Raw genomic sequence first — 62,188 nt, 5'->3', positions numbered from 1 at the left:
GATGCGGATACCCTAAGGGAACTAATAAATTAAGTGATTAAGATTAATAATTAGATCTACTAAAGGGAATAGACTAAGAAAGGTTAGGATAAAGTTCTATAGTTATATAGGGCGCTAAGTACGCAATAACTAAAGCTAAGTTAAAAACTATAGTATGGCGCAGAGCTAATAGACCTAAGTAGTACTAAAGAAGCCTATAAGAAATAGAGTAAGAAACTATAAAAACTTAGAGGTTAAGAATCTAGTAATTATAGGACTAAGGAGTAGAAGCTAAATTAAGGATCTTAGTAGTAGAAGATGTTTAGGCAAACTCTATAATAAAAGTAATAGTTTAGAGAAGGAGCTTATATAAATTGCGGAAAATAAGGTTACTTCGCGAGGGATTATAAAGATAGTTAGAGATACTATATAATAAAGGGAACTAAACTAATAGTAGACGATATATACGTATAGAGGGATAATAATATGCTGTAAGGAATAAAAGAGTGTTTAATTAAAAGTTTTGCGTTTTATTATAATAACGCATACTAAATTTATAAAAACGCTAAGTATAGCGTAAGCTATTAGCTATAGGAGCTAGTACCTATAGGATATAAAGGAACTAATAAACTAGTTTATAGATCGGATATTAAAGACGATAAATTTAATATAGGCGAAATATTTTATAATAATAAGGTAATAAGGGCGGTTTACTAGAAACACGTAGCTATTAGAGATATTATACTAGAGGTAGAGGATAATTCCACTATATAATAGGGAATATTAGTAGGGATTAAGACCCTACTAGATATAATATCTATCGCTTTGCGAGATGTAAGAGAAGTAGGATAGTAAACTACTTTGGCACTTAATAAAGGCAAAAGGCTATAGGCTTAAGATTCTTAAGATAAGATAAGAGATAACTAAGATTCTTAAGACGAGATAAGGTAAGCTTAAGGACCTATAACGGATAATAACTAATAGAGTAGAGTAATGGCTTAGTTTAGTAATATACGAATAAGCTTAGAACGAAGTTTCCTACAGGCATAAGATTCTTAAGACGAGATAAGTGAGATTTAAGATTCTTAAGACGAGATAAGAATATTAATAAAGCCTAGTTAAACTAAGGCTGGAGTTAAGCTTAAGTTAGAAGTAAGTTTAGGATTAAAGAATCTAAGGGGTTAAGAATTTGGGGTATAAATTAGGACACTTATAAATAAGAGGTAAGGAGCTTCTTTATAGACCAAAGAATCTGTAATATAGATAGTAACTAGACTAAGAGATAGATATATAGACCTAGAGGACTTACTAGTAGAATATAGTGTTTAGACTAAAGATTAAAAAGTTAATACTAAGATTAAGAAGTATAAAGACTTTAAGGATCTATTAGTAAGACGTAAACTAAAAGAAACTATAGAAGAGTTTAGATAAAGAATTATTGTATAGCAAGAATAGAAACTAGATAGGAGATTTAGTGCATTGGGATATATAAGGGATAGAGCGCTAGTATAAAGAATTACTAATAGGCCGAGAGTAGGTATACTAAGAGCTAAGTGGCTTACTAAACTAGAAAATAAAGAGGATTTAGGAATTCTTACTAGGTTTGAAGAATAATATATAAAGGGCTATTATAATATAGTAACGAAAAGATACTTCCTTATAGATAAGCCGTATATACTCTAATAACTATACTAAAAGTAATATAGATAGAGACATAATGATAAGTAAAAAGATTTCTATATATAGTTAGATAAAAAAGTTGTCTAAAACTACCTAATTATAGAGAAGGCTATAACTTATATTAAAGGAGCCTTAATTATAATATTAAAGGATTTAGAGGAACAATTAGGGGGCTAAAGAAGTAAAAAACGTATCTTAGTACCTGCGAATAAAGTTATAATGTTTAGATTGGCATAATAAAGGTTTAAACTTAAGGGCGAAGATAAGCTAAGAGTTAACCTAAAGCACCTAGTATATTACACGTTATTATAGATTGCGTATATAGACGATATATGCGAGATATATAAGAATCCGAAGGAAAAAAATCGGAAATACCCTATAAGGATGTATTAGATAATAGATAAGTAATAATATAAGAATGCTAAGTATATATATAGCTGGCATCCAGTAGAAACCTAAGGAGAAGGGGATTTAATACTTTAATTAGGAAGATTCCTTACGGAAGAATGCTTAGATAGATAATAGTAGTAGGAATATCTAGAGAATACGTATCTATAGTATATTAAAGATAAAAAGCGAACTAGGTATTAGCTAAAGAATAAGCTAAGTATATAAGGATTAAGTAGCTAACAGTTAGGAAAAGTAGAGGCCTATAAAACTAAAAGGAGCTAGTAGTAGAGCCTTAGACCCTTAAAGGAATTTAAGGATAATACCTAAATTTAAGAGTTAGATAGTAAGATTAATAGTTTAAAGCGCTAGTAGATAGTAGAGCAACGCAAAAATATATCTTACTAGTAGTAGTTAAGAGAATAGGATTACCTTATAGATAGAAAGAGCAACCTTACCTATTAATTACGATTTTAGGAGATCTAATAGCCTATAGAGGAGGAATTATTAATCTTAAAACAGGACCTATTTAGTTAACTATTAAAGGAAGACGAATTAAGATATCTTTTTGTCGGGAATGAGGCAAGTTGCCGTCACGTGTCGACATGGCCCTAGCGCAGTGAGGAACCTTAAGTTCCTTACCCCTTTCCTCATTCCTATTAAGAATTAAGAACAATAACCATTATACTATCTACGAACCGTAGTTACGTGATATCCCCTTGTGAGTCCAACACTGATTAGTGGTTAACTTTATAGTTATGCTATAGAACAGCTAGGTATTCACCAAGAAGAGACGAGCTACTATACTAGTGCTACTCGTGCTAAGGGAAGCTGTCTTTTAAGGTCAGAACTGGTCCTAAACCTTAAATAGAACTTTTCCACAAATCTAAGGATCTAAAGGCCAGAACTGGTCCTAAGCCTTTCTAAGATTATAGATTCTTGCGTCCATTACGCAGAACAATACGCTTTATAAGTCTTCGCGATTTAAGGCCAGAACTGGTCTTAAGCCCTATAACCGCAAATATACGTTATAAACGCGTACTAAACGACAAACGCGTACCAAACGATAAACCCTACACCAATAACACTTCCCTCCCTCCGAAAACATGGCTACGCCTACCTTAAATAACTAGAAAGACTCCTTACCACCAGGGGTAGCTAAGCACGCGAAACTTATTAATAAAGATTAGGACGAATTCGCCTTTAATATAACAACTTATACCGTAAAATAAGTTAACGGCTTTCTCCTACACTATATTATATTTTACTAAAATAGATACTACGCCGACTTACAACTATGGGAGTATTTTAGGGAGGATTTTATAGGATGGACTGCTAATACCTAGGCACTTAGCAACGTTAATATTATTTAGGACTTTTAAGACTTTCTCTATAAGAATGGGGTATACATTGCTAAGAACAGTAACCTAATTGCTAGTAATATTTAGGCCGTTATTACTAGTATAAAAGAACTAATATGGATAAAAGCTAAGATTATACGTTAACTACGGAAACCTAAAAATAACCCATATTCTTTAAAAGGCAACTTTAATTTATATTAAAACCCCTAGAACACTAACCCCCTACCTAAAGCTGCTCTCCTACCTAAAGGTGCTCTCCTACTTAGAGTTGCTCCGCCTTTACCTCCTCCACTCTAGCTAACCGGTAAGCCTTTACTATAAGAAGTCACGAATCTAATAAAGGTATATTCAGATAAAGAGAAGAAGTTTAGAGGAGAACTGTATAATATACTTAGAGCAAAACTATAGGTTTTTTATAACTGTTACAATAAAGTTAGAATTTAATGCCATTAGTACTATTACGCTTTCTCTATTATATTAAAGGGACGGGCGGCAATATTCTATTATAACTATATTGTGGGTAAAAACTATAACTTTAATGTAATGCTTTAGCTCACTAGAGCCCACTTTAAGACCGATAAGAATCGCTAACTTTATATATCCGAATGGTGGGAGACTATATTTTAGAGAGTTATTGCTTCCAACCCAATAAAGACTCGTTTAGAGTGCCTTTAACTACTCTTTAATAAACTCTAGAAAATCTAATGTGGCCTTACTAAAACTTACTAAAATAAGAATAGCCTAAGGGACTAGGTTATTTTAGCATGCTATAGCGTTCCTAAGTGCAACTTGGCGCTATATAAACCTATAAATACGTTTAAAGGAGTATATACTAAGCTACGCTCCGCCGTAGGTACTATAATACGAATATAAGAATCTTAATAGTTCTATACCGAAAACCCTACCTAACTAAGTATTCCTAACTAATATGATTATAACTAGACTAATTAAATATATAGTGGCCGTAGTAGGGAATACGAAAGAGGGTATAATTAATATTAACTATAAGGTAATTATGGAGGTCCTTATAGAGGTTTATTTTAAAGTAATTACTAGAAGAAATGCTATGTTTATAAGAAGCCAAATTACTAGTTAACTAGATACTCCCTTAATAAGTAAAAAGAGGCATATAACAAGTTCCGTTAAAGTATAAAAAATATTGGAAATTATAAGGTTACTATGGCCTACTTTTAAAGCTTTTTAGTTTAATATAAAGGCGTAAAAGACCTTAAGGGTAAGGTTAATAAGACTAAACAGCTCCTTATAAATATAGAAATTAAGGACTACTTACCTAACTAATACTTTACTAAGTATAGTGAGGTAAATGGTATATAAACCGTTGCTATCCTTAATAACCAATCTACGCTCCATTCTATTATAAAGTTAGATATCTTTAACGAGCTAAAGAAGAGCTTCGCGTTTTCCTTTAACGACAGATACTTAGCAAATATCTTTTATAGTATTATGCCGGATACTAAAGCCGCAGGAGTATCTATAGTAGGAGAACCTTAAGTTTAAGCCCTTTAGCAGCTTAATAGCTCTATTTAAATTAACTATTTAACGGCAGGCCAGTATATAATTCGTTTTAGTAAAGGTACTATAATCTCTCTCAGCACAATTAGGGTTTAAACCCCCTTAGGGTATATTAGTTTTTACATTATTTCTATAAACACTCCATTTTTATTTTACATTAAAGATATAAATAAGTTAAGTGTTAGGCTTAATAACCTTAAAAATATACTTATTTAGGGAGATAATTAGGTGCCCGTTATACGTAAGTAGGGTTACCCCTAGTTACTCCTTCATTAACTAAAAAAGAGTATTGCTTAGAGCCATTTAACTAAGTTAGAATTACGCCAACTACACCGTTATTTTAGCCACCTATCTATTTATTAATTACTTAAGGTTCTTTAGTAAGTAGGCTATAAAGTTAAGGTTAAGGCAATTAAGTATCTTATAAAGTATTACTATTACTGCTAAATGAACTAGAAGTCCCCTGGCCGATTTAAGTTCACCCTTAAGGATAACTACAACTTCAACTTTTATATTATTATTAACGTTATATATCTTAGCGGTAAGCTAGTACTCTAAGTTGTTAACTTTTTAACCTTCTTCTAAGCCGCGTGTTTTTTAAAAGATATATTAGCTAGAAACGCATAGGAGACCCTTTAGTTATACTGGATTAATGTCTATTTAGGACCCCCTAATTAAATTGTCTATAATATAGGAAAGAACTTTTTATCTATAGAGTTTTGATAATAGATAAAGGTAATGGCAATTAAAGTTAAGGAAGTCCCTATTAAGGCACATAATAGTATTAAAAAAGTGGAATAATATTATGCGCCATTACGCCGTGTATATAAGATTATCTCTTTAGAACTAAAGGACGCTAGCGAAGAACTTACCTTATAAATGGCTATTAAAGCTATTAATAATTCCGCTAGCCTAGATGGACTTATACCTATATTACTAATCTTTAGCGCCTACCCTTAAATAACTAATAATTCTCTACTATCTCCCTCTATTATATAATAAGCTAAGGCTATTTATAAGGTAATAAAGGAGGTGCGATATCTCTACGCTACACGCTAGGTTAATAATGCACTAGAAATAAGAAATGGCCCAAACACCTTAACTACGCTTAATTTGCCACTTTAGTCTAAGGTACGCGTATAGCGTAAAAAGGGAGGATAGTTAGGCCTACACCAACTTATTATAATTAATGGTTAAACTTATACTATTTAGATGCCTTACAGACCTACTTAATTCCATTTAACTATTATTAAGCCTTACTATAAAGATAATAATTCTAAGCCTTTATAGGATGCCCTAGAAGATACCCTAAAAGAAAACCACGATTAATATACTTTAGAAGGCGACTATAATCCTAATATAATTGTAGTAGATGCGCTATAACTATAACGCGGCAGAGGTTGCCCAAAGGGATTACAAAATTACTAATATCTTATTAATTTTAAAGAATAATTTGTTGCCGCCATTAAGAATAGAGTTAAGTTATTAATGGCCTTTATAACAGCTAAGGAGAAGGCTAACTTTAAACTCGTAAAACAGCTCTAAAAGAAAAGTTGTATTATAACTTTAGGAGCTCCTTTCTAAGCATCTAATAAGTAGGAGATTAATAATCTCATTATAAGAGGAGTCTTTAAATTTAAGAAGTATAACCCTACTAAGTTTAATAGAGTTTGCATCTTTAAGTTAAGAATAGTTAATAAGATTAAGGGCAAAGCTACTAACGCCCCATTTAAAAAATTAAGGCTTATTATTTAAGGCTATAACGATAATAGTAAGGAGGTAATTCTTACACAGTCTTCTATAATTTAATAAGCTAGTTAGTAAGTTATTATTACGCTAGCTCCCTCCTTAATAAAGAATAGAATAGCGGTTTATTTGTGAGATATTACTTAAGCCTACACCCAATTAGAGACGCACCTTTAGCGCTTAATATTGGCATACCTTCTAGAGCAAATTCGCCACTAATATCCTAAAGATACGATTATGGTTATGCTTAAGCCATTATATAAAATTATAGAGGTAGGAACTTACTAATAGGCTACCTACAGTAAGCACTATAAAGAGAAGCTTTTAATAACTACTTCTATATTTAATCCCTGCTTCCTTATTATAACTATAGAAACTCCGTTTAGAATTGTTGGCATATAAACTAATAATATAATTATCTTAGAGGACGACCAATTCTTAGCTCTTAAAGAAGATAAGCTAGTAAAGGCAAATCTTATAGCAAAGCTAAAAGAAAAGCTTAATTTAACAATACTATTACTCTTTAATAGATGCATCCTCTCCCTAAATAAGGATTCTATTACTTTACGCTAGAAGGGTTAAGGTAAGAAGATTAACGTTATTAACGTTAATTCCCTAAAGCAAGGATACGTGGAGTAACGCGCTTGCGAAGCTTATATTACTTCTATTTATTAACCTAAGGCTTTATTTAATCTCTTCGTTACTACCTAATACTAGGAACTAACTAAGGACGACATTCTTGCCCTAAATAAACATCTTTCCTAGCAAATAAACTATCTTAATTAGGGACTACTCTACGTGCCTATTAATCTTCCTACCGCTAAGCTCTTCGTATTTATTAATAGATCGTTTATAAATAATAAAGATTTTAGCTTCCAGCTAGGATATAAGATTATTATTGCGAATAAATCTACTGGAGAGAATAACTTTACGATCTACGGTAATCTTATTTATTAGAGCTTAACCAAAAGTAAGTACGTTACTTAAAGCGTTCTAGCGTTAGAAATATATAGAATAGTTAGCGGAGTTAATATAGCAATTGCAATTGGAACTACCCTTAAGATAATTACAGACTAACTTAAACTTCCCGCTATCCCTATAATCGTGTGCACCAACTTATATTCCCTCTACGAGTATTTAGTTAAGCTTAGTACTATAAAGGAGAAACGCCTTATAATCGATATTATGGCACTTTAGTAGTTCTACAAGCGTTAAAAACTCTTTAAGATCTAATAGATTAATAGCCAAAATAACCTAGTAGATGCGATAATAAAGGCAAACCCAAACAAGGCACTAGAGACGTTTATTAACACAAATACTCTATATATACGAGTTAAAGGTTAGGTTAAGAGGGAAATTTAGAGAAGTTAAGATCTTATAGAACTTCGACCGCCGGTTAAAGTTATCTAAGTAGTCAGATTCGTGCCAAGAGCACCGCGCCTAATTAATTTGGGTGGCGGTATAGAGTTCTACCGACACTAGTCGTTAAGCTGGCCAATTAGGATTTTTTATCCCCGGGATAGAAAATCGCCATTAGCTCGCTTACTACTAGCGCCTTAGCGGCCCCTATGTCTTCGCGTTATCAGCCAAATCCTACCAACTACCGTATTATCGCATATTGTCGCATATTGTTTAGTATTATTATACACTATCTGGTATTGTTGTACACTATTGGGTATTATTGCATCCTATCTGTTTGTATATATATAGATGGCAACCACGAAAAGAAGAGTTGCCAGTGTTGGGAATGAGGCAAGTTGCCGTCACGTGTCGACATGGCCCTAGCGCGGTAAGGAACCTTAAGTTCCTTACCCCTTTCCTTATTCCTATTAAGAATTAAGAACAATAACTATTATACTATCTACGAACCGTAGCTACGTGATATCCCCTTATGAGTCCAACACTTTTAATATCCTACTATTAGGATAGGATAAGGCAGTACTAGGGATGCCTTAGTTATAAGAATATAATCCGAAAATTAATTAGATTATAGGTTAGGTTAATATTAGAGATACTTAACGCCGTAGGACGCAATAATAAGCCAAGTTAGTATAGTACTAAGTTAGAGTAATATATAAAGAAACTAAGCGAGGCTTAAGTTATATACTAAAGAGATACTATAAGTATGGCAAGAAACTATAGTTACTAAAAAGTGAAAAGCTATTAGAATATATAGCATAGGACTATAAGATAGAATTGGAACTAGGAATAAGTCTAAAGTTCTTTCCAATCTATAAGCTTACCGAAGAAGAAGGTAGAGCACTAAAAGAGTTTATCTAAGAAAACCTATAAAAGGGATATATTAGACCATCGCAGTTATTAGCAGGTTATCTAGTACTATTTATACTAAAGAAAAATGGCAAACTAAGGCTGTATATTAACTATAGATAGTTAAATAGCATTACTAGGAAGGATAGGTATCCTTTACCCATAATTAGCGAAATTTAAGACAGGATAGGTAATGCGCAAATCTTTATAAAAATAGATTTAAGATAGGTATACTACCAGATTAGAATTAAGGAAGGTAACGAATAGAAGGCAGCCTTTAGATTAAAGGAAGGACTATATAAGCTATTAGTTATACAATTCGGGCTTATAAACGCACTAGCAACGTTCTAAAAGCGAATTAATAACATATTAGGAGAATACTTAGATGAATTTATTATAGTATATCTTAACGATATTATTATCTACTTAATGATTAAGGAAGAACACGGGGAACACGTTAAATAGGTCTTAAAGAGACTATAAGAAGAATAGATGCTAGTAGTAATTAAGAAATGTAAGTTCTTTACTAGGAAGACTAATTTCATTAAATTTATTATTAAACTAGGCCAACTTAGTATAGATTTAAAGAAGATTAAGGCTATAGTAAATTGGTAAGAACTAGAGAACATTACGCAGTTAAGATTATTACTATAGAAGGTTTATATCGTAATAGTTAAAGGATATTAAACTATTTACGCGATTAATAAAGAAAGAAGAACTATAGGTATAGGAAAAAGAGTAATAAGAACTATTTAAGAAAATTAAAGAGTTGTTTACCTAGGAGCTAGTTCTTAAAATCTATTAACTAGGACTAGAGATAGTTATAGAAATAGATATATTAGATTATATACTAGGGGCATGCTTTATATAAAGGTATTAAAATAGATAGCACCTAATAGCATACTATAGTCGAAAGATAACACTACTAGAGTTAAACTATAACATCTATAATAAGGAGTTATTAGGTATAGTTATAGTATTAAAGGAATAGAGAGCATTTTTATAAGGTATAGAGAAACTATTTATAGTTAAGACAGATTATAAGAACCTAATAGGATTCCTAATAATAAAGGAACTTAACTAAAGATAGGTTAGATAGGCAGAGATGCTTATAGAATACTATTTTAAGATTTAGTATACTAAGGGTATAGATAATATATAAGCAGACGCTCTAAGTTAAAAGGCTGAACTATAGAATAATAAAAAGCTATTGGGGGCTTTATTGCGAAAAGATATAGACGGATTAATTAGGTATAATTATCTAAAAATCGCAGCAACTTAGGAAGATAGTGAACTAGAGGGGATTTACAAGTCACTAGAGAGCTTTTAGGAGTAAAGGATTCTAGAAATATAGCTAGAAGATCTATAAGCGGATATATATAAAAACTAAGAAGTAAAGTACATCCTAAGAAGCATAGTAGAGCAATTTATAGAGGAATTCTATAAGGGATTAACTTAAGGATATAATAGGGCTATAGGCTTAGTGTTACAACTCTAAGAGGAGTATATTATTAATAGGATCTAGAATATTATAAAAAAAGTAATAAAGGAATGTCTAGATTGCTAAAGAAATAAACTAATAAGGTATAAGCTATATGGAGGGCTGTAACCTATTAAAATACTAGAGAGACTATAGGAAGTTATATTATAGGACTTTATTATAAAGTTACTAAAGTTAAGAGATCCTATTACCGGATAAGATTATAACGTAATCTTAGTAATAGTAGATAAGCTTATAAAATAGGGATACTTTATAGTATATATAGAAGAAATATTAGCGGAAGATGTCGCTAGAATCTATATTAAGGAAGTATTTATAAGATATAGAGCACTAAGTAAAATTATATCGGATAGGGATTTAAGATTTATAGTAGTATTCTAGGAAGTGTTTTTAGTAGAGTAAGGAGTTTAAGCAGCAACTTTTACTGTATATTATTTATAGACAAACAGTTAAACGGAAAGATTAAATTAGACACTAGAGTAGTATCTAAGGCATTATATTAATTATATATAGAATAATTAGGTATTGTTATTACTAGTTATATAGTTTATATATAATGCAACANCTTAAGAAGAAATAGGCATATTACTATTTAAGGCAAATTATAGATATAAGCTAAGAATATTATTGTTACTATAATAAGTAAGGAAAACGAGTAGTATAGCTAAGGAGAGAATAAAGACATTAATAAATCTTTATATAGACATTATGGAATTAGTAAAAAAGATATAAGAAAGAATAAAAAAGTACTATAATGCTAAGAGATCTAAAGGACTAGATCTTAAGGAGGGAGATAGAGTGTAGCTACTATATAAAAATTTTAAGAGTTAACAACTAAGTAAGAAGTTAGACTACGTTAGACTAGGACCTTTTAAAATTACATAAAGGATTTTACCGGTTATATTTAAGTTAAACCTACTAGCTAAAATAAAGATCTACCCTATATAGTATATTATAATACTAGAGCTAGCATATAGAAATGTTAAGCTACTAGTTTATAAAGTAGACACGTATAGAGGATAAGAGGAAGATAAATAGTAAGTTTTAAAGATTGTTAGTTATAAGGATATTAATAATAAAATATAGTATAAGGTTAAGTAGATAGACTATACTAAGACTACTTAGAAGCTACTAGAGAATTTAAAGAATGCTATAAGAAAGGTATAGGAGTATTAGAAGAAATTAGGTTAGGCAGTATTAATAAAAAAAGATTGCTAAAGAATAAGTTACCTAAGGGGGACCTAAGAAGAGTAGTTACTAAACTACTTAGATCTATTTCCTTCTCTATTAAAAGAAAATCCGTTTTTTTATTACTAAGTTCCTATAAACCTTATTCTATAAGTTTCTATTTTTTAAAATAGACCTTTTTATAAACCTTTTTAAGACGGATTAACTAAGCGGACGCCGCCAAACGAGACTTAAGGGCTCATTGTTAAGTATTTGCCGCCTCCTATTTAGCGTCTTAAGATTAGTATAACTTAGTAAGAGTAATAGACAGTTTATTATCTAGCTATATAGCAGTAGATTAAATATAAAACCCTAAGACGAATTAATTAGGGAACTAGACGACTATTAAGAGTAATAGGTTATATATACTTGGTATTAAAGACGGAGTAAACGTTATAAGACGAACAAATATTTACTTTAGTATACTTTAAATAAGAGGACGGTTATTACGAAGATAGACTCGCCAACATAATATAAACTAACCCCTCTTTTAAATAGCGAGAATATAGAAATGGCATGATCTTATTAAGAGATAATATTATAGTAATAGTGTAAACATGACGAGTAGTTAAAGAAGAAGGAATTGCTTTAGGTATAATAAGTAACAATATTAACCAAATTAATTAGATAGATATTATACCTCTAGTAAATAACTTAGAGATATTTTAAATCTTTAAGGACAAAGATAAAGAGGAGGGAGATGGTGTTACGGACACTTTAAGTATAATGTTATAACTACTTAGGGAAGAGTTAGAAGAAGCTAGTTAGTTAATTTAGGCATAATCCAAAATGGAGCCAATAGAACTATGTGATAAGGAATAGTAGCTAAAGTTATGTAACGTAATTTATATAATCTATAGGATCTGTATAATCCGTAATAGAGTAGATAGAGTATATATATATTATATATAAGAAGGATTTTATAGGAGTATGGTTATATATTTAAGGACCCTTAGTTCCTACCTAGATAGTTCCTTTCTTATAGTAATTCTTAGAATATAATTGAAGTTAATCTATTGGGCAACCACTCTACTAGTTGTTATTTATTATCGACTATTATTATTTGCATTTTCTATACACTTAGCCCAATAACAGGACCTACCGTAGTTCTTGCTATAAGGTTCCGTTACAAGATTTCAATTTAAATATTTTATAGATTTTAACTAAAACCAACTAACTACTTATATCTAACTTCTCGTAAAATAGAGCTATAATATTACTATAATATAGAGACGATAGAGAAGATAAAGAGCTTTTACCTTATATTATTTTAGAGATAATTAGACCTAGAGAAGTATATAAGTTTTGGCAGTGAGGCAAAATTGTAACAAAACTAGACTAAAACTGATAGACTACCTATATCTAACTTCTTGTAAAATAGAGCTACGATATTACTATAATATAGAGGCAATAGAGAAGAAAAGGAGCTTTTAGCTCGTATTATTTTAGAGATAATTAGACATAGAGGAGTATGTAAGGCATAGCAGTAAGGCAAGATTACAATAACTAATAAGAAAATACAACTAACAAAATGCGACTAATGCAACCAACTATATAATATAGCTACGACGTTATTATTTAATGCAATAGATAGAGAAATTAAAGAGCTCCTACCTTATAGTATTTTTATAATAACTAGACGTTATAAAAGGGTTAAGATATGCGTTGTGGTGGAAGAGTTATCACCTAATAAGAAACATTGAGTTCTCATACAAAGGGCGCCCATAAGCTCTCAGACCCTCGGGGAGAAATTCCTCTTAGTGTGATCTGATTGGTCCAGGAGTCCACAGGACTAGGGTAAGGTCCACAAGCGTAGCGCTAGTCCTTCCACGTCGTAGCAATTTCTCCCAACCGCCCTCCCTGCAAGTTTTGGTGGCATTATAGTAGCGTCCCGCTAAAATGCTGCCGATATGGTTATAATGCCACCAAACTTGCAGGGAGGGCGGTTGGCCCGCTCATGTCACCCCCTTGTACCACCTCTGCCAACGCCTTCGCGCTGACAGATTAAATCTAGGCTACAACTTCCCTAGGACTCTTCATGTACACCTGTCTTCATACTACCACAATCTTCTACACTATTCATTAGCTAGAGCATACAAGTAGCAAGTGCTGTTCTAACTCTATCCGTGCTCTGCGGATTACTAAACAGGAATAATTAAGGCATTGGATGCTCTAGATCAAGAAAATGTGCGCATCTGTTGCTTGCCCCTTTATAGAATGTCGAAGCAGCTTCGTATCCCTTTGTGTGGCAACCGTTTCTTGCACTTTTCGTATATGCAAGCCTCTCAAGCCAATCTAAAGGCTCTATACCGTATATTGATTAATGTCAAGCCTCTGGTCAGTGCGGTCGCTCGGCGGTAGGGGTGCTGGCGCCTCATTGACGTCTTTGATTACGGTGAGCAGCAGCGACGTGGCTAGGAGGCCCACAGAATATTTGGTGTTGTAGTTGATCAAAAAGCTCCAATATTGTTGCCGTCTATTTGATCATTAAATCCTCTGCGAAATATCGTCCTTATACCGCCCAAAAAACGTCACGCGGCTCTAAAGCCTCTAAAGCCTCTAAAGACTCCAAAGCTTCCAAAAGTACCTAAAGCATAGGAGTCTTATTTACAATCCTTTTAAGCAACGCAGTATACACACGATAGTTTGGCGGCAGTAGTTGTACAGCCTCTAGAGGCTTTAGTGGCCCCAGCAGCTATACAGCAGGCGGTACTAAGTGAGGATATTAAGGCTTAGCTAAGTAGCCAGATGGAGGATATTAAGGACGAATTAGGAGCTGTTTTTAAGGCCTATGGCGAGACTGCTAAGGATAAGGCAGATAAGGTGGACGAGACTAAATTACCAGAGCTATTAGCTAAAGAAGTTGTAAGAATAGGCCTTTCTACCGTTCCTATTATATAGGAGCCTATAGCCGCCGTTCCTAAACTAAATCTTAAAGTTATCAACCTTCTAGATAAATTAATATTTGCCGCTTAGCGTACTAGTAAGCTTATTAATAGCGTTAGCATAAGGGTTAAATCTAATTAAAATAATTAAAATGAGGATACTAAGCGCCTTACTTACTGTACACTAGCAGATTAGATTAGTATAACGTTTAATAGATATAAATCTAAATAGGACCTACCTATTTAAGTATTTCTACTATTCTTTAGTATTAGTGTATTTAAAAGGCTTGTAACTAATATAAACCTCTATATAGCCTCTTAAAGCGCTAGTAGATATTACTAATTAGGACGGCACGCTAGTAAACAATTATAGGCGTAAAAGAAGACATCTACTGGCGAGTTAATAATTTAGGTAGAGCTTATTATCTATATAGGCGTCTTTAAAGCTCCTTAAGTGCGAGACTTTTAGGCAATAGATCTTAAATATCCTTAACACCTAATTAGCTTATTTATAGGCTAAAAAAGATAGGAGTAACTTAAGCGCTTCTTTTATATATTACCGCCTCTACTAGAAGGCGTTAAACGCCAAATCTTTAAGAAAATTAAGCCGTTAATAACTCCTCTAGGTAAGGCGTTTAGGAAGTACGTTATACCTAGATCTATAGTTAGTTTTAATAAGATAATAGTAAGGTTTACTAGACGATCTATAGCTATAATTAAATTGCCTAGTAAGCCAGTACTTAAAGGCTTTAAAATAATAAGTCTTTATTAATATAGATATTACTATAGCTTTATATTTACCTTACCTAGCTACTTTTTTAGGCTTCCTTCTTAAAGAGATTACTAAGATATTATCCTTTTAAAGACCTCTAAGTACGTTCTCTACCGTACCTAGCAGCTTCCTCTTTAGGCCCGTTAATTCTGCCTATTTTTAGATAACTACTTTATAAATATTCCGTTGCTCTAGGTGCTTTAGTAACTTAGAATTACTATAGCTAGCATAGCTTAATTAAACTTAAAGGACTATCTAGAGGTGTATAAAAGGGCTAATAAAAGGAAGGCAAGGTTGCCGTTTAACTTTATTATAGGAGTAGTTATTAACGCAGCTAATTTAGTGCTTTTAATTATATGGCAGGATAAGAATTTAGTATAGTTTTTAATAATAGCTTACTTATGCAGCGATAAGGATATTAATAAAGTTAATTAGCGCCGGCCGCGAGTATATAATTCCTTTCTTAAGAAGCTAGTAGCTAACGTTTAGGGCGATAATTTAATTAAGAAGTTAACGCTTCCTAGGCTCTCTATTAACTACAATAACTAGATAGGCGGTATTAATATCCATAATCAACTTTAAAGCTACTATACTACCTAGATTACCACTATACGTACCTAAATGCCCTTATTCTTCTAGGCGCTTAATACAGCTATAATTAACGCCTATATTATTAGCAAGAAGATCTTCTAAACGTTAAGAAAGCCCTTCCTTTAAACCTATCGCCGCTTCTATATATAATTAGTATAGAACCTTGTTATTATAGGTAGTTGGCAAATAGGCGTAAATAAGGAAGATACTAAGCGTCTTCTTTATTTAATATTACCAAATTACGGGCAATATAAACCTAGTATTAGGCCTAGTTATAAAAATATTAAAACAAATTAAAAAAGTACCTATATTACTACCAAAACCCCACTACCTACAATTTAACGGTATGTGCGAACTTACCGCTATATTAAGAGCTATATAAAGAAGCAAGGCTATAAGAGCTTACTAATGTGCTAGATATATAGATGGAAGTACGTAAAGAAGCTTATAGTAAAGATAAGGCGAATAGTATACGATTGCGAGGTTTATAGGCTTCCTCTATACCTATGGTGCTTTAACGACTTTCATTCAGTAGGCAATAACTAGGTAACTATTTTTAATCCTCTACTTCTTTACGCCTCTAATATTAAGACTCCAGAGCTAATTAAGCTTTTACTACAGCGTCTATCCTTAAGCCCTCCTCTACTGCCTTTAAACGCGCCTCTATACTAAACAATTACTAATTAAACCGTTTAATTACCTGTAGCATCTAATCCACCTTATTTAACGTATACAATACGTCCTCCCTTATAACCTTAAGCTGATCCTCTACTAGCTTATCCTTATTAACGTTAAGAACACATATAAATTATATAGGTGGTGAGGATTCGGGGGACTCTAATGTAGGCTTTTCCTATATAATTAGCAGCTAGTTAATAGAGGAAGGACAGGAACGTACGGTCATAACGTTATATATTACAACTTCTTGCCTAACTTCTTCAAAAAAATATATTCAGTGTTTTTATGGTGGCTGGCCTTAGATGGCATTTCGTCGGCATCGCAATATCGAGGTGTTTTAGTGGGGCTTGCTAATAAGATCACGCTAGCTAGGATGCCTGCAGCATGCTAACCCAAGCAGAAACGCCCAAAGCGCCCAATACGAAAAGTGTTAAATGCCACACGAAGGGATCGTTGCTGTTGATGGAGTTCTTGGCTTCCCCGTCTCTTCGAAGATGCCCTGCCTCCTGGTTCAGTAGACTGGTCTTTCGCTTGTTGCTCCTCAACTAGTCGCGATGCCGCGGGCTTCGTCCGACTGGTCACAAGGACTGAACCGCACTTGCTTGGGGGTAGATATGCTGATAGGTGATGCAGCGGAGCGTCCTTGCCACTGCTCGTTGGTGGAGAGAACAACAGCGTCGTCGGCATTGTCGAGGACTAGCAACCACCTGCCGTTCTTCTCATCGCGAAGCCAGTCGCGCGCAAGCTTAAACACGTTCGCTTGCGGATCTGTGCGGCCTGCAAGCTTGACTAGGTCCGCGATGTCTCGGAAGCCTTGCTCGAGCCGGGCCGCATTGCTGGCGTGCACCCAGAACACCCACGTCCCCGGCGATCGATCTGCGGTTCGGTAGCAGTGCTCGATGGCGAGCTGCGACTTTCTGTGCCAACGTTAGGCGCGAGCACTGGCCTAGGCGCCATCTCCACCCCACCCCACACCACCCAGGCCCACCAGCGCTATCCGCGATGCGGGCGCGGGTAGCTTTTCGCGTATCTGGCCGAGCAGCGTTCCGCGATCGACAAAGTCTGGGTCGCGGCGAAAGGGGCGGCACAGGAAGAGCTCGGCGGCGTCTCTGGCCTTGCTGTAGGGAGAGGGTACCGTCAGCCATGGTCCGCGAGCTGCAGCATGCCGGCAGTGACTTGCCTAGGTAGTAGTGATGGTTTGTCTGCGAGCCTGTCTAGCGTTAGTATGGAATGGGACATCGACGTCGCCGAGCACGACGCCGCGGCTGCCGGAAATCGTACCGAACTACTTTGTGAACGTGGCATTGGCCGGGCCGTTGATCTCGCCTGCTTGGAAGCCGGCGTTCGCATCGCCGAAGGATATGGCAGAGGCCATGATGGCAACTGAGGGTGCATCAGTGATGGTATCTGTGGCGAAGCGCCAGCAGGACCCTAGCCTGGCGGTCTTGGTGCGTGGCAGCCTGATCGTCGACCCGCTCGCCCCACCAGCCTCGCCATGGCTTTCATTTCACATGTATTTGCATCGCGTTGCCCGATTATTGTGCAGAGAAGTATCTTAGAAATCAACTTCTATCGTTGAGTTGCTAGTGTCTAGAACTAAGACCTCAATTCCCTCCAAAATGTAGGCCGCTAATGTTGCCGTGAATGCTCCCGGCCTGAAAGCCCCTATTGTTGTTTCCGAACGCAACGTTCGATACCTGTGCTGTGTGCTGAGGTGAAGACGATTTTGCAGACTGCACACTGCTTGCAGCGTCTGTTGCAGGGATCATGGACAACAGCCCTTTGGCGTATGCTGCCGCTGTAGCTGCCGCGTAGTTCTGCCAGCCCTTATTCTTATGAGAATCTGCATAGTCGCAGATGCCCCGAACGACCACACACGGATACTCTTCCAGAACTCCTGCTGCTTCCATCTCAAAGCAGATGGCTTCATGCTCTTGTTGAACTCTGTTTCGCTCAATGGCGGATATCTGCAGTTGATTGCTTGATGCAATGTTGCCGAAATGGACAGATGGCTCGTCAAGCAATCGGGTAGCTCCGTCTCCTCGGTCAGAACGCGAAGTGGTGTAGTCCGCGTCGCAGCATTCTTTGCAATCGTCCAGTTCAGTACCTTGATGTTCATAGGTGTCTTCGAAGAGCCTGTCACGACTGGGGCCTGGGTCGTCGTATTGGTGCCGTCGCTTTTCATCAAGCTTAAGACGCATCTGCTTCAAGACTTCTGCAATGTTGGTTTTCGACCAGCCTTCCGCACGAAAATTGTTGATAGCGGCCATAAGATCACCGGGAACGCCATTCGTGTACCCGCGAAAGTTCAGGCGCCCTTGACCCTGCCATGCGCCTTTGTCGTACTGCAAGACCCCGCCATGGTTACCTCGCGGAGAGCTAACGACCACATCCCCAAGCACGATCTCAGAGACTGCACCGGCCGGTCCGTAGCGAGGTACGCCGCCAGCAATGCCGACCAGGAGAAAATATTTGATGTTAGGAAATCCAGTGCGCATCTTCTCAGCAAGGATTGCAGCCTGACTGAGCCCCATTTTTCTCTGCACTCCAATGACAACCTCATGTTTTCCGATTCGACCACCCAGGTAGAAGGCATTCTGGTATTGGACTTCCTCTTGCGGATATTCTTCGTCCAGTACAAGTCTCGCAGCCTCTTTTTCCAGAGGGAGAGGGGAGATCCATCCTATGGTAAACTGATGGTTTTTAGCCATTGTTTTCAACGAGCGCCTTTTGCAATAACTTGCAGAAGGTGGGAAGTAGTGGGTTGCCCGCAATAGGTGTAGGCAGCAGCACTCGTCTTCAATTTAGCCTGATTACGATCGCCGATCGGCTTTCTCAAAACAGAGCTAGACCTATTTTTCTCTAGTCTTTTTCTATCAAATCTAACGTTACCACACGTAGTTCAATGCACATTCAAGCGCGAAGGGCACCAGATCTTGAACTTGACAGCCTTAAGCGTTTAGCCCCATAGTTCCACCCAAACCACATAGCAAACGTTACAAAAGTCATCGGAACAGTGAAGGCCCAATATATCCAGAAATGACGGGATACAATGAAGGATGATCTTTCAATGCCTTCGCTAGGCCCAAACGAAAAGAAGTTCATTCCAAAGAGCGTCTGTTCAACGGGTTCTGTTAGCCAGATATGCACGTATAAGGGGTTGGGCGACCCACGGAAGCAAAGGTAGCTGGCAGGAAAGTCATTGTAACCATAGCAATTCCCTTCATCGCTGAAGCCTCTCTCTTCGCTTCTTCTCCTATCCGCACTTGAATCTTGCTGTCTCTCTGGGCTGCCGCATTGAACGCCTGTTGCCGTAAGCTTGACAATCCACTGCATACCTTCCATCATAGACTTACAAGAGTGATCTCGTTCTGGATCCGGGCATTGTTTGCCTCAGACCGTTGAAGCAAGCCTTGTAGAAATCGGAGCTGAAACTCAAAGCGACTCCCGACTTTGTCCCACCGTCTGCGTCCATTGTTGCTAAGGGCGAGGTCGGTGTTTGTACGAAACCTCTCGTGATGTTGCCGTATGGCGTCGAGAGACTGTATAGTCACGTTCAGGGTCTCACTGACATGCACAGCGTGTCTCGCGATTTCGTGTAAAAGGAAGTAGTCGATCTCTTGTGACCTTCTCTGTCGCGAATGAGTCCCACTGCCGTTGGCCAGCAAGTATGGAGAATGAGACTTACAGCTTCCCACTGGCTGATGTGATTTCTAATGGACCAGACCGAATCATCGTACAGTCGAAGTAGCGCATCCGAGATAAGCGAAAACATGGCGTAGGGGCAAGAACGATCGATACTCTGCGAACCAAACATTGACTGGATATCTGATTGCGACCTCGCAGGCAAATCGAAGCACAGGAGCGTGGTCAGCCCCGACTGATTCCAGTAAGTGAAGAACCCCATCTCGTACCATTCCCATCCATGCCGCGTACTCTGTGGCCCATGTATTGCGATATCAGCGTGCCAGTTGTCGGGGCTGGAGTTATGGTTTGAGACATGTGGTGTGAACGTCCTTTTTGGCTTGAGCTTATCGTACGTCTGCTTGACGGTGAAGCGAGACCAATACGCTGAATCCTGATAAGCAACACCTCGGCGGTCCTCCAGACCTTGCCCACTTTCACTTACTGTAAGACTCCACTTCTTCATTCTGGTCAAGCCAGATGTCATATCCAGAAAAGCCGTTCGATTGGAGATACATCCTGTCAAAAAAGAACTGAGGAATGTTTAACTTGCTTCTAAGGCTCTCATGAAGTTCTGGCGCAGTGTTGAGGAACGACTTGGTAGACGTAAATCTATTTTGTATCAAATCACGAACGGAGCTGCTCCATAGGCGACCCACATGATTTGAACCCGGACGGAGTGGAGCTCCTGTAGCCCTGTGAGTCCTGTACTCGCACACCTGGGGCTTCCCTAACCTGTAACACTTCGTCCCATGTCTTTTCTCGGGGTTGGCATGAATGGGTTGCCGTGATATCTGATAGATGAGCACGGTCCTTCGCCTTTGCAACGTAGAGCACTTGCCTAGTCGGATGACTTTGTCGCTGTCCATTATGGCTTACGGTAGTTATAGATCGTACTATGGTAGGAGGTTTACCTGCTATTTTGAGAATCTGTGCAGGCGTTAAATACTAACGAGGCAGCGGCGGGGTGAGCAGGTTGACGATCAAGCTCATGCTTAGCGCCGGCCTCCAGCCTGCAGCCTTGCATCTCAGCCATGCAACTGCCTGCAGCATCTACCTCATCTCTGCGCTGTTCGCTCGGGATTGAAAGACATTGGTTGCAACGCCTCGAGACTGAGCTCCAGCGCACTAAGATCGCCAGGCTAAGATCTAGCTGGCGCTTCGCCGCAGACACCACCGCTGATGCATACTCTGCTGCGACAGTATCATGACCTCCGCGATATCCTTTGGCGACGCGAATGCCGGCTTCCAGGCTGGCATTATTCACGGCCCAGTCAATACCACGTTCCACGTTCCGCCTGGTAAGTTGCGGGAGGGTCCGAGGGTCCGCAGGGTCCGAGCAAGCGCTAACGGTAGCCCCGCCTAAGAACGACCAGAGACTCCACCACATCCATCGGCCGTGATACCCTTCAGTCGCGACGCCGACTTTGTTGAGCGAGGCGCAATACTCGACCAGATTCACCAAAAATGTATGGTACCGGGCTCCTGGACCGCGCTCGTCGGCCTGGGCGGCGTCGGGTAAGTGCGGACGCTTCAACCACAACAGATGGCTGACCGCTGTGAAGCAAGTCGCAACTCGCCATCGAATTTACGTACCGAACACGAGAGCGATCGGCCGAAACGTGGGTGTTCTGGGCCCACGCGAGCAACGCGGCGCGGCTTGAGCAGAGCTATCGCGACATTGCAAGCTCCGTCAAGATGCCCGGGCGGCAGAATCCAAAAGCAGATATATTCGAGCTTGTACACGACTGGCTGCGGGATGAAAGGAAAGGGAAATGGGTCCTCATCCTCGACAATGTCGACGATGCTGGCTTCCTGCTGGAGGCTCCAAGCGCCGGTCGCGATGGACAAACCAACGGCTTGGAGGGAAAAAGCTCGCGGCCGCTCGTAAGCTATGTTCCGCAGTGCCAGACCGGATCAGTTCTGGTTACGACGCGCAGCAGAAACGTGGCGTTACAGCTGGTTGAACAGCGCGATATCATTGCAATTGAGCCGATGGACAAGAGGGATGCACTGGCGCTTTTGCACAGAAAGTTAGGGCAGCAGGACAGCAGCGAGGAAGTCATTGAAGAAGTCATCAAGCTTGCGGCCGCGCTGGAGTTTATGCCACTTGCCATGGTCCAAGCGGCGGCATACATCTCGCAGCGACGGCCCCGTTGTTCCGTGCAACAGTACCTTCGGGATTTCCGAAGGAGCGATCTCAAGAGAAAAAGTCTCCTCGACTGCGAAGGAGGACAGCTCCGCCGAGATTGGGAGGCAAAGAACTCTATTATCATAACTTGGCAAATATCTTTCGACCACATCCACCAGATCCGACCCTCAGCAGCTGACTTGCTGGCGCTTATGAGCTTCTACGACCGCCAAGGAATTCCAGAGGCTCTACTTCGAAATCACACTGAAGAGGAAATTGCGCAGAAAGGCCAGGACGAGCGCGACAGGGACAATGACGATTGGGGCGAGGACGATAACAACGCATCGCAATCCAGCGCGAGCGATGGGTTCGAAGACGATGTCCTGGCACTACGCGACTACTCGTTCACCTCTGTCAATGCCGACGGCACAACCTTTGAAATGCACGGGCTAGTGCAGCTAGCGACGCGAAGATGGCTTACTGTTCACGGGCAGCTAGAAAAGTGGAAGCGGCAGTTTATTAGGAACCTCTGTGCAGAGTTTCCGACGGGAGAATACGAGAACTGGGTAAGATGCCAGACGCTTTTTCCACATGCCAAATCGGCAGCGGCGCAGCAGCCAGAGGGACACGAGGCATTGAAAGACTGGGCTACAATACTATACAAGGCAGCATGGTACGCGTGGAGAATGGGAAATGGGATGGAGGCGGGTAGGATGTTGGTCCAGGTAATAAATGTAAGGAAGAAGATGTTTGGACGAGAGCATAAAGATACGCTGAGCAGTATGGCGATGCTAGGTTTGGCGTATAACCTTAGGGGTTAATAGGAGGCTGCCGAAGAGCTAGAGGTGGAAGTGATGGAGATAAGTAAGAAGAAACTCGGAGCGGACTATCCCGACACGCTAATAAGCATGGCTAATCTGGCGTTAACGTATAGGAACTAAGGCCGATAGAAGGCTGCTAAAGAGCTAGAGGTGGAAGTAATAGAGATAAGTAAGAAGAAACTCGAAGCGGACTATCCCGATACGCTAACTAGTATAGGTAATCTGGCGTTAACGTACTGGAACTAAGGCCGATAGGAGGCTGCCGAAGAGCTAGAGGTGGAAGTAATAGAGACTTATAAAAAGAAACTTAGAGCAGACCATCCCTCTACGCTAACTAGTATAAATAATCTTGCCTTTATATAGAAAGGATAGGGTTATAATATAGAAGCTATAGATCTAATAAGGGAATGTATATAGCTGCGCTACCGTATTTTAGGCGTTAGTTATCCGAATTATATATCTTCCTTAAAAGCGCTAGCTAAATAGGAGGCGGAGCAAGCGGATGTTGTGCCTCAACTTAGGATAGCTAATAGTAGCTAGATTAGTTGGCTGGAATGAATTTAGTTCTAGAGAATAATGCTTATAAAGTAAAACGAAGCCTCTTAAGGTATATAGAATAGCTAGCTTGTAACAACTAATGGCTGGTTTAAGCTATAGTAGGGTCCATTATTGTTCTAGCGTTGTTGCTGGGGTATTAAGGAATATATAAGAAGGTAGAGGAGATAAATTGGGAGCGCTAGAGGGATATGAGGTGGCACTGGGGAAAGCTTTCTCTATCATCATAACGTGGCAGATATCGTTTGAACACGTTTAAAGTACACGACGATCGGCTACCAATCTGCTGTCGCTTATGAGCTTTTTTGACCGACAGGGGATCCCGAAAGCACTACTTCGCGAGCCGGGCGTCACGCGAATTGCGTACGAAGACGCAGGGGCAGAGGACGAAAAGGAAGGACTCATTCGTTTCTGCCACGACGGATGCGAACACGTTGGAGATGCACGGCCTGGTGCAGCTGGCGACGCAAAAGTGGCTTGAAAGCAAGGAACAAGCGGAAGAATGGAGACAGCAGTTCATCGCCAGCCTCTGCGCAGCGTTTCCGACAGGAGAATATGAGAATTGGGAGAAGTGCCGAGAGCTTTTTCCGTACGTAAGGGCAGCGTCAGCACAGCGACCTAAGAGCGAAGGTGCGCGTAAGGAATGGGCCCTGCTGCTTTATAACGGAGCGTGGTACGCGCGGGAAAGAGGAAACGCAGGGGAGGCGGAAAATATGGCTACGATTTCATTGAAGGTTAGGACAAAGCTGTTTGGTGCAGAGGGCATGGAGACACTGAGCAGTATGGCGATGCTGGGGTTGGCAAGGAACTTAGGAGGGCGGTAGAAGGAGGCCGAGGCGCTGGAGGTAGAAGTAAGGGAGACTCGCAAGAAGAAACTCGGAGCGGACCATCCCAACACGCTGACCAGCATGGCCAATCTGGCGTCGACGTACTGGGACCAGGGCCGGTGGGGGTCGGCCGGAGAGCTGTTTGTGCGGGTAATGGGGACTCGCAAGGCGAAACTTAGAGCGGACCATCCCGACACGATAACCAGCATGGGTAACCTGGCATCGACGTATACGAACTAAGGCCGATGGGAGGCTGCCGAAGCGCTGGAGGTGGAAGTAAGAGACTTATAAGAAGAAGCTTAGAGCGGACCATCCCAACACGCTGGCTAGTATAAATAATCTTGCCTTTACGTAGAAAGGATAGGGTTGTAATATAGAAGCTATAAGACTTAATATGCGGAACGTTAGGTACCCTACGTAAACTTTAACCTAAGTTTAAAAGCTTTAACTTAGAGCCTTATATATAGAGTTTAATTAATATATTAATATAGATATAGATATAAGGTTTTCTAGGGGGAGACCCCCTGGACCCCCCCTCTATAGAGCTTTTACTTAATTTAAAAGTAGTAGTAAGGCTAATGCGCCTTAGTTACTACTAAGTAATATTATCTTACTAGGGGGATCTATTACAGTAACTAAGGCGCCCTACTTAAGTTAGGTTTAATTTAGAAGTAATATAGTCTAATTAATATCTATATATATATATATAAGGCTTTCTAAGAGGAGACCCCCTAAATCCCCTTATAGAGCTTTTAGAAGTAGTAGTAAAGCTAAGGCACCTTAGTTACTACTAGGTAGTATTATCTTATTAAAAGGATCTACTATAGTAACTAAGGCGCCCTACTTAAGTTAGTCTTAAGTTAGAAGTAATATATATATACCTCTATCGCGTTACGCTATAGGGGCTGCTTTATAGTAAGGGGTAAGCTTTAGGTAGAGGCTTATATAGAGCTTTAATAGAGGTTTATATAGAGCTTTAATAGAGGCTTATACAGAGCTTTAATAGAGGTTTATATAGAGCTTTATATAGAGCTATATATAGAGGTTTATATAGAGCTTTATATAGAGCTACGTATAGAGCTACGTATAGAACTACGTGTAGAGCTATATACAGATATACAGACGTGCAGACGTGCAGACGTGTAGATGTGTAGACTGGCGATTAATTGCAAAGACGTTTGTAGAGACGATTATATAGACAATTGTATAGACATTTAATTAATTGTATAGGCGTTTATATGGGCAATTATATAGACGTTTATAGAGCCGTTTATAAAGCCGCTTATATAGACAATTATAGAGCCTTCCTAGTATATTAGTACTGCGTATTAGTAGAGCTTTAGAGCTCTGTATTAAGCCTTAAGTAAAGCTTTAAGTAGAGCTTTAAGTAGAGCTTTAAGCTTAAGGGGGAGACCCCCTTGGACCCCCCCCTATATACTGTGTGCTCTATTTACTACATAGGCAGAGGTTTTATAAAGGCTTTAGTAGAGCTTCTATAGAGCTTTATATAGAGCTTTGTGTAAAGCTTTAATAGAGCTATATATAGGCGTGCAGACGTTTATATGGGCGATTAATTATAGAGACGTTTATAGAGACGATTGTATAGGCAATTGTATAGACGTTTAATTAATTGTTTATATAGGCGTTTATACGGGCGTTTATACGGGCGATTATGTAGACGTTTATAGAGCCGTTTGTAGAGCCATTTATAAAGACAATTATATAGCGATTAATTATATGGGCCAATTATAGAACCTTCCTAGTATATTAGTACTGCGTGTTAGTAGAGCTTTAGAGGCCCGTATTAAGCTTTAAGTGGAGCTTTAAGTAGAACTTTAAGCTTAAGGGGGAGACCCTCTTAGACCCCCCCCCCTGCGCACTACGTGCTCTATTTACTGCGTACTCTATTTACTACGTGGGTAGAGCTTTTACAGAGGCTTCGGTAGAGGCTTTAGTAGAGCTTTTAGTAGAACTTTTATAGAGCTTTGTACGGAGGTTCGTGCGGAGCTTTTATAGAGCTTTAAGCAGAGCTTTATATAGGCGTTCGTGTAGGCGTTTGTGCAGGTATTTATGTAGGCGTTCGTGCAGACGTTTGTGTAGGTATTTGTATAGACGTTTGTAGAGACAACCGTAGACATTCGTAGGGACGTTTATAAGACTTCCTAGTATATTAGTACTGCGTGTTAGTAGAGCTTTAGAGCTCCGTATAGGGCTTTAAGCAAATCCGTCTATAAAGCCGTAAACATTTCGCTAAGCTACTACTCGGAATCTACGTTTTTTTATAGCCCTTGCGGAAAACTAACCATTTTATTTAGTAATTTATTTTCTTTTTCTAACCCTACCTTTTGTTCTTTTTAAAGTTCCGCGCCTCTATTGAAAACGCCATCTAGTTTTTTAACCTCGCCGCCTCTCTCTTTCTCGCTTGCTCGCTCCTCCCTCCCTTTTCTCCTTCCCCCTCTTAACCTCCGCGCAAGCGCTCCTAATCATACGCCCGTGCCGTGCCGCCTTCTTCCTTCTACCTCCTCTATATTCTTAGCCCGCTGCAAAAATATAGGCCTATCTTTCCCGTACTATACTGCCCTTAACGCCTAGTTTAACCGCTAGGGGTTCTATTTTAGGCCCCCCCTAAGATAAATAGAGATATATATATCCTTTACCTGCCGTTCCACCCATAGTCTCTAGCAGTCTTATCTCCTTCTCTATCCCTAACCTTAAATTCTAACTACTCCTTTTACTTGTTCGCTATCGCGATTTCTAACTAATTAGCCCGCCTACTATCCTTCTAATCCCTCCGTCCGCGTCTATCCCTCGCTACTTCCGTTCTTCTATGCCCTAAAGATAGCTTCCCTTTAGTAGCAATAAGCACCGCATAATACGGTAACGGCCGTTCTATAACAGTCTCCACATCCATCCCTATATCCGTCCCTATATCCGTCCCTATATCCGTCCCTATATCCGTCCCTATATCCATCCCTATATCCCTTATTAATTCGCGTCTACTAGAGAAGGTAAATATAGGGCCCTCTAAAGCTAAGCGCTGCTTTTTTAATAACCTAGAGTCGCGGAGGTAGAGGGCCTTATTAGCCTTAAAATTATACGCCTTCTAGCTACTAAATAACCGCCTAGTAATTGCGGACGTAACGGGCTACTGTTATAATCGTACTATAGTAGTCTAGAGATTATAAATAAGTACGCCCTTACCCATCTATCTAATATCTTTTATTACCCTTCCCTTCTCTGCCTCTCCTTTTATTTCTAGTTACCTTCTCCTTACTAACCCACGCGCCTCTCTATATAGATTTATTAGGGATATCCTATAAGTAAACCTAAATAGTATTTAGCTTAACCTATACCTCGCGTTTAAAACAGCTAAGGATTATTACTAAGTATTCCTCTAAACATACGTTAAAAACTTAAAGTAAAGATATCTGGTCCTTAGACCGTAAGAGTATAAATATAGGTAGATAGTAAATATAGCTTCTTCTATTACGCAGTTCTAGAGGGGGCTTATTACTTAAGCCGACTCTATAATCCTACTAAAGAAAAGGCGGTAAAATCCTAAGAATAAGGCTCTTTAGAGACTGAAGTTTATTAACTACACTAAGTAACGTGTATAAGGGCCGATCTTTAAGATATTTAAGGTCGGTTACACTAACGAACCCTACACCCCTCCTCCCTATCCCCCTTCCCCTTCCCTTTCCTCTTATTCCCCTCTACGGATCCTTTGCGTAGGTATATAAAAAGGTTAAAATGTCTATTTTACCCCCCCCCCCTTTTAGTAGATCTATAATGGCCTTATAAACGAGCTTAGTCTTACAGTTAATTAGACCTTTAAGAAGGTTAAGGCAATAGCTAAAGATATTATCGTTGTCCTTAACACGCTATAGGAGCGTGCTGGGGATATTAATTATAAGCCTAATACCTAGCTCGCGTTTTACACCGTCCTCCTAATAGCGGGCATTAGCGGCTTTAGACCAGCCTCTATAATACGCCTCCTATATTAGTAAGTTAGTTTAGCAGTTATATAGGACCTAAATGACCAAATGAGGATAAGGCTCGTTACTATAATTATAGTTAAGAAGAATAAGAAAAAGCGGGCCAGCTGTAGCTCTAGAGCCGACGTATAAGCCCAACCCTATCCTTACTCTGCGTCTTTAGAAACTCCTTACCTTACCCTAGTTACTTTCCCTTACTTACCTCCTCTGTTCTAACAAGATATCCTTTTTTATTACCCTCGTCTTATATCTGAATATATGCCTTACTAGCCTTATTACTATATATGCGATTATAGATAACGCCTTTAAGCCTAGCTTTAAGTCTATTAACGCGCTACTTTATTAACCCGCCCTTAAAGAAGTAGACTTCCTCCTACTAAAGTAAAAGAAAGAGATACTAGACTAGCCTATTTTTCTACTTACTTACTTAAGTTTTAACTATTTATAGCACTAAATATACCTCGTGGCCAATTTCTAGGAGGACTTATATATTTACGCGCTACGGGTTAGCGTAAGAGCTAGACTTAATAGTAAGAGAATTTAAGGCAAATATATGTATATACACATACATATATTAAGCAGCGCGTTTCCCTACTATTTTCCTTCTTAACTTTATAAATAGTAGGGATAGCTACTAACTTCTTTAAACCGCTAGGCGTTCTCTCTAATATACTATATAATTATATTTTATCTAACACAACCTAAGTATTCTAAAGTAGCTATTAGACTAAACGCGTCTATAAGGATCTTATAGGGTTAGCCTTTAGATCTATAGCCAGACGGAATAATGCCTTCTTTTAGCGCCTCTATAATATATCCCTGTAGAGGGACGTAAATACTTCTATTAGCTTAAGCGAGGAGGACTTACGGGAGTTTAAACAGCGTAAGGATGTATATAATCTCTGCGGAAGCCTAGAAGCGGTAAAGCAAGTAAAAGATTATAAGGCAGCAACGGCGCTTAACGGGCAGCTCCGCTATATTATTAAGATTTTATCATCTTTAAAGGTATAGGAGAAGAGGGCAGAATACTTTAGTCGCGTTAATGGATTAAAAGCCCTAGGTTTACTAACTATAGGTATACCTACCGCACGAACCGCCGGATCTGCTTCCGGCGAGGGTACTCTAGGCAAAGGCGCTCTAGGCAAAGTCACTCTAAGAAAGCGCTCTCGCGACGCGGCGGCTGCGATTGCTTGGTTTCTACAGAGTCGCACCTAGGACGTTAATAAATACTAGCCCTTTAAATAGTGTTTAGAACGGTTTATAAACCTACTTATTAGATACTTAACTCGCTAGCTAAAAGCGGACCCGTCTTTAAATGCAAAAACTTTAGAGCGTAAGGTAGATAATATAGATTAGGTAACACGCGAAGAAGATAAAAAGGATAAAAAGAATAAAAAGGATAAAGTAGGTAACGTAGAGGGCGAGTAGGGTGCGCTTCTATCCTTAACTAGAATAAAGGGAATAAGGGGTCGCAAGGAATAGCCCAAATGCCTTCTTAACTATAGCGTTTATTACCGCTATAGTAAACTTATAAAGTACTATAAAAAGATTTATATTAAAAACGGGATATTTAAGCAGCCCTTCTAGTGCCCTAAATGCCGCTGCCTAGGGATAGAGGATTCTTAGATTAGTGGGGGCGAGTCTATATAGAGCAACTATGTTAAAACGGTTTATAGCAAGATTTACGCGCCTAATTTCCCCTCCTATGTAAACCTGGCCGAGGACCTATTTAAATATCTTATCTATTCTAGCTCCTTTCTTCCTAAGCAAGGTCTTATAAGGTATTTTAGACTAATCTATATCTGGAAAGAAAGTATATTTAAGCAGCCCTTTCTATATCCTAAATACCGTTGCTAAGGAAAGAAGGACACTTAAATTAACGGACTCTCCGTATAGCCTAGTCACGTAGCATTAGTATATAGTAGGGTTTACACACCTAACTTTCCGTCTAGTCCGTCCGGTCCGTCCTATTCGCTTAGCTTACCCTTAAATAACGGAACTTAGAAGACGTTCGGTAGGAAGAAGTAAAAGAGGAATAAGGGCGACGCTAGCGCTAGCGCCGGCAGCAACTTAGCAGAAGTAATAATAGATGTAATAATAGATACGGCGATAGATATAACAATATCTAGTACCTAAACTCTAGCGTCTTCCATAGACTCTAATATTCTTTTAAGAATTAATCCTTGCCTGCTAATAGGTAAGGTAGAGGTAGAGAAATAAGAGAGAAAAATAAAGAGGTATACACCGGCGCCTGCCTTACTGTCTATATTAAGATAGTCCTACTATATAAGTCCTTTAGCGTGGAGACCAAGCTTGGTTAGGACAGTTTAGCCCTAAAATGCTAGGCAGTTAACATATTATATAGTACTAAAATTAATCTAAACTAATACTGCAAAATACTTCCGGCGGAAGCATTTCTTTAATGTTAAGTAGGGTAAACGGATTAAATATAAAGTCTATAAAAATTATGCTCTTAGTATACACGGGACTGTTTCCTAATCTATCCTTTAAAAGTTTGCTAGTAAGCTATTAAGGCTGGCAAAGGGCTTTTCCTTTAACTAGACACTAGTTATTATGTTAATTAGAGTTCGCGTAATAAGTAGCCTATATAAGCAAGATTTAAGAAGGAGAATAAACTTGCCTTAAATTATAGTAAGTGGTTAGACCCGCAACGTATAGCGGCTATATTTAGATATAGGAGCGGTAATAAAACTTAATAGAGACGTTTTGAGACCTCGCAGAGCCTCTTTAAATCCGCCCTATTCGCGGCCTATACCGATTAGCGCTAAAGCTTAAAGTATATAAGAATCGGCCGTACCTTGCTAACAATTAGCAGGAGTACCTCCGTGGAAAGTTTATTAAGTATCTTTGCTAATAACTACCCTAAGTTACTAATAGGGCAAAGGGTAATAGATAAAGTAGTAAATTATAGACTAGATAGATTTACTCCGAGAAAGACATAAAGCTTCCCCACCTAGTATACCTCATTTATATAGGCAATAGCGAGTTCTCGTATAAAAAACGGATGCGCTATATACCGTGAAAAGACGTTCTTAAGAAGCATGTAGATACCTACTTTCGACTCCCCAAATATTAGAGAGAGTTTCAATATCGCTACTACAAATATTCTACCAAACTAGGTGGCATAATGCATTTTAAAAAACATGCATTTAATGTATATAGAGTGTCTCACTAATATACGCGGACTTTCCCTCCGCTAGTATATATTGCAAGGGGAACGTATTATCATTGCTATATATTTAAGATAACGAGTAAAAAAAGAGAGGGAAGGGAAAAAGGAAGGGAGGAAGGTATTGGTAGGTAGCTCCTTCTCTCTTTAGTAATAGATTATGTCATATTAAGAAGTTTTCATTTAGAGAGAATTCTCAATTAGAAGGAGTAGTAAGTAAGTAGGGAAGTAAGAGAGATAGGGGGTAACTTAGCCGCGAGAGTTTATAATAAGGTCCTCTTTATAGCAAACGGCATTAGTATTACCACCTATTTACCGTCTATTTAGCACTTGCTTATCGCCTATAATAAGCAGACAGCTTATATATAACGTTTTATCACTTATCTAGTTCTTTATAGGAATTTTAATTGCTAGCGAGCCAGCAAACTTAAATATATATTAGAAAGGAGAGCGGATTTACAACGTAGCTAAAACCAGCCTTACGATTTAACGTAAATATATACCGCCCAAATAAGTGGATCACCTCTCTTACTCTTATCTACTTCGTATTCCAACGGCCTTAAACGCCTCGCAGTTCTCGTTCCAGGTTCTAGAATATCTTCCCCTTAGACTCTAAAGGTCCTATAGATCTCGCTTTACGCCTTTAGCTTATACTACCTTAGCCTTACAGCCCTATACACACTAGGTTAAGGAATAGTCGCTTATAAATCGGCTTCCGGTTTTTGCACTTTAGAAATTTTGCATATAGTTACCTGTCCTATATATCTATTATGCTAGAGATATATTAGACATATTAATTCGTTAATAGTAGCAATTACTCTCGCACTATTATAGGTATAATAAATATACAAGAGGATTTAAGTAGTAGAGAACAGTATAATAAGACACAATCTGTATATATACATAAAAGAAAAGGGATATAAATATAAAAATTTTTTTCAAGAGAAAACAAAAGAAAGTAATATTTTAGGCAACCTGGACGGCTTAACAGATATAAGAAAATTAACCTAGGGTTCGCTAGAAAGCCATACACATAGTTTATAAAAATCCTATTTAGCTCTAGGTAATAGAAACTGGTCAACACCTATAGAGGAGTAAGATATCAATTAGAGGCTTAAACTAAGCAGGACAGAAAGGATCTAAAACTTAATAAAACTAGCTAGTAACTGCAATAATAGTATAGATTGCCATAATAAGAACGCCTTCAAGCCAGTCTATTTTAGTATTAGTTGTAGTGGATTACCTATATAAAAAGGAAAACTTACTAAATTTGCTATCTTAGATAAGATAATTTACTAGGAGCACGGCAATAAACAAAATAGCAATTAGAAAGGTATTAAAATAAAGCGTTATATAATCCTAGCCTATAATCTAACTAAGTATAACAATAAATAGGAGAACTAAAAAAGCGATTTATATGCTAGATCTAATAGCAACATTAATTACTAGACTTATTTTATCCTTGCAAGCTACTATAACCGCTATTATATACTTAGTAGCGTTCCCAATAATTAGGAGTAGGATAAAACCGACAAAAGTGGTGGAGATAGTGCCGCTTACCGTAATATCACTAATGCTATTAACTATAAACTCGGAACAGAAGGCGACTAACGCGGTAGAGATTTTAAGGGTTATAATTGCACCCCAGATCGTCAATTAGGGCTCCTTAATCTCGTCGTCTTCCTTTTCTACGTTTAAATCCTGCACAGGCTGTTCTTGGTTTACTCCGCCTCTAAATATAGCCGGCGCTCTAGCACCAATCTATACAATACTATAAAGAGGCATACCCTGCTTATAGGAGGACCTATGCTTAGGAGCCCTTTAGCTTAGAGTATTACACATTTCGGTATATAACTTTAATTAAAATATAAGGTAGCAAATATACATAATTAGGAGGATAACGGCTATTCTACGGGAAAGCTCCAGATTAAGTATAGAGCTATTAGGGCTCGTAGCTACGTAGGTTAGTACCTATTATAGGTATAAAGCTATTATTAAACTTACTTAATAGCGTAGAGTGGAAGGCAGTTAGAATAATTAGACTGCCGACGTATAGAGCTAAAAGACCGGCCGCAGTACCTACTACTATTATATTAAAATATTATTCTACCCAGTTAATACCTCTAAAGAAAAAGCATATACTAAGGATAAGAAGTAAGTTCGAAAGCATACTACTAATTAAGGAAGTTTTAACAATAGTAATCTGGCCCTTAGTTAGGGCTAAAATAGAGACAATTAATTTAACAGCGTTTCTGCGCCAAATGTTAGATAATATTAGGACAAATAAGAAGCGGAAAAACGTACCTAAAAGTTATGTTTAAAAAACCACCTAATATATTACCGGCGCGGAGCGCAATCTCTTTAATAGCGTAATTAAGCATTACAGTAAGCGGAATAATGGCAATAAAGTTAATAATAAATATAGTAATACCGTTAACATAAAGATAATTAACTATAAAGCCAACGGGAACAGCAAGAAGAAGTATATTTATCTATAAGCTAAATAGGACGGCACGAATCTAATCCTAGGCAGGTATATTACGCTTTAAAGCTACTTTTAGCCTTTCCTCCTTAGTTATTAGCTTAAGATATAACGATCTTCGCAGGCCTATACCGGCCTCTTTATTAGGTCGTTTGCCGTTAGGCCTTATCCAGGCTGCTTAATAGGCTTTTAAGAGTGTTACTAGATCTAAATATGCTATTATAAGCACGGTTTTTAATTTTTCCTAAAAAGAGCACGATGGAGAAGGGCAATTTTATAGTCTAGAGGGTACCTACGCATAGTAAAGACTAAGAAGTCCGATAGTACTTAGGCCAACACCAACGCCTTAAATCCACAATAGTGCGTTTAGCTTTTTTTTTTTAGTTAATTTTACGAGCGAGGATCCAAAGCAAATTCCAGAATAGTTGCTATAGAGGAGAAGAGGATTAACGTTAATGACTAGATAGAACGGCTAGTGAAAAAAGGAGAAGGTAGAGTGTTCTAATAGACAAATAATAGGTAAAAAGTAAACCGACTACTTATAGAAATGAGGACGCAGTAGAACGTATAAATAAGAGTGTAAGTCTATGCGCCTAAGTACTGGCTACTTAGTGTCTTAAATATAAGTCCTCCTTTAACGCAAGGCAGATTAACAGAAGTTGTTATACCGCCCGTATAAGGCGGAGCGTTTGTAAAGGGCTTAGCTAAAATGCTAATTAAACTACCCTATAACGGACTAACAGCTCCTTTACCACAGATTAGGGTTAAATATATAAGATTAACTGGCTAAGATAAGTCACTACTTAAGCAGTATCCGGCTCTATAAAGGGTAGGCGTTAGGAGTGGATTATATAATACTATTCCTACTAGGTAAGGCGTTATTAGGGAGTTATTCTTGGCTTCTAGTTCTAGTTTACAACTTTATATAAACGCCTCTAAACCCTATACTATTGGGGCTATCTAAAAGCTAAGTTGCCTGTTTACCTTGTCTTGACCTTAGGCCAGGCTCGTCAGCTATTGATTTGTTAAGGCGACGGGAAGTTATATTGAGGCGCGTAATGGGGCTTAAGTAAAGCCACGCAACTAGATAGGCATTGCTGTGTAAAGCAACACTTAACTAGCTGCCTCTATATCGCCGTCTCAAAATAATTGGAAGAAAGGGGTTAACGTTAACCCTTGCCGTTTAATGTAACCCTCCTATAGAGGCACAGTAAAGTAGGGTGTAGACGGGGAAGGATTATACTCCTATTATAGCTGTATTATAGCGCATTCGTGATGCTATACTAATACCCCTAAGTTAGTAAATCGGCTTAACTTTTAAGGCATAGTTAAAGCGGAGCCCACCGTCAGCTCTCCCATTAATTAAGTAGTAGAGAGGAGCAGGATATAAAAGGCCTCTATATCCTTTAACCAGACCTATATTAAGTACAGTATCCTTTAAGAAAATCCCTCCTTACTTTATCGTAAAGACACTTAAACTATTAGCTGCCTTATCTCTTTAATAATAAACAACTTAGACGCTATAATAGAGGATACTACATTATATTGGATTAAGGTGCGCTCTAAACATTAAATCCTTTATAAGATACCGCTAACGGAGCTAGGATATACCGCTTACTTCTAATCCTAAGGGCTCCAATAAGGCCGTTAATATAGTAGGGTAGGTATACAATAGTTGCTTCCCTATAGTTTTATCCGTTCGCCGGCTTATATAAGTAGGATATCTAGTTAGTACTAGAACGTAAGAGTAATTTAGAGAATAATAAGGCTAATACGGAAGGAACTATAAGGAAATACTCGCCCCGCACTAATAAGATAAAGAGGTTATCTTAATATAGTCCGCCTAGTAACTCTTTCTAATAAAGCTTATTAACCCCCAGCTTACTCTATTAGGGGCAATAAAGAGACTAAGTAGCTTAGTTAATTAACTTAGCTATAGGCTTAGCCAAATTAACGGAAAAGTTAGCAGCCTTAAAGAAAGTAACTACTATATTATAAGTTATCTAGGGAAGGCTAACAATTGGATTAACAGCCTAAGAAGTAACTAGAGAGAAATAAGAGGTACTATTAGGCGGTTTTAAAACGAAATCCACACTCTTAAGGGAGGTAGTAATAAAACTTTAGATTATAGAGATAAATGGGGTGTAAAGGCTAGAAGCAAGATCACGGTAAAGAGGAAAAGGGCACGCTTAGCCTTAGGATAGAGAAGTCTGCAGAATTAAGGAGGAAATTTATTAGCTTAAATAGTACGCTCTTTAGTTATTTATATCATTTGCTTATTAAAGAAATTTTATTAAATTTAAGCTAGAACTAGCCCTGCCCTTTATAGCGAGTATTTACCGCATTTAAATACTTAATTAGTAATAAGTTAGCAGATCTAACTAAGCTTAGCGTCTAAAGCGAGCAGAACTACGTTCCCCTATTACGTGTTTAAGTCTAGTCACTCTCTACTAGCGTCTTCTTTACTAGTAAAGGATAGAATTTGTCCTTAAAATAGAAGTTAGTTTATAAAATAATAAAAGAAAACGAGGGTTTTTAGGTCTGGAGGCTATAAAGGCTAATCTATAAATATATAGATAACTAGATAACATTGACTATTACGCCGCGCTATAACATATATATCCGCTAGTAATACCGCCATAATCTATTAGCTTTATTTAAGGTCACTATTTACCCCTAAAAATTCTCGTTTATAGCTCACTTCGACCTTAACTATACTTTCTACTTTAAGGAATAAGAAATTTCTTATAAAGATTTTCGCAATTACATTTATCTCTTTTAGCATTTATTAAGGATTAAGGCGTTAACTAGGATTTCCTTAGCTTGGTATTTTATTTCTATATAGTTGCTTCTATGTTAAGAATCTCTTGTTTTTATCTATATGTAAATAAATAAGTTCTTATATATTAGATTGAAGTTAGAGACTTGCTTATAGTAAGTAAGCTTAGTAAGTCCTCTACCTTATATGCTTAGTAGTAATAAGTTAACTGCCCTATAACTCGCTTAGTCCTTAAGGTCGTCGCTTTACAGATATCTTAGAATTAACCTTTATTAACCCATTTTCTTCACCCTAGTCAAAATGTGCTAGAGTCTTTTTAACTAAAATAGGATAGAACCTTTCCTTTAAAACAGTTAGTATATTCCGTATAGTAATAGAAAGAAGAGGGCCTATTAGGTCTTATAGGTTTAGAGGCCATAAAGGTTAATCTATAGATATATAAATATAAAATCGACTATTACGCCGTATAAGGATATAGCAATCTGCGTTAAAGTATTGCTTTAATCTATCGGCCTTTTCTAAGAAGGTCTCCTTTTGCTTTTAAAAGTTTTTATTTATAGCTCGCTTTAACCTTAATAGTGATCTTTGCTTTAGATATATAACTATAATAAATAATTAATGGCTTAGCAGCTCTTTAGTGCAGTGTGTTTAACAGGCAATCAATCGCAGGCAGGGACCCCCGGTTGCGATTGATTGGCCAAAATCCTAGTTACGATTGATCGACTGATGAGAATTAGCTGATTAATTAAAATGATTGCGATTGATTGCCAAGAATTACCTAATCGGGTAGTCCGTGATAGAGAATCTGGGTACTAGATATTTTTTTAGCAGAGCTTTGCCTTATATAGTAAATGTACACTCTAAAAATAAGTCCTCCCTGTACTCCTTATTTATCCTTATCCTTTTCTAAATGCCCTTTATTTAACTAGCTCTTCTAAAGCTCCAGCGCCTTAATTATCTCATTAGCCAGGCGGTTCCGGTCGTTAGTAATTACGTCATTAGCAGAGCTAAACTTACGCTCGCACTCAGAGCTCATCGCCGGTATAGAAAAGAGGTCCATTGCTATACGATAGAGGATTGGATATAACGTGCTTAATACCTTACTAATAAGCCAGCGGGTTAACAATATATTGTTCAGCTTTAGTGGGGGTATCTTTAGTAAAGCGCTCGAGTTTAGATTTAAGTCTTTAACGCTTACGAGCTCTATATTCACTAGTAAGTATACTATAAAAGTTAAAGCCTTCTTCGCCCGACGACGACGAATCCGAATTACGACGCTTCTTATACATAAGCCGCTCAGGAGCAACCGGCTCATTATCCTCCTTATCCTCTAACTGCGTATACTTCTCCTTATACTGCTTGTATAACGCGGTAACGTCTTTCTTGCATTATAATTGCCATACAGCCTTACTAGCCCACTCCTGTTTAAAGTAGTTAAACTTATAGGCTAAGTGGAGGACAATTGCTGCTTGGTAGATAGGTGTTTGGTTAGTAAGGCTGAAATATTTAATAAGCTTTATATATGCGTAATAAACTCCTGCTTTATAGTACTCCGAGTACTCTACCAGTAACGCCTTAATCTTATTATCAGCTCGTTATAGGACCTTAAATATATAGTTTATACTTTAAAGGACCTCCTAAACTGCACTATAAGAGCCCTTAAAGCCTCTAGCGTTCGCGTTGCCTTATAGTTTATTAGTAAGAGTCTTAAAAGGCTTAAGAAGTCGCTTAAACTTCTTCAGCGTCTTAAAGTCCTTATTTATAAGAAAGTCCTACGAGAGATTATACGCATCTTTATCGGCAGGCTTAACCTAGCGGGTTTAGTAGAGTTTAATAGGGTTCCAAAGTTCAAGTACTATTAGACATAAGAAGTTAGCAAAAGTCTATTTTTAAGTAATTTAACGGCAAGAGGCTAAGCGTTATCGCCATCAAATTCCATTAAATCTACTAGCGGAGGGGTAAGCTATAGGCTGTATCTACGCGCGCTAAAGGTAGTTTAACGATATAATAAGGTGGTAGAGAATAGTAGAGGTTAAGTAGAATATTTGGCAACAACTAAACTCTATATAGAACCCCACCTAAAAGGAAGCAATTGTATTAGAATATACCTCTCTTAATTATTATATATACAGCGTTCCAGCGTACTCCACCGTCTTTTAAGAGTTCTAGATAGAAGACTTTCTTATTACCTTCCTTATAGTCAGTCTAGCAGTTCCAAAAGGCCATTTGCCACTAATTAGTTCGTCCAATGTACACCGTAATTGTCTTTGCTCTGCTAATTGGCCCTATCTTACTCCAGATTTGGAAGATATTATTAGCACCTGCACTAGCAATTTACTTTTAAAGCTTACTTACGCCTTTGCTAAAGAGCGCGGCTTTAATGATAAGGTTAATAATATATCCAGCGCACTAAAGTCGAGCCTATTTTGGATCTATAGTTAGAAATATCGTTATAATCGTTTCTATAAGCTTATCGTTGTCTTTAGCGTTGTCCATTATAAAGGCGCCAATATTGTCCTCTATATAATATTTTATAATCACATCTGCAATTAATCGCGCGATATTAGAGCCGGTATAGGAGCCGATCAATTAAGGGAGGCTAATAAGGGCGGTAGAAAGGTTACCTTTAGCAGCTAATTTAGGTAAGCGATGACTTATTAATATAGAAGTTAAACTTACTAATCCAGTGAGCAACGACGCCGACGTAATTGCGCTTATTTCCTCCCGTCTAAAGGTCGCTGCTAATGTTAACCTTGCTAATACTCTCCCTTAGAAGGCCTTTGATTGCAAGCCGTCGCTTAAGTAGAGCTTTAAGCACCTATTCGCTAATAATGCCAGCTAAGGTAGCAGCTAAATAAGGTATAGTAAGTAGCTTCCTAAGCCGTAAGCTGTATACCTGCCGAAAGGTTACATTATTAGCAATGATCCAATCTATATAGTTCTGATTATATTTCTTGCTATTAAATAGTGTTTAAGAGTTCGCTACTTCAGATTTAGTAGTAGGCTTTAGAGTTGCGGTAACGGCAACTTTAAAAGGGCTGCCTGGTAGAGACGTTAATAATTTAATATTTTTGCTATCTTGTGTAATAATAATATTATACTATTTTCTTATATGCCTTACTGCTCCAGTAGTACTTTCTAATAGATACACGCCCTCCTAGTATCGTTTAGAGATATAGCAGAGCTTATAAACCCACCAGCGCCTGCCCTCTTTATCCTTAATATCTGCACTATGCCTATAGATTNGTAAGGGTGTAAAACCAGTATTAACGTGCCGCTTGTGCCTGGCTTAATAGTGAGGTTCTTTTAATAGGTTTAAATTATAGCGAAGCTTGTCCTACTTAATTATAAAGATATAAGAAGCTATAGCGTTGCCCAGTCGTATATTTAATAGAGTTGGTTAAGGTAGAGTAGGTATTTCGGGCACCTTACTACCCTGCGATTTAGGCGCGTCGTTAATTAGAATAGGGGAATTACGCGTTAACGGTGTCAAATTTAATGATAATAAAGACGGTAAGGGTGAGGGCGAGGTTTTAGGCCTTCGTTTGGCCCGTTAGAAGGGGTTAAGAGGCATAGTATTAGAGGTAGTTAAGGTAATAGAGGTTGGAAGATAATTAAGAAAACCCTATGGGAACAGGCGTAAGTAAATATAACTAATAAAACGCGTTTTAGTGGTAGACTACGCTAAACCTGTTAATCTTAGCGTATTTAATTGCTGTATTCCTAAGCAATCTAATTAGATTAATACTGCATACCTTATTAAAATCGTACACCTTAATATTAAAAGTCTATCACGAACCACCCCTCCGTTAGTGAGATTTTATATCAATTAATTGCAGGCGCTTGATGAGAATTCCTAGTTGCGATTAATTACTTGATAACAATTCCTGGTTGCAATTGATTGCTTATTAATCAATTAATCGCAGGCACGCTTGTCAAGCGGCTTACCTGTCAAACATACTTCTTTAGTGTTTTTATAAAATAACTAAGATGTAGGTTAACTCTAAATTTTATATTAATAAGATGGGAATATTAAGAATAAATACAGGATATATCCCTTAATATTAGCCTAGGTTACGACTCTAAAAACTAAATCTTGTTCTAAGAACTAGGTCTAATTTTAAAGACTATATTCTAATTCTAAAGACCGTATCCTAATTCTGTTTTCGGGAAACGGGCCTATTAACTATTAGGAACGCCTACTAAGCCAAACACACTAAATACGGCTAAAAAGGTAAACCTACTTATTTACAGGCGGTCAGTAATTCTGCCGCAACACTTTAGTAGTTAAGGTTTTAATATTCTTATAATCGCGCACGGGCCATATCTACACGGCTGACAACGGTATAAGGGATAGTATTAAGCCAAGCGGCTTAATGGTCTTAGGAGGGGTAAGCATAAGGCTATTTTTACCTTGGCTTAAATCGCAACCCCACCCTAAAGCTAAGGCCCTGACCCTAGCCCTAGGAGACAGCTAATTAACTACTATAAAAAGGGCGCGATCCTAAAAACCAGATCCGGTTTCAAGAAACTAGATCCTAATTTCAGGAAATAGGTCGATTAATCGCTGTGAAAAGAGGTTAACTATCTAGTATATTAGGTTTAGCTTATTTTAGGACCAGCTACGTAATTATATATAGGCGCTTATATAACTAACCCTAGTTAACCCACTCTTAGAAGCCCTACTATATTAGAGCCTTACGCGTTACGGAACAAACTAAAACTAGTTATTATAGCTTAGTATTTAACTAAGCCCTACAAAGCCTCAGTCTAAGCCACGTTAGGTTAGCTTAACTTTTCTACACCTAACCTTTAATCTTTTATATTTACTCCTACCTTACTTCCTTCCTTACACTTTTCCCCCTAGTTATTCCCTTATTATAAGACGCGCTTAATATATTCCTGGCCTCCCTATACTTACCTACTACTATACCATCTTTATATGCTAGCCCCTTTAATCTCCTCTTCTTACCTACCTACCTACCTACTACGCGGCCCTCCTAACGTAGCTCTTAGCGCGTTTACTTAAAATAATAAATCTCTTTAAATTAGAGATAATTAAAATAAAGCCTATTAGGGAAGGACTAAATAACTTTCGCGATTTATTTAACTTAACTTATTAGGATCTAGGCATCCCTAGCTCTCTAGACTTATTGCATTAGATAGGCGATAAAGGTATTTATTAATTTATTTAATAAGTCCCCTCTAACACATATAGGGCTTAAAAATCTCGTAGTTAACCTTATTCTGGCATTATAAAACCTTCCCGCTACTTAATTACTGCTATTTAGCGCTGGCTATAGTACTATTTATAGTGACCTTCTCCAACTTAGCTCCTTAGTTAATTCCGACAACTTTAATATTAAATAGTTTACTCCTCTCCTAAAAACAGTTCTTAATCGCGAATTAGATAAGAACGTATAGAGTAATACTATCGCCACTATAACAGAGTCTACACCTCCCCCCTAACCGCTACCACTCTACGTTTAAACCCCACATCAACGCAATATAAGTAGCTTCGCTAACTTATCTAAACACAGGAAATACGTGAATAATGTTCTAAAGGAGGAGCTAGGCCCTCTTTATGTTGGGATTCCTAACTTATATAAAGTATTCTTTAGGGAAGTAAAAGGCCTTAAGGCGGTAAGCGCCGCCGTTTTTAAGAAATATAAGGAAGGGGATAATCTACTATACGCTAAGGGCGGCTAGCGTAACTGGCCTAAAAGCGCAGAGCAAGATAATGTCCTAAAGTAGTTTAATAACCTAATTGGATTATTTTTAGGCTTTATAAAAGAGTATGGGTCCGCCCTAAAGATATAATAAAAGCTTATTATATATACTAAGCAGCCCTTATAAGGGTCCGCAGCGAAGCAAAAGCTAAATATTAGTTTTATAGATAATCTAATAGCCGGCGAAAGCTCCTAACACTATTAGTCGCATATACTTGTGCTAGAAGAGCTAAAGAGTAATCCAAATAATGATATAGCCTTGAAGGCATAGTTTGATTTAGGAAAATATATAAAAGAAATCTTTACTACTCAGGATACTCGTTACTTTATCTTAGGCTTTACCCTCTATAGATCTATTATGCGGTTATAGGAGTATAACTAAGTAAGAGGTATTGCATCTTCACCATTCAATATTAATAAAGATGGATTACAATTTACCTCGGCGATATTAGGATTCCTCTAGATAAATAAGGAATAGCTTAGATTTAACCCTATTATTCTAATATTAGACGGCAACCAATATATTAAAATTATACGTAACGGTCAAACTAAGCGCCTTATCCTTAACGAAGTTATAAAGCAGGCACGCTGTATTGCTAGTTAAGTAACAACTTGCTAGAAAGTATACCGTAAGGGTAATATCTCTAAGGCACCCCTTATTATTAAAGACTTATAGCAGTACCCGGAGCGCGAGGAAGAAGGTAACCTACTACATAAGGCAACGGAGAAAGGAGTAGTCAATATAGCTAGGTACTATCACTATAAGACTATTTATATAGGTAGACAAGACGATAATATCTTTAATATCCGCAAGGGGCTAGATATTACTAAAGTGACAAACTATAGGCTAAAAGGCTTAATAATGCCTCTAAGATTAACTAAAGTGTAAGGCAGTACGAGGACAAGCCGAAGTACTAGTAGAAAGAGATATTCCAGCTACACTAACGCCCCGTTACCGCCCAGCAAGCGTATATATTCGACCTCTCCGATTAAGTACCCTATTATATAGAATTGAGTGCATTAACGCGTTGTTACTTATAACTATAGAAAGGCTCTTTATAAGGCAAGCTCTTAGGCTGCAATGCTTGCTGCGCTAGAGGGTGGTATTAAAGGATATAAGTCTTTACATACGCAGGCCGGCATCCTCTAATATAATATTTTAATAGGCAACCTCTTAATAAACAAGGAAGACGATAATTCTTCTTGGCGATCATTTTTAATTAACCTTAATCTTGCGATTAAAGAGCGGCGGGAAGGGCCTTCGGGAGCGCGGGGCAAGACCGGCACAAGAGCGTTTATAGCAATTGGAGTGCTTCTTAGCGAGAAATACTCCTTTAGGCATAATCTGGAGTCGTTCTTCTAGGTGCTTTTTTAGATATACGTACACTATAACGGGCCGGGTAAAGATATCGGTATAACTAAGTTTAAGTGCTAAAACTATAAGAATACTATAAAGCTAGCTAAGTTAAAGTCTAGGCTAGTAAGCAGGGAAAGGCATTTTCTTAACCGTACTAAGATATTCACGCCTTACCACAAACCGCTAGTCCTGTAGGTTAATAAGCTGCGAAAGGTAGTTTTCCTAACAGATAGGAGGTGGGAGAAGGAAGATAGGGGGCTTTATTCCTAGATAAAAGAGATTCTCTAGTAAGCATAGAAGGATCCGAAGGTGTCGGCCAGTTAAATAAAATAATATTTCACTCTCTTATACTCTTCCACTATGTATAAGTGAAGTTTTGCTAAGATTCTAGTAGGGGCTTATAGCTAGCGGTTAGTAAAACGTATATAAAACAGGGTAGGGCGAGTCGCCTAGGCTAGATAACCTAACCGCCCTATAACGTGTCTCGTTTTAACCGTAGTATAGTTATAAATCGTAATTGTAATTAGCCTTTAATAAGGTGCGAATAATATCCCCTTCTATACAGAGACGTCATTATATGTTAGCATCTCCGCACTAGCTAGTCTACATCGGCAAAATATGGTACCCTACCAATGGCCTCAATAGTTGGTGGTTGACGCAATTGGCGCGCAGTTGAGGGCATTTGGCAACTCGACCGACTAGCCTATGTCGTGTTTTTTTGACACGTAGCCTGCGCGCAGCCTGCGCGCAACCTGTACGCAACCTGCAACCATAATTGTATTTGGAGCCATCCACCTCTTTTATACTAATAGTATATTTTAGATAATAAACAAAGGCTATTTTAAAGCTATTTATAAGGCTAGCAAGGCAAATTATATACACTTCTTTATACAATCCATTATATTGTTTTAGATAATTTAATATAATATCCTAACTGTTTTATAATATATTCTAAAAGCATAAGATCTTTCCTGCTCTCCTTATGACAATAATATACTATAAGTATTTAGCTTTGCTAGTATAGCATATATATATAGCCAAAAAGTAGCTACTAAGAGTAGCAGATATAGGCCGAAAGAAAGGTAGATTAAGAGCTAGTATATATAATAAAGAAGCCGCAGTCATCCTGTAGAAGAGTATAGAAAGTCCTATACCTAATCTCCTACTAAAAACTCTACCGGCTCCTCTATACTAAAGTCTAGAGTATATATTATAAACTTTATATACTGCTCCTCATTCTTAATTAAATTTAATGTTACTTTTCCGTTACTATACTAGCCATAGCTGTCCTCTGTAAGGCTGTAGTACTGCTTAAATTATGCAAATGACTTATTAGATTTAAACCTTTCTGGCCTAAGCTTGCTAGTTCCTATATTTAGGATAAAGTGGTACACTAGGGCAGAGGATGTATATTCTACTAAATCTAACGAACTTAGCTAGTTCTAAAAGTTAAATTAGCAAATATTATAGTAGTAGTAGGGCCTAGATTTTCTAGCTTACTCTAGGGCTCTCCCTTTAAGACGGACTTGGCGGACTAGTCTGGCCTACTCTAAAGCTCTCTATTTGGGATAGACTTAGTAGACTAGTCTAGCCTACTCTAGAGCTCTCCCTTTAAGACAGACTTAGTAGATTAGATAGTATAGCCCGGCTCACTAATAAATAGCCTAAGTTAATAATCGCGTTAGTTTCGTTGTCGCTAAGGCTTGTAAGGAACCTCTCTCTTACGTTATTGCTTAGATCCGCTATAAGGTTATTAAGGTCATCTTTATATAGGTCCTTAATAATTTCTATAGTTAATTAATCCGGCATTAGGCCCGTAGTATGTTTAATAACTATAGGCTAAAGCCGCAGCTAGATTCTAGATTGCCGTTTTCTAGATATCTGGTTCTAGCTGCCTAAGAGGTTGGCGTAGGCTTCTATAACGGGTTAGAGAATAATAATAGGTAGTAAAACACCAGATATACACTAACCGCTAACAACAGTGCCATAAAAGTTATTTATTCCCTTAGACCTAGTTCTATACTTCCTAATTGCATAATATATTACTATTAAAACGAAAGTAATAGTATTACCGGTAAGCTTTTTAAACATATTACAAGAGTAGGGTAATTAGGCAAGGCCGTTTCTTCCTCTACTATAAAATATACTAGCTATACTAGCAACTATTACGTTGGAACGGAAGCGGTTATTACTTAGCTATTAACTCTTATTAGCATTTTACTAAATAGTACGGGCAAAATACCTTTATGTAATCTAGCGCAATAAAATTGTAATTAGTTAGTAGTTCCACAATTAGTTCGGGCGCGTTATTAAACCCTAGCCTATATACCTCCCTTATAACTATACAAGCCTTTATAATCGCGTAGTTCCTAAAGTTCCCTATTACGTCAAATAGCTGTATATAATATTAAGATTGTTAGTGGACAATTTAATATAATATTTCTAGTATATAGATACCTTATAAGCGGACACCGGGTTAGGAATACAATTAGCTTTTTTTTACACTACTTTTAGCTGCTTTAAAATAGCTTCTAACTATGCCTTTTTTATTATATCCTTAATAAGGCCTAGAAAGCGGTTAAACTATAGGTTAATAAGATACCCGTTATAAGTCCCAGAGTTAGTTACTAGCCTTGCTAGTAAAATAGACCTATAAAGCGCAAATATAGGCTTATGTCTCTTAGGTGGGTTTTCTTTTATACGTCGCCGTTGTGATATCTAGAGGTACTCTTCTCTTGCCCGTATCGCGGTAGTTAGGTTAAAATCGTCGTAGTCTAACTTGTTTTTACTTTCCCTAGTGCTATCTAGGTCCCCTTTAGATCGAACACTAGATTAGTATACTCTATATTAGAGGGAGGTTACTTGTTTTATAGACGAAGCTATATTAGGGTTTAGGCAAACACGGCTTACTAGGGAGAATATAAAGCTAAATGTTGGTTGTTTATGTAATAAGGTTTAGATTAGGCGCGTAAGAGAGTATTTTAAACTAGCACGCAATTGTTTACGCGGTAAGGTACGGATTAGGCGCGTAGGAGAGTATTTTAAACTAATACGCAATCGTTAAGAGCTGGAGGTATATTGTAAAGATGCTGCTTTTTATAGCGGTGGGCGGTTAGATAGTAAAGAGAGTATTCTATTTACTAGGGCTCGCCAAGTGCTAAATAGTAGAGGAGACTATTAAGTATTATAGTTAGACTCCGGTTATACATAAAGGTATAACCTACCTTAACTAAAAGATTGGGACTTTATGTCTTTAACTAAGCTAGTTCTGCTGCCAGATTATTAACAGATTTAGTAGATTTATTAATATTTGGTTGCTATTATTTTATAAAAAAAGCAGGTATAGACTCGCAGTCACTATCCTTATTATTAAAGATTACCCTTTTTAGCTAGAGGCGGCCATGTATATTCTATATATTGTTAGCCAGCTTAATATATTATATATGATGTTAATAGGGTCTATTACATACCTACTCCTCTCTACGCCCAGATACAACTAGACTAGAGTCGCTATTCTTATTATTAGATATTACCCTTTTAAGCCAAAGGCGGCCATATATATTCTATATATTATTAGCCAGCTTAATATATTATATTTGACGTTAACGGGGTTTATTACGTGCCTACTCCTTTCCGCGCCTAGATATAACTAGACCAAAGTTATAATATTGCTCATTCTAGCTAGGTTCCACGTGCTCGTTCTGGCTAGGTTCTATATACTTGTCCTAACTAGGTTCCACGTGCTTATTCTCCGTTAGCGCGTTCTTCCTTCCGTTAGCTAGGACGTGGGCAACTCCTAGCAGTAGGCTAGGTAGAGACGTAAGGTTAATTATACCAATTATCCTCGTTTCCTTATCCTATATTAACTTAAAGTAGGGTTCTTACTACTAGTTTAAGTGTTTAATAACGCGTTTTTACGTTTATCTGCTATAGTAACACTCCTGTATTTGCCTAGTTAGCAAAAGGTATAGCTTATAGCTAGAATGGGTTACTTTATAGCTGTTTCTATAATATTTAGGGCGTATATAAATTAACAACTTAAAAGAATGTATACTGGTATAGTATATATTGGACTAATAGCAGTATTAGTAGGAGTATTATTGCTATAGTGCTTGCAAATGACTTAAATAGGGGTGCATTTATTATAATTAGCTGCTAGTTCTAACCGGTTGCGGTTAAGCCGCGACCGCGACCTATTAACTCGCGTTAAGTTAGTAGTTAAGAAAACATTATTGTATAGTTAAAGATTGTCTAATACTATTTGCTATTGTACGCGAAACTGTTTTATTCTATTAGTATATCCCTTAGTAGATACGGTATACGTATATAAAAGGTTAAATGTTAATCCCGGTAATAAAAGTAGTAGGCTAGTAAGGCTTGTGTCTGAATTTAATAGGGAGGTACCTTATTAAACTACTTTACCCACCTAGGGCGCTGGCTTTTAGATTCTATACCTTATTCTAGTCTACCTATACTAGGTTTAACACCCGTCTCGCGCTTAAAGTGAAGCTTATCTACCTTATCCGTGCAGCTTGCTAGTGTAGATAATGCTAGGGTAGGCATAGGCGGTATGTAGGACAGTAATTATACTTTTATACAGTTATATCGCTATATTCCACACCCTTATATAACACCTAGTATTTCTACCATAAATATCCAACGTTATTCTTCCGCGTTGTTAACCCCGCCAGCCTATAGTAAGCCTAACCTATCCCCTATATATATATCGCAACAGCAATTAAATTTAGCAGAATGGTAAGGAAAGCGTAAGCATAGATATAAGGATTGGGTGTTGGATACTAAGAGCGAGCCGGGGACGGTGTTAATATATATTACCCTAATAAGTTTACTAAAAAGAACGGGTATAAACTTTAGGCTTTATTGTCTAATCCCCTTAGGCGTTTTAAGAATGCTAGATAAGTTATAAGAATATCTTAGGTTATATTGTTCTAAGACTCCCTCGCCTAATAGTATACTAAGGGGCTCTATTAAGCCGTCTACCTTTATATATAGTAATCTATTAAACTAGTAAGTATTCTAGATAAAGCAGTGGCTTTAAGGCGCATAATCTATGCTACGGTTATAGTTGCCTTCGCCTTTTTTGTTGCGGGTTAAGGTGTAGAGTAAGGGCTCTTTTTTAACTAGGAGAGGTTTTTTAGGATAGCTATAGGTTAAGTATCGCCTTAGTATTAACCCGTTTACCAGTTCTACCTATTCTTATATATATAGAGTGCGAGTTGTCTAGTAAAGGCAAGGGTGCGGAAATAGAGGGTAAGTAATTGTATTATTCTTAGCTGGCAGCGCAGATTATAAATATAAGTTAGTAACGCTGGCTTAACTTTAAGTAGTAACCTACTTATTTTTCTTTATTCTATTATAAATAAAAACCTATCCATTTCTTATAGAAATATATCCTTAACTATACTGCGCTATTTCTCTTTATTTATAAGCTAAATTCGTCCTCTAGCTATCTTATTGCTAACATAGTAGTAAAGCGTTTTGCTTTTAGGGTTAAAGTTAATATCCTAGCCTAGTATGTCTATAAATATATTAAAGCTTATATTATTAACATGTATATCTAGAGCGTTATTCTTACTAGTCGCTAGCTTTTAGGTTAGGATAATTATTAGCTCTTTATTAGCTGCCTACCGGATTAGTATTGTTATTGTTCTATATAACCTTAGTATTCCCTCCTACCTTATTGCCTTTAGTATGCCGGCTAGTAGATAATACGTAATGGCGGAGTATAGGAGTACTAGGTTGCCTATTATAATTTGCCTAGTAGGAGCCGTTTTGTTTATTTAACGCGTCGCGTTATAGCTATAGCGCTAGGCAAGCTGTTTAATATATTTAGTATATAGGTTTTTGGGTAAACCTAGAAACACAGATGGGAATTCGTTGGAGATTTCGTTTAATATTTGCCGTATTTATGCCTTACTTATAAGGGAGCGTAGTAGCTATCCAAGGAGCCCGCGTGTCGACATTTTAATTTTAATATTATAGTAGATCGTATTATATTGTTCGTTTGTAAGCCCTAGATCTTACTTAAGAGTGTCTTTAGTATTATGGCTTAGGTCTATTATTAGTGCTATAATTCTAGAAGCGTTAGGGGAGGTGTGGTAGGAAAGACGTCTTAATTACGCGCTAAGACCGATATACAGAATTGTATAGACAGGTATATTGTTTAGTTATTATATAAAATAATCGGTTAAATGTCTTATAAGAAATAAATAAGCGTATTAGCGAACGCTTCTTTACCCACTATACTACCTAGACTTACGACCTCCTATTCCTTTTACGTCTCCGTCTATAAGCTTAATTCAGCACCCGGATTCGTTAATACTTTTTTTTTTTATATATTTTTTATATATTTATTATATTATACTACGTACAATAATGCGCATACAGCCTCTAGGCTATGGTGCTATAGTTCTATATATATAAATCCTTTCTAGGTAGCTTAATATATACTAGTAACTATATTTACCAATACTTTAAGACGCCCAGTTAGCCTATAACTGGTAGAGCCTAGTTAGCATGATTGGAGGTTCTAACCTCCACTAAAATACTTAATATCCCTAATAAGGGCTAGAATATTATCAGCGAAAACGGAGATATTCCACTATAAGTTAATAAGATCTTAGGTTTATATAGCTTGACAAAGAAATATCTAAGCTCTTAATACAATCTTTTAAGAGAAGACACGATTAAACTATTAAGAGAAGTAGTAGGTTAAATTAGAGCAAACCCTTTTTAGTTTGCCGGAATCTAGATATAGTAATGGAGTTGGTATATATAAATAGGTAAGCATGCCACAATTCTAAAGTAGTCATCCCCTGATATCTGTAAGGTCTATACTAGCTTAGTAATATTTTTACCTTAAGGGCTGGTAATCTACGTGGCGTTCTTATTTAGGAAAGTAAGGAAGATAATCTGTTAGGATTAGTCGAAAAGACTAGTTGCCAGGTTTCTAGTTACTTTAACTCCTAAGACTAATAATTTTTAAACGAAATGTATACTTGTAATAGTGGCGGTAAGACTATTGGCCGCATTAGAATAGAATCCCCTAAAGGTTAACTTATTCTTTAAGACCTAAAGATATTAAGATCGACTTATCCGTATTATGGACGATAGTTAAGAAATAAACTAGATTTTACGAAGTCAGTTACTATACTATATTGGCATTATAAAAGCTAATAAGAGAGCCGTAAGTATATAATGTTTTCTAAATAAGAAGATATCTAACTACTAATAGATTCCCGTTATTAGAACACCTTGTTTAAGTTTAATAAAATATTAAAGCACTATAATATGTTATAAATAAGCCTTATACGGATCTTAGTTTAATTATGGCTATTGAGGATGCTTCCTTATTTAAGAATGTTTATATTCTTAAAGACTAGTTAGATATGACTACTATAGGGCTTAATAAATCTTAAGCTATTATACTAAAACGAGTTCTTATAAAGCGTCTTGTAATAATCCAAAGACCTCTAGGCACTAGAAAAACGTGGCTTTAAAGGCGTTGCTTAGTAATATAATAATGGGAGATCCTTTTGTTATTATTATATGTTATACAAACTATACGCTAGACTAGTTATTTAGGTATGTTGCTTAAAGTAATATATACTTTATAAAATTTCCTAGTACTTCTAACCGTCTTAATACTATCGCTTATACGGATAGACGATATTACACTATATTAGGCGCTAGGGCCGTAGAAATAGGAAGAAGAGGAAGCGTTAGGGCTCCCTCTTTTTATATCTTATATTTTATTTTTTTATATTGTCTTATATTGTCCTGCTATTATCCTACCATTATGTTATATTGTCCTATATTATCCCATATTGTCCTGCCATTATGTTATATTGTCCTGCCATTATATTATATTGTCCTACCATTATATCACATTGTCCTGCTATTATATTACATTGTCCTGCTATTATATTACATTGTCCTACCATTATATTATATTGTCCTGTCATCGCCCTACTATTATATTATATTATCCTAACATTGTCCTGCTATTGTCTTACTATTGTGTTATATTGTCCTGTTATTATCCTGCCATTGTATTATATTGTCCTATTATTGTCCTGCTATTATATTATATTGTCCTATTATTATCTCATATTGTCCTACTATTGTCTTAGTACTGCTATATACTTTTTGCTATTTACTAAGATTATGGTTATAGGTATTTGTTGGCTAGGATCCGGGCAGTAACTCTTAGCAGTAATTTTACTACCTAAATCTCTTATAGATTAATCGATTGGCGTAAAGCCGTTGTATTATAGTAAAGCCATATCTAAGCAATCTATATTGTAATCCTTGGCATAGTGTTGCACGTGGAAATATTTAATCGTTAGATTTAGGAAGGTATTTATATTTTAATTAAATTCATAAGACTATAACTAAGGGCCTTTACGGCATAGTGGTATAGTAAGTTCTATAATCGCTTTAGTTTAGGGTTACTTAGTTACTGCAGGAAAGTTATAATACTTGGCGTGGTGTTAAACTTAAGGTGTTTTGCTACTGTAGTGGCAGAGATATAGCAGATTAACTGCTTACTGAAATATGGCGCCCCCGTTGCTATAGTAGCCACTATAGTAATAGAGATACCTTATATTTATAAATTTAGATTCTATATACGGTATAGCTTGCGAATTTAACGCGCTTACTGATTTAGAGGAGCTTTCGGATTAGAAAGTCGCCAGATTAACCAAATAATCGCGTTAGAATTAGATTTAAGCTTTAGCTTGGATATATTCTGCGGCCTTTAGATTTAATCTAAAGTCGTAACCAAACGTTCCCTAAGATTTAATGTAGGGATCTTTCCCTAAGGATCTGGTTTAATCGTAAGGTTTAGGAAGGGGTTATAATTTAGTTAAATTCATAAGATCACATTCCAAAGTCCTTGTGGTATAGTGGTATAGTGCATTCTATCTCTTGCTATGATTTAGAGCTAGCCCAACGTGATTAAAACTTGACGTGGAAGAGCCGATATGCTTAGTATATAGTGCTAAGATTTCGTTAAATATATGACTTTAGGCGTTGCGGGACATATACAAAAATATAAGCTTAATTTAGAGCCTTACTAACGCCTAATTTAATAGGAAACGACCTTCTTTTTTAATATTTTTAATATTTTTAATGCGCGATAAGTGGGAATTAAACCCGCTACGCCTGGGAGTTAAATACGCGACGTCCAATTGCTTAATCTGGCTAGGAGGCTCGGCGGCGATGTAATAGGGCTTAATGACGTAATAAGGCTTAACGGCGATGCAATAAGACTTAGTAATGTAATAAGACTTAATAATATAATAAGGCTCGGCAATGTAATAAGGCTCGGCGACGTAATAAGACTTAATAATGCAATAAGGCTCAGTAACGTAATAAGGCTCAGCGGCAATGCAATGAAACTTAACAATATAATAAGTCTTAGCGACGTAATAAGGCTTAGGGCTAGGCAATAAGGGGAAGATTTAAGGTTGCTTAGTTACTAATGCCTAATAGCAAAATCCAACGGTATAGTACTGCTATTAAGGTGTTTTAATGCGGGTAGGTTATATAAAGGTTTCGTCCATAATATATCTAACATATCCTAAAAGTCTACCTTTTACTTGTCTTTAAGGTTAAATTTCTAGCCTATAATAAATTAAATGTTATAGTCGGTAAGAGCATAATAAATAACAGCATATTTTGCCCTATTGTTCTTAAAACCGTTAAATATAAAGTAGTAGGTAGTCTATTAACTTATATCTGTTAGTGCCGGCTAATAAAGTGCCTTTAAAACGTACCAATATTAATAATAGCCCTTTTATTTTGTAGTATGATAAGCTTAATAGTAATGGGGTTTCGGTCCTTATAATTAAGTATATTTATCTAGCGGAGCTAGGTTTGCTAATTATTTCAGTCAGCATTATATTATAGGTTAATTTAATATCTTATACTAATAGAAAAAGGCAGGAGGCAGATTAAATAGAATAATTAGGGTACGCTTTTCTTCGCCATTAGGGATTTCGTATAGACGTTATATAGCGTATGGGTAGGAGCTGGTGGTTATTAAGACGTTATAGGCAGTAGTGAAAGTTTTACACGGGATAGTGAGATCTCGAAAACTACTACTAACGGTTCCCCCTTATAGCAGACAACTACGTATATGCGCTATAACTGTGCAATTAGTAGACGAAAGCAGTAGTTATAAACGTTAGTTTATCTATTCTAATGCCGTCTTACTTCTTGTAACAATTTAAGATATAGAGGGAGCTTTAGTTACGGGATAATCCTCTTACGTACTAATTAGGCTTTTGGAATAATAAAGATGGCATATATATATAGTCTATTAGTAAAAAGGATACACCTTAATAGGAATTGTTAATGTATATTAGGAACGAGAGTTAGTAGGGTTATAGGCTAGATTACTTAATAGGTGTTAAGGTAGTTAGTAGCCGGAGTAATATTAATCTGGACAAAATTTAAACTTTTTAAGGTTTAGTTAGTTATAAGGTAGTTAATACTAAGATAATATATTATAAAATATTAAATAGTTGCATATTGTCTATATATATATACATTATACTAAGATATACTCTTATTATAGGGGGTCGCTGCTTTAACTGCACTAGCTACGCTATTTCCATTATATTATTATTAGCCTACTAAGTAGATTGGGCTTTAAATACTTTGTGGAACTTATTAATTATTATCCTTTTAGTTATTATACGCCTTGCTAACATAACTATATTAATTAGGTTCTACTTATCCGTACTATATATTATTAACATAGTAACTACTAGCGCTAGCTGTCTAGATCTAGCAGCTCGGCCGAACACTTACACCTCTATATCTACCGTTGTCGCCAGTTTAAGTAGATGGACTCTATGCGTAGAGACCAAATTTAGACCCTTTCCTCTAACTCTTTGGTTAATAATAAGAAACTAGACTACGTTATTTTAGTAAGGACCGCCTATTAGAATATAAAACGCTTTATAGATATCCTCCTAGTCTTTTAGGGATATCCTAGACTCTATCTAGTAAATAGTTAAATATTTAGACTAGCTGAGCCTTTTATAGAAATACTATATTATATTATTAGTAACAGTTTACTACTAGTCTAATAGCTAACTTATAAGGCGTAATAGCGTATATGCCGCTAGTTCGTAACTGCTAAACAGTAGTCTCTTATTAGGATTCCTTTTAAGTACTTTATTAACGTATTTTATAATTCTATTTAGTTTCCCGGAGTTAGTAATTATACTCTAATTCTTCTAAAGTAGATTCTTATCTAAAGGTTTATCCTATTTTTCGCTACGGAACTCGTTAACTATCTACCTTAGCTTTATTCCAACTTTTGTCTCATCCTTCTACCACATATCCTACCACTTATCTCCTACCTTAGCTAGGCCTAGAAAGATAGTAAAAATTTTTAATAAGCAATTGGCTCCCTTTAGAAATTAATCCATATTAAAGATAGGTTCTTCTCCTTTTCTTCCTTTAGCTTTTCAGTGTCTAAAAGCTTTATTTAGCTGTTTAAAAGCTTCTAGGAATACTCCACGCTAGAGCTTCTTAATATACGGTTTAAATATTAAATTATTCGTTATATAGTAGTCTTGGTAGACAACCAGTAGTAGCTTATTAATTACCCTCCTATTAAACCATCGGTCTTCCCCCATCCTGCGTATAATTAAGACCTTTGCAATTAAAGAGGAGCATTCTTTAAAGCCTATAATAACCTTATTTGGAAGAGAAGAGTAATTAGCTACTCCTAGCTTTTTATATTTAATTAACGCTTTAATATTGCGATTATTAATTAATTTTATATTTAGGGAATCCGTTTAATTAGGGGCCCTAAAAATTTCTAAGGCAGGAATTAGACTTATAAAACCTTTGCTAGTTAGCGTACTAGAAGTAAACACTACTAAAGGTTAAGAGGTGTAGTAGGTTATTTTACCATTGCCGTCCTTATAAAACCGGCCCGGGCGTCAGAAGTAAGAAAATACTGCTTAATTATTGTATACTTATTTAGCGATTTTTATTAAATAACCTGTCTCTAACCTATCTATATAGAACTTATTAGTAAAAATCCCACTAATAATATAATAAGGACCACCGTCTCTATAGAGATTGAAAATGGTTTTATACTGTTTTTAAGCGGTTTAGGTTATTGCCTAAGTTTATAAGGTCGTAATTATAAGATATAAAGCCGATCTTGGGTCCATTTTCCACTAGACCACTTCGCCTTTTCCTTTATATTTTATAGGTTTAAGAATATCCCTATCTTTATCCGTGAAATTATACTTCTTTATGCTAAACCTAATAAAAGCCATATAGCGTACGCGGACTTGTAGTTTGCCTCTAGGAATAAAATTATTTAGTTCTAAGGTCTTAAACTATAATTTAACGTCTTTAACCGCTTAGGGTAGTAGATTCTATCTAGTAATATATATAGTTAGTTCTACTAGCCGGTTAAGAAATTTTCTAGCAATACTTCCCTTAATATAACAGCACTATAGCATGCTATTTATTTAACTCGGGCATTAGGCGTTAGGCGGCTACAGGTATTTATCTATACTAGGGGTAAGGTAGAGACTTTTATCTCTACCTTTTTAATTTTTCTAATTAAGCCAGTTAAGGTTAATCTTGGTTATTAACACACCGGTATACTAGATTAAAAGCATTTAAAGTGTCTTGCCTAAACCTATTATATCCGCGAGAAAGGTCCCACCTAGGGTTGCATAATTAAGAAGAGTATGGGTAATACTAAGTAGCTGATATATCTATATAGCTTTACCCTTTTTTATACTATGTAAGTGGAAGGTTGCATCTTAAAGAGTGTTATAAACAGTTAATAAAAATGAGAGGAACTATAGCGCCTTTACCTATAATATTGGGTTGATATATGCTTCTCGCACGTCCTTTAGGTAATTAACTTCCTAATTAACCTCCTTAATTTTATCCTCGTGCTTATCTTCTAGTTCCTTATTAGTTGAAATAGGGTTAATTAAGGCGTTAAAGTGGCGGCGCTCCTATATGCGGTTAAGATTAATTTCCCTAATATAAATTAGGTTAGGGTTATTATTTATATCCTTAAATAATATATTAATAAACATTTTGCGATTAAACTTTGGCCATTTATTACACTATCCTTTTATTTTATCCTATAGCATTGTCTTAAATGTTTATACTTTGTCTAGATTTACGCCTTTTAAGAGCTCTAATTTATCTAGTAGAGGCTAGTCTTTACTACTACAGGTCTAGCTATAAGTAGTTTTAATTATAGCCGGCCATATAGCTAATAATGCATTAGTAGGTATAGGTGGTGTAGACTTTAGGGTTAATATAGGCTTTGGATTTAACTACTTAGGTATAGGTAGTATGGACTTTAGGGTTAACTGCTTATAACTACTTTAACCTAGGGTAGGTATATCTATTCTTCTTCTAGTCGGCACTAGTTGTGCAATATTAGGGTTAGAGTTAGACTTAGAATTACCCTTATTAAATCTTATGCCTATAAACGTACGTTAGATAACTCTATATAATATTATATAATCTTATAAATTATAAAGTCTCTTACGCTTTATAATCCGATTAGGATCTTTAACTCTAATTATAATTATATTAAGTTCAGCCTTTTTTATAGAAAGCACTATAAATGCTAAGTTTATATAGTTGAGAATTGGTATACTAGTGGTCAGATCTACTATAGTCTAGCTATCCCTATATTTATCTGCTAAGAAGTTTTTACTTATTACGGCCTGCAGCTTGTTATATCTATAGTAATATACATTAATTTTCTCTAGAGAATTGGATAATAGATGCTTATACTTAGTTTTTAATACAAATCCGTATAGAATAGGGGCCTTAGTAAATAGCGTTTTGTCTAGGTAACTGTATATAGCAAAGCTTATTTTATAGAATGGTATAGGTGTAGTATTTAGCTGTTATAGGGCTTTAATGGATAGATTACCGAGCACCTAGGCAGCCTCGGAGGTTGCCCTTAATCTAGATAAGTTAATAAACTACTTTTTAGAAGACAAGGCGCCACGCTTTTAAATAGCATTAGTTATTGTAACCTCCACGCCTCTATGTCTATTAGTTGTTACATATTGCCATATAGATTTTTTAGCAGTAATAGTGAAAGCTTCGAACTCTAATAGTAGATTAGATCTCTTAAACACGTGCCTATACTTAGTGTTAAGAAGGTCAAAGACTATACGCTTAACTCCATTTTGTATAGGTTTAGACATTAGTAACCTACCACTAGACGCTTTATTAATTTCGCTAGCATAGTATTAAAGGATTTCGCTATATGTTTTTTCGTTAATTATAAGTCCTTACTATAGCTTTAGACCACTTATTTGCGATAAGTTCTTATTAGTTATAGTGGTTAAGTACTAACTAGATTCTAGATATAGCGCCGCTATTATAGTTAGGGACTCTATATATTTATAAGCGGGTAAAAGCTTAATATAGAATAGTATGGAGTAATTTATAAAGATAGTAAAGCGGATAATATATTAGATAATTAGTAATAATATAATAAGATAATCCTAATAGTTATAATAAGAAGGTATGCTAATGGTGTTAACTTAAGATAATAGCGGATACTAATAAGAGCAATCTAAGAGTAATATAAGAAATAGAACGGAATATAAGTCTTAATATAAGAAGTAGGATAAGATATAAGCTTTAATATAGGCAGTAGAACAAAATATAAAACTTAGAGTAAGAAATGGAACGAAAGGTATATAGCGAGATAAGATGCAAGATTTACGCTATTAACTAAGTGAATAACAATAAGAGAGCTAATAATTCTATTCTTTATGTTATAACTAGTTAGTAAAGCAGCTCTAGAGAGATAGGGAAACAAGTTTAGGATAATCTAAGATATTAAAAAATGTCTAAGATTATACGAAAAAGTGAAATATAATATGGCATTTTATTCCGTAAGTGTAAGGTAAGGCAAAATATATAGTAGAGAGAGGTAGGGGGATAATCTAAGACATTATAAAAGGTCTAAGATTATATGAAAAAAAGTGAAATATAATATAGTATTTTATCCTATAAGCGCAAGATAAGGTAAAGTGTATAGTAGAGAGAGGTAGGGGGATAATCTAAGATATTATAAAAAGTCTAAGATTATATAAAACAAAGTAAAATATAATATGGTATTTTATCCTACAAGTATAAGATAAGGCTTTGGGATACCCTTTTACCTAAAGTACAACCTATTTTTAAGCTATGTTACTAACAAAGCAACTTTTTTTTAGGTAAGCTGTTACGTCTACTATATAGGCAACCTAAAACTAGTATCCTAGATCCCACTTATGGCTACTACGCCTTATATTAAAGATATTCGTTAGACTTATTTATATATAGGTCCTGTAGTCCGAATTATATATTAAGCTATCCATAATATAGCTATTGTTACTCTAGCCCTATAACACCGTACTCTTATTTATGCGCCTTTTTCTTCTATTTCCTGCTATTGTCCGCTTAATCTTTTAAACTTTTATAGCCGCCTAAACTGACACCATAGCCTCTTTATCTTCAAAAATATAACTATATTAAGCTTGGCTTAGCCTTAATTTCTCTTTAAAAATATAGCTATATTAAGCTTGCCTTGGCCTTAATTTCTCTAAACATATACTGCTTAGAAATATATCCCGCCTTATATAACTACTATAAGCTCTACCTATAATATGGCGTTTAGTGCCCTAGCGCGGAGCGGGCTTTCTTAAAAGCCGTATTATAATGCCTTTTAGAGACTAGATACCTAAAGCTTCTTTAGCCGCTATAAATAAGGGAGATGCTAATATGCAGATCGACGGTAGTATATTGGGTAGAGATGGCCCTAATCTTTACGAGCTAGGGTAGGATATTAAGGTTAAGCTAGCCGATCTATAGACTAACCTAAATAACCTGTTCTTTTCTGCTAAATCATTTAAAGAGCTCTAACTGTATTTTAGCTCTCCGCACCCTAGTAGTGTATAGGCTTATACTAATATGTTTGTTTAATAGGAAACCGGAAGTGTTAAAAGGAATTCTAGAAATAAATTTTTAAAAGCCGTTAAAGATAAGTAGTTAGCCTATAAGATACGGGCTTTCTATTTAGTTACTTCGCGGGCTTTAAATTATCTATATTATTGCTAATACCTATTATCTAGCCTGACCCTCTAGCGTTACCCTAATAACAAATATAAGACTTCCGGGCGGCAGCTTAAGTTAGATATTAGTTAGAACTTTATATACTTAAGACCGGATATTATAGTTCTAAGTACTAACTTATTTAGTTATCTTAACTTAACTAGCACTACCCTTAATCCTCCCTTTTTTTTTACTATGGCTTATATAAAAACAACGGAATTATAGGTCTAAATAGCTAATATTATTAGGCTCTATAATATCAGTAGTAAATAATATTTTCGCCATAGCTATAATCCTATAGCTATCGCCTAAGAATACTATATATTGTTATTTAGACGGATAAAGGTTTTTTAGGTACTATTAAGTCTTTAGTTCATAGTTCGGCTGCTTTAGACTTTTTTAAGTCCTTAAACTCGGTATTAAGCTTAGTATTAAGCTAGTTATACTTGCGCTTTAGTGTCTAGTTTAGTTGCCTTAGACTCTTAAGTCCTTAAACTTAGTATTAAGCTAGTTATACTTACGCTTTAGTATAACTAGTTCTAGTAAGAAAATAAAAGGTATACTCTTAGCAGCTATAAAGCCAAGCCACTTAGATTAAATACCGGCAATTAACCGTTAGTACTATAACACGCACTCTTTACGCCTAAAAATAATACTATATTATTTAATATATAATTAGCGATAATGCAGCGAAGCTGTCTATGGTGTTCTTATACCCCTAAGAGTTACGGCGGCCTTTACTAACACCTATAGTGCTATAAAAGGCGGCTGCCTAGCCACTAATACGTCTATAAAAAAACACGCGAAGAGAGATATAACACTTACACGTTTATTACGGCCCAACTACTTATAATTCGCAATTAATTCTACCACTCTAACTAGTTAGATAACGCGTAATTATAACTAAATAGTATAAACACGGATACTAATAAGTATACTTTAGTGGCGGTAGAATATAAGTAGAATACCCACCTAGTGCCTCTATACAGTATACCATATCAAAAAAGCGTCCTATTGTTATTATTATTACTTAGAGTAGAGACATTTAAAGCAACTAAGAATATAAAGGCGGGTAAACCAATTTTATATAAGACCGATAATAATATATAGTAAGTTAACTAGACAATTTTAGATATTACTATATAATAACACAATAATAGCTAAAGTATACTATATAATCCTTTTTATTTAGAGTTTAATTACGCCTTTTTAATATAGCTGCACCGCATTTACTGTATAAAGGGAGACGTTAACGCACTGCTTAAAGACACCTGCCTTAGCCTACTTTATAGCCTACTTAGCTTCCAATCTATAAATTAATAGGAGGAACTAATTACCGCTATTCTATTTAGTATATAAGACGAATAATAGCTCTAATTAAAGTGTAAGGTGGAATTAAATATTAAAGGCTCTAAGTAGAGAAAATACTATATTCTTTATTAGGATATTATAAATATAATTGCCTTTCTAATTGGCCATTGACCCTTTAAAGATGCACTAGCATATACACTAAAGAGACTCTATAATGCCAATAACTACTAAGTCTATAATAAGCTATATAGTAGTAACTAGTAGTGGGAGATATAAGGCAAGGTTCCTAGCGGTGCTATAGTAGTTCCTATACTTATAGCAGTCGATAAGACCTAGCTAATAATGCACTATAGTAATAAATCGGCCTGGCCGGTATATCTTACTATTGGTAATCTTAACTAATAAGTTTAACGCTAACAGACATCCCCCGTAAATATTCTTATTAGTTTTATACCAGTTATTAAAGAAAAGGATAATAATATAAAAAGTAAAGCATATTATAAGGCGATGAAAACTATACTTAAACGTAAGTCCTGCTTTAGTATTCTAATGCTATATTCTATAAACTAA

At 36.6% G+C, this 62,188-nt stretch overlaps 3 protein-coding genes across 3 annotated transcripts; 1 reads left to right on the top strand and 2 right to left on the bottom strand.

Annotated features, from left to right (window-relative positions):
• Positions 1 to 17,272: 17,272 nt before the first annotated feature.
• On the bottom strand, positions 17,273 to 17,689 carry K441DRAFT_470289 (uncharacterized protein; the record flags this gene model as incomplete). The annotated part of the gene is made up of 2 exons (XM_067641855.1): positions 17,273 to 17,525; positions 17,577 to 17,689. Coding segments are annotated over 2 exons (366 nt in total), but the record flags the coding sequence as incomplete, so codon positions are not given.
• A 462-nt stretch (positions 17,690 to 18,151) lies between these two features.
• Positions 18,152 to 21,227, bottom strand: K441DRAFT_631271 (purine and uridine phosphorylase). The gene is made up of 6 exons (XM_067646306.1): positions 21,134 to 21,227; positions 21,028 to 21,086; positions 20,738 to 20,980; positions 20,297 to 20,679; positions 19,965 to 20,240; positions 18,152 to 19,301 (listed from the first exon to the last, which is right to left on the bottom strand). Exons 2-6 carry the CDS (start codon positions 21,065 to 21,067, stop codon positions 18,213 to 18,215), a joined length of 2,031 nt encoding a protein of 676 aa, XP_067506686.1. The 5' UTR covers positions 21,068 to 21,086; positions 21,134 to 21,227; the 3' UTR covers positions 18,152 to 18,212.
• Positions 21,228 to 21,499: 272 nt separating this feature from the next.
• K441DRAFT_685497 (uncharacterized protein) lies at positions 21,500 to 24,866 on the top strand (the record flags this gene model as incomplete). Its single annotated transcript, XM_067651889.1, has 8 exons — positions 21,500 to 21,593; positions 21,669 to 21,810; positions 21,858 to 23,218; positions 23,261 to 23,351; positions 23,415 to 23,461; positions 23,513 to 23,581; positions 23,681 to 23,682; positions 24,624 to 24,866. 8 exons carry the CDS (start codon positions 21,500 to 21,502, stop codon positions 24,864 to 24,866), a joined length of 2,049 nt encoding a protein of 682 aa, XP_067506685.1.
• Between the last annotated feature and the right edge of the window lie 37,322 nt (positions 24,867 to 62,188).

This window comes from Cenococcum geophilum, assembly GCF_001692895.1.
Source record: "Cenococcum geophilum 1.58 unplaced genomic scaffold K441scaffold_10, whole genome shotgun sequence".
Lineage (NCBI taxonomy): Eukaryota > Fungi > Ascomycota > Dothideomycetes > Gloniales > Gloniaceae > Cenococcum > Cenococcum geophilum.
This window is presented reverse-complemented; position numbering and strand designations above follow the sequence as displayed.

Excerpts from the sequence above, each read along its gene's own strand:
- K441DRAFT_631271 (XM_067646306.1), bottom strand. The coding sequence starts at position 21,067 with ATGCCAACCCCGAGAAAAGACATGGGACGAAGTGTTACAG. Across the intron at positions 20,981-21,027 it reads CATGGGACGAAGTGTTACAG|GAGCTCCACTCCGTCCGGGT; the intron begins GTTAGGGAAGCC and ends ACAGGGCTACAG. Across the intron at positions 20,241-20,296 it reads ACATCAGCCAGTGGGAAGCT|AGAAGGTCACAAGAGATCGA; the intron begins GTAAGTCTCATT and ends CATTCGCGACAG.